The sequence below is a fragment of the Panthera pardus genome, unplaced genomic scaffold, assembly GCF_024362965.1.
Source record: "Panthera pardus isolate Hobbes unplaced genomic scaffold, ASM2436296v1 HiC_scaffold_3, whole genome shotgun sequence".
NCBI classification, from domain to species: Eukaryota; Metazoa; Chordata; class Mammalia; order Carnivora; family Felidae; genus Panthera; species Panthera pardus.
The window spans coordinates 554,803-625,796 of record NW_026526876.1 but is presented as its reverse complement, the minus strand read 5'-3'; the positions used below and the strand labels follow the sequence as shown (position 1 = coordinate 625,796).

At 48.6% G+C, this 70,994-nt stretch overlaps 1 protein-coding gene and 1 long non-coding RNA gene across 2 annotated transcripts; one reads left to right on the top strand and one right to left on the bottom strand.

The window, feature by feature from the left end:
- Nucleotides 1–4,473: 4,473 nt before the first annotated feature.
- LOC109245754 (uncharacterized) lies at nucleotides 4,474–25,774 on the bottom strand. Its single transcript, XR_002071058.2, has 2 exons — nucleotides 25,666–25,774; nucleotides 4,474–4,766 (listed from the first exon to the last, which is right to left on the bottom strand). It is a non-coding gene; the product is annotated as an uncharacterized LOC109245754 (long non-coding RNA).
- A 7,028-nt stretch (nucleotides 25,775–32,802) lies between these two features.
- TNFRSF13B (TNF receptor superfamily member 13B) lies at nucleotides 32,803–69,535 on the top strand. Its single transcript, XM_019413233.2, has 6 exons — nucleotides 32,803–32,906; nucleotides 52,573–52,710; nucleotides 56,537–56,782; nucleotides 67,643–67,819; nucleotides 68,217–68,479; nucleotides 68,694–69,535. The coding sequence occupies exons 1-5, from the start codon at nucleotides 32,849–32,851 to the stop codon at nucleotides 68,465–68,467; spliced, it is 870 nt and encodes a 289-aa protein (XP_019268778.1). The 5' UTR covers nucleotides 32,803–32,848; the 3' UTR covers nucleotides 68,468–68,479; nucleotides 68,694–69,535.
- The last annotated feature ends 1,459 nt before the right edge of the window (nucleotides 69,536–70,994 follow it).

The window sequence follows — 70,994 nt, the reverse complement described above, 5'->3', positions numbered from 1 at the left end:
GGATAGGGGGTTGGGCTCCTGGAGCAGGCCTCAGGAACGGGGTTGGTTCCAGGCGGCCCAAGGCTGAGCCTCCGAGCAGCTCCAGCCAGGCCATCCTGATAGGTCAGGACACCCCAGCGCCCCTGTGGACATTTTCTGTAAGGTCACACGTTCCAATGCACACGAAGGATTTCTAAGCAGGGACACCAATGGGGGAGCATGGGGTGGCCCATCGCCCTCCAGCACCTGGGTTAAGGGGACAACCACCCTTTTCCCTGGCCAGGATCGTGCATCTCTGGGAACTGTCGTCCTCTGCCACCTCCATTCCACCCTTATATGGAACAACGTGAACTCTCCGACACCCACACCCTTAGAAGGGAGAAAGAACTCATTCCATCTCTGTGTGTCCCCGGGGACCAGTGCCCTGCCAAGGGAGGGCAGCTCAGCCCCTGCCTGAGGCCTCATCGGGAAGGCAAAGCAGTGGGGCTCTTTGGCGCTCACCCCCCAACGTCTGCCATCCTGGAGGCAGCAAGCCCAGGGCACCCTGTGCTCCTCTTAACCTGACCCAGGACTCCAGGACCTGGGTGGGGGTGAGGGTTGGGGGGGTGGGGAGCTGGAGCGTAAAGCAGGGGTGCCACCTGCTGGTGACAAGTGGGAAAGCCTGTAGCCCTTTGGGGAGGGGCCCACCCATAAGGAAGGAACAGAGGTGCTTTTTTGACAAGGTTTTCCTCAAGACCGCAGTGGCTTGCTGGGACTGCTGTCACAAAGTACCCCAAATGGGGGCAACAGAATTTTATTGTCTCAGTTCTGGAGGCCAGAGTCAGAAATCAAGGTGTTGGCCTGGCCACATGCCCTCCTAAAGCTCTAAGGGAGGGTCCTTCTTTGCCTCCTCCCCAGCTTCCGGTGGGGGCCGGCATTTCTTGCCATTCTTCCACTGCAAATGCAGCCCCTTCCAACCTCCACCTGTCTTCAGGTGGCCTCCCTCCCTGTGTATCCTCATCCAAATTTCTCTTTTCCTGTAAGGACATGGGTCATTAGATCAGGACCCACCCTAATCCAGTATGACCTTATCTTAAATTGATTACATCTGCAAAGACCCTCTTTCCAAATATGGTCACATTCATAGGTACCAGGCAGGCATGAATCTCGGGGACGCATTATTTAGCTCACCACAGAGGCCCAACTCAAACGCTGCCTCCTCCGGGCAGCCCTTCCCCACCCACCGGGACCACCTCCTGTCCCGAGCCCCAGCGAGGCCTGTGGGGCCTTGGGAGAGGTTCTGCACCACGTTGCACTGGACACATCAGTTGTGTAGCATATTCTGTCCCCTACATCCAGCTGGGGCATCACCTGCTCTGAAAGCCCAGTCGGAGCCCCCAGCCCCTCCCTTGTCCTGGTCTTAGGTGGTATGAGTGAGACAGTGCCCAGGTCAGTGCTCAAACTACAGGGGATTCTTCTTTTCCTCTCATCGAGTCACCATCATTGATGGCTAGACTCGGAGTGCGCAAAATGGAACTCAGCTTTTACAAGACGAGTCCATGGAAAGAACCCTCCGGTTTCCATGGTGCAGCGGCGGCTTCATAAAATCAGTCTCAAGAAGGCCTGCGTTTATCCAGGTGGTTAGTGGAAAGGCTATAGCTGGTGTGGTTTAAAGCAGCAGCCCAGTGACTCCTGTCTGTCCATGCCGCTTCATTCTCGAAGAGATGTGCGTCCCTGCCAGCCAGCCGTGCCAGAAATGATCTTCAAGATAGTTTTGATTCAAGTGTTTATGAAGAATAGGGATGCTTTGGGTAGGGGGAATGGATTTCTGCCCAAGGTAGTTCCTACATACGACAGACAGAGCAAACCGATGTGGCCCACAGAAGCAGCAAAAGAGAAACTGGTATGTGGAAATGTGCCTTTGAGATTTAAGCATTTTAAGATATGAATCAAAGGGCCCCTGGGTGGCTCAGCTGGTTAAGCATTCGACTCTTGATTTTGGCTCAGGTCATGATCTCTCAGTTCGTGAGATGGAGCCCTCTGCGCTGACAGCACAGAGCCTGCTTGGGATTCTCTCTCTCCCTCACTCTCTGCCCCTCCCCCACTCTCTCTCTCTCTCAAAATAAATAAACATTTAAAACTAACTCACTAAAATAAATCAATAAATTGTGAATCCAATGTGGAGAGTGCCAAAAAGGAAAAAGAAAGTTACGTTAGCAGATTATGCCACGTTTGAATCTAGAGTGGGGGGGGGGGGGTGGCGGGACAAATGATGTGTTGTGGAGCCCACCTAACCCAATCAGCAGTAAGGCCTTGGGGACCCTGTCCACTTCTTGTCATGAGAAAAAAGAAAGCATATTTTCATAGCAGACAACAATTACGATCATATCAGATGATAATCACTAATATTGTATCATCCGTATCTGTTGATGCTTCTTTACAGTCTTCATGAAAACCATTGTAAGTGGCTGCAAAACATTCTTCCCACTGGGCGAACATGACCCTTAACCAAGCTCTACTGCTGGATATTTGGGAACTTTCCAGTTTGGGGCTCTAAAAATGATACGTGTATTATTTATTCTGCATGGATCCCTGGAAGTGAAATTCCTAAGTCAAAGGGAAGAATGATTTTTAGGTTTCTTTATGAGCGATTTCAAACTGTTGGCCAGAGAGCCAATTTGGCTCTTAGCTGAGTTGGATTTGGCCCATGCAAATTAAAAAAAAAAAAAAATTTTTAGAAAATGTTTAAAAGTAAGACTATGTCCCATTAGATTTCATATTTCCACTAATCTTGGAAAATCAGAGCTGCCCAATCAATGTAATATATCCCATTAATAGAATGAAGGAAAAAAGCCACATGATCATCTCAATTGATACAGAAAAGGCATCTGACAAAAAGCCAACAGCACTTTTGATAAAACACCAAACTGGGAATAGAGGAAACTTCTTCAGTGTGATAAACGATGTTATGAAAAGCCCACAGCTGACATCATACTGAGTGGTGAAAAATGAAAGCTTTCCCCCTGAGACAGAAACAAGACAAGGATGCCTGCTTTCACCACTGCTACTCAACAGAGTGCTGGAATTCTGGCCAGAGCAATTAGGCAAGAAAAAGCAACAAAAGTCATCCAAATTGGAAAGGAAGAAATAAAACTATCTATGTTCACAGATGACATGAAAATTCAAAGAATCCACTGAATAGCCATTATTGCTAATAAATGCATCCAACAAAGTTGCCAGGTAGAGGATCAACACACAAAAATTAGTTGTATTTCTATAATAGCAATGAGCAATCCCAAAAGGAAACTAAGAAAATAATTCCACTTATAGTGGCATCCAAAAAGAATAAAATACTTAGGAATAAATTTAAACAAATAGGTTAAAGATGTGTATACTGAGAGTTACAAGATATTGCCAAAAGAAATTAAAGAATGTCTAAGTACACTGAAAGACATCCCATGTTCATGGATTGAAAGACTTAACATTGTTAAGACACAATACTACCCAAAGCAATCTACAGATTCAATGCAAACCCCACCAAAATCCTAATGGCCTTTTTTTTTTTTCTTTAGAATGGAGAAGCTGATCCTAAAATTTGTATGGAACTGCCAGGGACCCTGAATAGCCAAAACAATCTTAAGAGAGAAAAACAAAGTTGGAGGAATCACACATCCTGGTTTTGAAACTTAACTTCAGAGCTATTATAATACGAACAGTATGGTACTGGCATACAGAATAACATATAAATGAGTGGAATAGATTGAGAGTCCACAAGTAAATCCATACATATATGGTCAGTTGATATTTGACAGGGGTGGCATAACCATTCAATGTGGAAAAAATAGTCTCTTCAGCAGGCGGTGCTGGGACAACTGAATTTCCACACAAAAGAATGAAGTTGGACCCTTACCTCACACCATCTATGAAAACCAATTTAAAGTGGATCAAAGACCTAAATGTAAGAATAAAAATTATAAAGCTCTTTGAAGAAGACCAAGGGGGAAAGGATCTTACATTGGATTTGGTAAAGATTTCTTGAATATGACACCAAAAACACAGGCAACAAGAGAATAAATAGATAAATTGGACTTCATTAAAATGTAAAATGTGAGGCAGAAAACACTGTCAAAAGACATACCCACAGAATGGGAGAAAATATTTAAATGCATATAGCTAATAAAGGTCTAGTAACCAGAATAAATAAAGAACCCTTACAATTCAACAACGAAAAGGCAAAAAATCCAATTTTTAAATGGGCAAAGGACTTGAATAGACAGTTCTCAAGCACAGGAAAAGATGTGTAATGTCATTAGGAAAATGTAAATGAAAACCACAATGAAATACCACTTCAGACCCACTATGAGGGAAATAATGAAAAAAAAAAACATTGGTGTGGATGTGGAGAAATCTGGACCCTCTTACGTCGCCGGTGGGAATGTCAAGGGCGAAGCTGATGTAAAAAACAGTTTGACAGTTCCCCAAAAGGCGAACATAAAATCACCACATGACCACACGTTCCCATTCTTAGGTATATACCCCAAGTAATTGAAAACAAATACTTGTACAATATTATCCAGCATTATTCACAATGGCCAAAAGGGGGAGACAACCTAAATTCCATCAATTGATGAAGGGATAACAAAACGTGGTCTATCCGTACACTGGAATATTATTCAGCCATCAAAAGGGAATGAACTGGGGGCGTCTGGGTGGCTCCATCAGTGATTGGCTCTTGATCTCGGCTCAGGTCTTGATCTCAGAATCATGAGTTCAAGTGCCAGGATGTGCTCTTGTGCTGGGTGCAGAGCCTAGTTTAAAAAAAAAAAAAAAAGAGGGAATGAACTGCTGATACATGCTACAACATGGATAAATCTGATAAAACATTCTGTTGAGGAAAACAGCCAGACACAAAAGAGCATATATGGTATGATTCCATTTTAATAAAATATCCAGAATAAGTGACAGAGACAGAAAGCAGATTAGTGGCTGCAAGGCCTGAGGGGAGGACGGGATGGGGAGTGACTGCTAATGGGGTAGGGTTTCCTTTTCAGGTGATGAAAATGTTCTGGAACTGAACAGTGGTGATGGCGGACCCCTCAGAAGCCCTCAGCTGGGACGAACGGCCCAGCCAGGGGAGAGACAAGGACTGCTCGGGCCTCTGAGTCAGTGGACTGATGTCAGTTACCTTCGCCATGGGACCATCTTCCTCCAACACTGTGGAGTATGGCCCACCATGCGGCTTGCGCTTAGAAAAATTGCAGTGCATTTTTCTAAACCTATGTAAGTGCAAACAGCTTGTCTATTATCTTTGTAAATAAATATCTTTGTATCTTCACAGCACCTAGGAAACGCCTTAAACCATAGGTGCCCAGTATAAGTTTGTTCTTTTCCAGGATTTAGATCTTATCATCCCCCACCCTCACGGAGGGATAAAAACCAGCAACCAGCATATGGGGTGAAGCAAAAAACTGCCGTTCGTACATCTGTGCACCCAACGTTCGTCAAACACGCAGTACATACTAGGCTCCGTGGGCGGGTAGAGCTGGAACGATGTCTCCGTGCATTTATCAGGGTCCAATTAGGAGACAGAAGCCACACCATCATTGGAATACAGAACGTTTAATACAAAGGATTACTGACAAAGGATGGGTGTAACAAGGGATTCACTAAAGAGACGTAAAGAGAATTCTAAGCAACATAGGGTAGCAGAATGAGGAGCAGCCTCTGGCCCCAGGGCAGAGATGGAGCACCCAAGGGAGAGCCCACCACCCTGTCCACCGGAGCCAGGGCGGAGATCCAGACCTCGCTGGATGGGGCATGGCCGCGGTATGCCTCCTGGCAGAGGAATGGGGTGCCAGCAGGGCTTGCTGGAAAATCCACCCTCTGGAGTGTTGGGAACGCCGCCCACAGGGGGGCGCCATGCCTCAGAACTTGCAGAAAGGTATCTAGAAGGTGCCTGGGGAAAGTTGTCACCTGTGTGTGTGTGTGTGTGTGTGTGTGCGCGTGTGCGTGCTGTATGTGCATGTGCGTGTGTGTGAGAGTTATATGGGATAAGATGGCGTCAGAGAGTATCTTTCTGATAAAATGACATTTGAGCAGAGACCTCAAAGAAGCAAGGTAATGACAATGTAGGTATTGGGTGGGCGGGAAATAGCAACTGAAGAGGCCCCAAAGCCGACCTGGCTGATGCATTCAAGGAACTGCGAGTAGCCAGGGGTGGGGTGGGGGTGGGGGTGGGGGGGGCCTGGAGCTGGGGAGAGAGCAAGGAGAGAAGGTAGGAGATGTGCTCAGAGATGACATAGGACCTCGAGACCAACACGGCAACGTTAACTTTCGTTCTGGGTAAAACATGTGCATTTCAAAATAATAAACTCACAAGTGTGTGTAAGGGATTATGGGAGTCTGGAAGCAGGAAAGATCGGCTCTGACTTGGGTGGGGGCTGAGAGGAGCAGGAGATTCGAGAAAGAGTGTCCATAAGCCAGGAGGGAAGACAGCTGGTTGGAGAGGCCTCCCCCAGCCCCTGGAGCAGGAGCTGCCTGCCTTGTCCACGGCAGGCATGCATCAGGGAGATGAGATGCAGATCAGTGCCTCCTGATAGAACTTTCTGTGATGTTTGGAGCTGATCTCTGTCTGCATTGTCCAGTATGATAGCCACTAGCCACTAGGGCTTTTGAGCGCTAGAAAGGTGCCTAGTGGGACTGAGACACTGAATTTTTAAAATTTGGTTTACATTTACACTTCAATTGCCGCAAGAGACTAGCAGCTACCACGCTGAAGATTGCACGTCCGTGTTGCTTACATGCTCCGCATAAACCGATTCAGCCTCAAGTGAATAGAACTCACCTGGGCGCTAAATAAAGCAAGTAGGACCTTGCCTTGCTGACCGCCTCCCCATGCCCCGCCCTGCTGTTTGGTCTGGGCCACACCGAAACTCTCAAGGTCAGCTCATCACCACATCTCATTCTGAGTTAGCAGTCGAGAGATATTTCCATTCTACTAAAAAAAAAAAAAAAATGTTCTCTTTTTACACATAAACCTTGTTCTTTGCCTGCTAGGTTAGTCTCCCAAACATCTGCTCCTCTTATAATAGGAGTGGGAAGGAGCTGGTCAGAACGAAACCCCACGGCCACAGCAGATGGTCTCATCTGACATTAACACCTACCTTTCCTACCGAGAGCCAAGAATATTCAGGTTGCTAATTTGAACCCAAACAGTGAAGTTCTCTCCCTCTCTCCTTTTTGGGTTCTTATTCTGTAATTTCAGTTTTCAAAAACAAAACCCTTCTGTATGCAAAGTTCTTAGGATGGTTGTGGTCTCCAGTGTGTTCCTTGTCAAACAAATGCATTCTGCTTGTGGTTTTAGAGTTTCATAATCATGCCATGTAGGAGTTGTGCTGTGCAGGTTTGAAGGAAGGCTGGCGCAAGGCTGTACGTGAAGGGGATCGGATATGGAGCATTTTTTTTTAATTTTTTTTTGAATGTTTATTTTTGAGAGAGAGAGAGAGAGAGAGAGTAAATGGGGGAGGGGCATAGAGAGAGGGAGACACAGAAACAGAAGCAGGCTCCAGGCTCCAAGCTGTCAGCACAGAGCCCGAAGCGGGGCTTGAACTCATGAGCTGTGAGATCATGACCTGAACCGAAGCCGGATGCTCAAACGACTGAGCCACCCAGGCGCCCCTGGAGCATTTTCGATGAGCGACCAGTGTGAACCAGAGCTCCTCAGTATCAGCACTACTGACATTTTGGGCCAGGTCGTTCTTTGTTGTGGGGCTGTTGTGTGCATTGTAGGATGTTTGGCAGTGTCCCTGGCCTCTACCCACTAGATGCCGGTGGACGCCTGTTCCCTGCCCACCACACCACCATTGAGACAGCAGTGTCCCCAGACATTGTCCCAGGTTCCCTGGGAAGAGGCAGAAAAGCCTGGGTTGAGAACCACTGGTATAGATAAAACCTGGATGGGGAGAGGGACGTCGAAGACCTCCAAAGTCACCACCCCCCACCTTGGGGATGAAACCGTTAACGCAATGAACCCCCAGCAAGTGAGCTTTTCTGTGTCTCTCAACATAGACGGTGTTGCTTTTGGGTTTCTAAGCTTTAAACAGGAAGAGTACGTTCTGTAAGGTACACGTGCCAGATTCTTTTTTTTTTTTTTTTTTGCCAGATTCTTCATCCATTGTGTCTTAAGTGTCAGGCACTGGGGATGTGGCAATGAATAAACAGATTCATTAATTCACTCAACAAATATTTATTGCCTACTATGTGTCAGGCATCGTTCTAGGCACTTGATGTATTAGAGTACTCCAGAGAAACAGAATTATGTATATAAGAAAAAATATATATATTTACATATGCCGTATGTAATATCATAGCATGTTTGCAAATTCCGTATATCGTACTATATTTACAATTCATTCTGCTTTTCGTTTTGGATTTCACTCTCCACTTGAGTCCTGCAGTTGGTCTCAGGCAGTTAGCCTCTGCTGGCTCTGGCCGAAACAATTACAAGCATACACACACACACACACACACACACACACACACAGTCAATATATATGGCTATATATGTACATATATAGTTCTGTTTCTCTGGAGAACTCTGAAGAGATATATGATATGCATAGAGATGCAATGAACCTAGAATATCCAAAACAACTTTGAAAAAAGAATTAAGTTGGGGAGCCAACACCAGCTGTTTTAAGCTAGTGTTAAAGCTATATAGTAAAGTAATGGCATGCATAGTATAGTATAGGATAGTAAAGTTATTTCTAGAACATAGTAGTACCATATATAGCTATGTGGTGTTGGTGTACAGGTTGACAATGGAACAGAGATCAATAGAATAGTTAACAGTAATATACCACACATAAAGAGTAACCCAAAATCATAAGCTTAAGTGTAAAACCAAAAGTATACAACTTCTAAAAGAAAATGTATGAGAAAACCCTGGTTAGGCAAAGATTTCTTAGATATGATACCAAAAGTATAATCCATAAAAGAAAAAAATGGATCAAGTGACTTCATTCAGATTAAACTCTTCTGCTCTTCCATAGATGCTGCTAAGAGAGTGAAAATACAAGCCACAGACTGGGAGAAAATATTTGCACTACTTATGTGATAAAGGACTAGTATCAGAAGGTATGAAGAATGCTCCAAAACCCAACAAGAAAAAGAACAACTCAATTTTTTAAAAATGGGCGAGGGACACCTGGGTTATTTAGTCAATTAAGGGTCTGACTCTTGATTTCAGCTCTGGTCATGATCCCAAGGTCATGGGATTGAGCCCTGTGTTGGGATCTGTGCTGGGCAGGGAGCCTGGTTGAGATTCTCTTGAGATCTCTTGCGGTCTCTCCGCTCTGTCCCTCCCCTACTCATGCACAGGCACACTTTTTCTCAAAAAGAAAAAAGAAACACCAAAAAAAAAAAAAATGGGCAAAACATGTGAACAGACACTTCCAAGGTATATGTGTATATACAGATGGCCAATAAGCTCATGAGAAGATGCTCAACACCATTAGCGATCAGAGAAATAAAAATTACAGAAAACCATAACGAAATAAGCATGTCGCACCTATTAGAATGGCTAACATTAAAAAGACTGACCAACACCAAGTGTTGATGAGGATGCTACTGAAACTTTCAGAGCTACTGAAACTCATTCCCTGCTGGTCAGAATGTAGACTGTAAGGCCATTTTTGTTATTAATTTGGTAGGTTTTTGAAATTTTAAACACATACCTATGACACAGATTCAGAAATTACTAGACGCTTACCTAAGGGAAATGAAATACATCCATACAAATGTGTACCTGAATGCTTACGGCATATACCAGCTCTGTTGGGGAATTGGAAAAAACTGGAAACAACCGAGATGTCCATCACCAGGTGAATGGACGTGTCCATACAAAGGAGTATTACTCAGCAATGAAAAGGAGCGAGCGTGTCCTGGAAGGGGTGTGTTCTCCAGAACCCTGGGGCCAGGGTTTTAGAGACGGAAGAGCTAGGCCCCTCAACCCTTCCCATGGCTCCCATCTCACTCCGGAAAAAACAACTTCTGCACAATGACCAGACCCTCCACACTGTTCCCTCAGCTGCCTCCCCTCCTCCTGCTCTCCCCTCACTCCCTGCGCTCCAGCCACACTGGCTTTGCTGCTTTTCCTCAGACTCGCTGGGCCTGTTCCCTTTGCCTGGAATACTCTTCCATGGAGAACCACACGGCTCCCTTTTCCTCCTCCTTCAGGTATTTATTTATTTATTTTAAATGTTCTTAAAAAAATTTTTTTAATGTTTATTTATTTTTGAGAGAGTGAGAGAGAGCACAAGCAGGGGAGGGGCAGAGAGAGAGGGGGAACCGAGGATCCCAAACGGGCTCCGTGCTGACAGCAGACAGCCCGATGCAGGGCTGGAACCCATGAACAGCAAGATCAGGACCTGAGCTGAAGTCGGACGCTCAACCACCTGAGTCACCCAGGTGCCCCCAGGTCTTTACTTAAATGTTACTTTGCACCTATGGGACACTAAAGACCTCCAGGTCCTAATTCCCGGGCCCCGCGAATATTCCCTCATCTGACAAAGGGACTTTGCAGATGTGGCTGAGTTAAGGATCTTGAGATGGGGAGAGGATCCTGGACTATGGGTGGGGGGGGGAGCTCAGTGTAACTTCAAGAGTCCTATGAGAGGGAGGTGGAGGGAGGGCTGCCATAGAAGAGGCAGGTATGGCTTTGAAGAGGAGGGAAGGGGGGCACCTGAGTGGCTCAGTTGGTTAAGTGACTTCAGCTCAGGTCATGATCTCGTGGTTCCTGGGTTCAAGCCCACTTTAGGCTCTGTGCTGACAGCTCAGAGTCTGGAGCCTGCTTCGGATTCTGTGTCTCCCTCTCTCTCTCTGCCCCTCCCCTGCTCCCACTCTGTCTGTCTCTCTCTTAAAAATAAATGAACATTAAAAAATTTAAAAAGTGGGGCGCCTGGGTGGCTCAGTCGGTTAAGCATCCGACTTCGGCTCAGGTCATGATCTTGCGGTCCGTGAGTTCAAGCCCCACGTCGGGCTCTGTGCTGACAGCTCAGAGCCTGGAGCCTGTTTCGGATTCTGTGTCTCCCTCTCTCTCTGCCCCTCCCCTGTTCATGCTCTGTCTCTCTCTCTGTCTCAAAAATAAAAAAAAAATTTAAAAAAAAAAAAAATTTAAAAAGAAAGAAGGTGGAGGGAGGGGCCACGAGCCAAGGGACGCCAGGAGCGCAATTCTGGAAGCTGAGAGTGGCCATGCATGGATTCTCCCCTGGAGGTTCCGGAAGGAGCCAGCCTCCCCTCACCTTGACGTTAGCCCAGCAAGACTGATTTGGGACTTCTGACCTTCAAAATTGTAAATGGGGGAATGAACAAATGAGGGAATAAATGTGCGTTGTTTCAAGTCACCGGTTCGTGGCACTTTCTTTACCCTGGCAGCCGTAGGAAACTAGTCCACTATCTTCCTTAACATTTCGGTCCCCATGCCTGGAACTCCTGTCTTCCTTCCCTGCTCCATATGCTCCCTCGTGGCCCTGATCAGGCTATAAATTTTACTTATCTTACGTCTTGTGTGTGTCTCCCATAGACTCCAAGGACGCAGGGGTACTTTGTTCTATCCGTGCTGTATTCCCACAACTTGGGATGTAGGAGGGCTCAGCAAACTACGTGTAGAAAAGCAGCAGTGGAACAAGTATGTACAAGATCTTCATATTCAGAACAGCACAGGAAATAATTTAACAGCAGCCACATGGGCCTTGTTTACGACTGGTCGAGTTTGCTCCATGTTTCCCTTTTCTAAGCCACAAGGCACCGCACATACGGTCTCAGTCCCCTTTGACCGGATCCACCAGTGCCGTCCCCTCCCCAGAAGGAGTTTGTGAGCTTGGTTTGTGTGTTTCCAGGTCATTTCTGATATCTTAACACCCGTCTGCAAGTGCACGTGAGTTATGCCTAGGTCTGGTTAAAATCCACACCGATGGTGGGGCGCCTGGGTGGCTCAGCGGTTGAGCGTCTGACTTGGGCTCAGGTCATGATCTCACGGTTCATGAGTTCAGGTTGGGCTTTGTGCTGACAGCTCGGAGTCTGGAGTCTGCTTCAGATCCTGTCTCTCTCTCTCTCTCTCTCTCTCTCTCTCTCTCTCTCTCTCTGCCACTCCCCCAGTCCTGCTCTCTCTCTCTTTCTCTCTCAAAAATAGATCAACATTTAAAAAAATCGACACCATGGGACGCCTGAGTGGCTCAGTTGGTTAAGCCTCCGAGTTCGGCTCAGGTCATGTTCTTGCAGTTCATGGGTTCAAGCCCCACATCGGGCTCTGTGCTGACAGCTGGGAGCCTGGAGCCTGTTCGAATTCTGTGTCTCCCTCTCTCTCTCTCTGCCCCTCCCCAGCTCCTGCTCTGTCTCTCTCTCTCTTCAAAATTAAATAAATATTTTAAAAATTAAAAAAAAAAATCCACACCCATGGAGTCACAGCGTAACCGCCTTTCTCCCCTCATCACTGTGTTCTTGAGAGACCCAGGGTGGAGATACGTGCAGGCCTGGCTTTCTTCTTTTTCCCGCTGCACATGCTCCACGACAAGCATACATCACATTTGATTCATCCCTTTCCCTGCTGATGTCTCGGGCAGGGTCTGGGCGGGAACCAGACCAACCACTCAAAGCGAGAAGGAACTGAATGAAGGGACTCTTTGGAAAGGTGTGGGCAGGGCTGAGGAAAACAACACACTGAGCGGCTTTACCTCTGTCCCCCATTTTGAATAGTGCTGCAGCCAACGTGTTCGTCCTCCCGCCCACGTGCGTCCTCCGAGGTCCCCTGTGAGGGGACTGGCCGGGCCAGGTTATTCTCAGACACTGTGATCCCCTTGAATCTGGTTTTATGTAAGGAAGTAGGGGGTGACTATCTCGATCTATGAGCGTATGCACCTCAAAAGGAATTTACCCCGAGTCACCTCTTCTTGGAGTCGTCCAAGAGGACGGTGGATGGCCTTTCTTTACACGGCGATGTCCCCTACAGATTTGTCTGCATGTCCCTACCGAACAAATTGCAATTCATAGAATGATGTAGGGCAAGGGATCCTGGGCCCAGCCTCAGCCCCATTCCCGTGACTTTGTACACGTGTCTTCGTCCATCAGGGTCAGCGACAGCGCAGCCGGAGCCCCACCTTGCCAAGAACCGGTGCGGGGCGGGGGGCCAGGTCTGCTCGGGGCCCTGGGGAGCGCCTGGCAGGTCCTGCAGAAGCAGTTCTTTTCTGCAGAAAGAACAAAAGTGCCCGCCTTTCTCTCACTTCCTTTTTGGGGCCTGGGAGGGTTGGCCTGTGAGTGGCCAGCTGCTATTTCTGGGCCTCGGCTGCTCTGTGTGAAACCCCAGTCCCTCCCGAGAGGAAAGAGTGGAGGAAGGAGGGGGGTGCCAGGTGACCTTGCCCTTGGTCTGCGGTGCAATGGGCCCAGGTGTGGCGGTTACAGTCTCGAGTAAAACCGACCCTAGAAGGTCGGGACGGTTCTGGCGTGGCAGGTTTCCTAGCAGAAAAGCACTGTGCACGTGCTATTTATAGATGCTCAGAATAGAGTGGGCTGCCTGTTAAAAGATGGCATCCACTCTCCCTGATTTTGACAGAAGGGGAAACTGAGGCTCAGGATGTTGAGTGCCAGGTCTGAGGTCACGCACTGAGCTTGGGACAGAAACAGGACTAGAACCCGGTGTCTGGACTCCCTCCTCAGGGAATGATAGGGTTGCCTATGTGGAGCAGAGGCGAGATGAGTTTTGAGGGCCACAGAACGTCTTCCCCCTCCCCTAACCGCCGCCAGGCTGGTATGGTCCAGAGCCCAGGGTGTCTGTCAGGTGGGGGAGGGAAGGCACGGTTGGGAGGGAGAGAGGCTGCTTTACCCATCCAGGGTCTCCAGGCCTGCATCCCTCCCTCTCCTACCCACTTTCATGATTCATGTTGGCCTTTTCTTTTTTCAAATTTTTAAATGTTTATTTATTTTTGAGACAGAGAGGGAGACAGAGCGTGAGTGGGGGAGGGGCAGAGACAGAAGGAGACACAGAATCCAGGCTCCGTGCTGACAGCTCAGAGCCCGACGCGGGGCCCGAACTCACGAACTGTGAGATCATGACCCGAGCCGATGTCGGACGCTTAACCGACTGAGCCGCCAGGCGCCCCCATATCGGCCTTTGGTAATCTTTCCTTTTGCACCATCTGGGTCGCTCTTTGGTGTTCACTGGAACCTGATTTCACTGGAACAAAAATGGCTGTGTGGTATCCCTTCCTTCATTCCTTCTCCCTCCCTGTCTTCTCTGCCTCCCTCCTTCCCTCTCTGCCTCTCTTCTTCCCTATACTTGTTGAGCATGTACTACCTACTGGATACCATTCCAGAGATGGTCAGGGCTGTCCTCATTGACAAGCCAATGAGCCAAGATTTGTAGGAAAGGATGTCTGACCCAAGCAGCTATCCGGGCAAAGAGCATTCTAGGCAGAGGGAACAGCAGGTGCAAAGGCCCTGAGGCAGGACCATGATTGACATGCTGGACGTGCAGGTGAGTGACTAACGTGGCTCAAAGTGGGTAGGGATCAGGGAGGAGGTGAGAAGTGGACATCTTCTCCCACAGATGTGGGAGGTGGTGGTGACACAGGCGTGGGAGGTGGTGACACAGGTGGGGGAGGTGGTAGTGACACAGGTGTGGGTGGTGGTGACACAGGTGTGGGTGGTGGTGACACAGGTGTGGGTGGTGGTGAGACGGGTGTGGGAGGTGGTGACACGGGTATGGGAGGTGGTGGTGACACAGGTGTGGGTGGTGGTGACACGCATGTGGGAGGTGGTGACACAGGTGTGGGTGGTGGTGACACAGGTGTGGGAGGTGGTGACATGGTTGTGGGAGGTGGTGGTGACACAGGTGTGGGAGGTGGTGACACAGATGTGGGAGGTGGTGACACAGGTGGGGGAGGTAGTAGTGACACAGGTGTGGGAGGTGGTGGTGACACAGGTGTGGGAGGTGGTGACATGGTTGTGGGAGGTGGTGGTGACACAGGTGTGGGAGGTGGTGACACGGTTGTGGGAGGTGGTGGTGACACAGGTGTGGGAGGTGGTGACACAGGTGTGGGTGGTGGTGACACAGGTGTCAGTGATGGTGGTGACACAGGTGTGGGTGGTGGTGACACAGGTGGGGAGGTGGTGACACAGGTGTGGGAGGTCCTGACACAGGTGTGGGAAGTGGTGACATGGTTGTGGGAGGTGGTGGTGACACAGGTGTGGGAGGTGGTGACACGGTTGTGGGAGGTGGTGGTGACACAGGTGTGGGAGGTGGTGACACGGTTGTGGGAGGTGGTGGTGACAAAGGTGTGGGAGGTGGTGACACAGGTGTGGGAGGTGGTGATGACACAGGTGTGGGAGGTGGTGGTGACACAGGTGGGGAGGTGGTGACACGGGTGTGGGTGGTGGTGACACGGGTGTGGGAGGTGGTGGTGACACAGTGTGGGAGGTGGTGACACAGGTGTGGGTGGTGGTGACACAGGTGTGGGAGGTGGTGACACAGGTGTCGGTGGTGGTGGTGACACAGGTGTGGGTGGTGGTGACACGGGTGTGGGAGGTGGTGACACGGGGGTGTGAGGTGGTGGTGACACAGGTGTGGGAGGTGGTGACACGGGGGTGCAAGGTGGTGGTGACACAGGTGTGGGAGGTGGTGGTGACACAGGTTTGGGAGGTGGTGACATAGGTGTGGGTGGTGGTGACACGGGTGTGGGAGGTGGTGACACGAGTGTGGGAGGTGGTGGTGACACGGCTGTGGGAGGTGGTGACACGGGTGTGGGTGGTGGTGACACGGGTGTGGGAGGTGGTCGCGACACAGAGGTGAGTGGCAGCTGCCACACAAAAGTGGGCAATGTGTGCTCCTTTAGCCCAAAGTGGTTGAAAACGGTGTCCCATGGCCCTGTTAACGGGGCTGAGGTTGGGGCAGGCAGTCGGTGTGCAGGGACAGCCAAATGCCGGCCTCGCCCCCACGAGGGGCGTCAGGCCTTCCCTGAGGAGCGGGGTGCCGGCGGGTTAGGTGCGGCTGGGAAGACGGTGGCCGGGTGTGAGGCTCGCGCACACAGCCCCTGCCCCGCTTTGGGGAGGCCCTCCCGGTGGGGGAGGAGCTCGAGCTCTGGGGAGTTGGCAGCCATCCTGATCCCAGAGGTGGGTTGCTTCTGGAAACAGAGATCCAGGGCTTCTCCTCCAGGGACAGATAACGACTGGCACCTCGGGTCCCCCTGAAGCCTTCCCATTGGGCCATGAAGCCGTCTTCTCCCTTATTTCTGAGGAAGGGAGAATTGTGTCACTCGTGGGAGTCCACGCTGGGTGAAGAGCTTAACATGCTTCGTCTCACCCCGTCCTCGCGACGGTCCTGTGAGGTAAGGACCACCGTCATTCCATTTCACAGGTGAGAAAACTGAGGCTCAGAGAAGGTATGGAGTCTGCCCAAGGTGTCCCAGCGACCAGGTGGCGGAGTGCGACTTGACCCAGGTCTGTCCGGCCCGGCCTGAGCGGCTGCTAGAATCCTCCCGCACAGCTGGAGGGAGGTCAGAGGTCCAAGCGCTTTGGAAAGTAGTCATGTGACTTGGCAGAATTCGCTAAGGCCGTGCCTACGCCTCCCACGAGCCAGCAATCTCACTCCTGGGTACGTGCCCAGCAAAGTCTCTCCGGGAGCTCTGTGGACTCGGGCCTGCAGGCTCGCCCCACCTCCGCTGCCCGCTCCTGGCCCCCGAGCAAGTCCACGGTGCGCCCTGGGGACCCGGTGGGACCCCAAGGCCTTACCGGGAGACGTGCCGGGTCCCACCTTGCCAGTCACAGACCCGCGTGAGGTGGGTGTTCTTCCACACTTGCACCGCAGCCGGCTGCGGGGGCGGGGGCCGGGGTCTGGTCGCCTTGTCGTAAGCCAGACTTTAAAGAGATTCGGGGAAAATGTTCAAGGGCTGCTCGTCTCGCTAATTCCCCTTCAATACATACTGACTTCCTCCTAACAATATGTTACTTATCTTGACACGTCGTGGGTGAAGCTAGACAGTATGACGCTAAGTGAGAGGAGTCGGTCAGGGAAAGGCAAGTACCCTACGATTTCACTCCTGTGTAGAGTTTAAGAAACAAAACCCACAGCAAAGGGGAAGAAAAAAACCGAGAGAGAGACAAACCTAGGAACAGACTGTTAATTATAGGGGACAACCTGATGGTTGGGGTCGGTAGCAGGGTTGGGATGGGGATGGGATTAAGGAGGGCACTTGTGATGAGCACAGGGTCGTGTATGGGACTGTTGAATCACCATATCGTGCCCCTGAGACTAGTATAACACTGCATGTTACCTCCCTGGAGTGACCGACTTAAATTTAAAAAAAAGAATGAAAAAAAATAAATCAGTAGGTAGGTCTTTAACTTCTCCGTTTCAATTTCTGACGCGGTCACTACTGATAGGTGTGCCCACGAACAACAGCTCTCTGGGCTCCTCCACTGGGATGGGGACCAGGCAGGGGTCCCCGGGGACAGATGGCAGGAAACACAGGCCCAGGTTCCCCGCAGGCTCCGAAAGCCTTCCTGTCGGGGCCGTCCGTGGTGCTCCTCAAAGCTGTACGGGTCGTGAAAGACAAGGAAAGACCGAGAACCTGTCGCAGGCTGGAGGAGACTGAGGAGACGGTGTGCGTTGTGAGGGGGGCTGGATGGGACTCTGGAACAGATACGGGAGAGTCGGGACAAACGGGTGACATGGAACAAAGGCGACAGTTTGTATTGTCATTATCGTTCTGGGAACGACCACTACGAGGACAGGGGATGGCAAGGTGGGCGAGGCCACAGAGGTAGGTCCGCGATAAGTCGGAGATGCCCCTTCGGAAGGCAGGAGGAGGCACGGAGGAGGCCAGCAGGGACCCAAGTCGAGTCCAGAGGAGAAACCTGGCTGCACATGTGGATTTATGTGCTGTCACTGTTATCACACGCTGAGCACGGGCCAAGTGTGTTAGTCAGAGTCCCCCGGAAGAAGAGAACCAGCAGGAGGCATATACATAAAGAGAGAGACTTATTTTAAGGAATCAGCTCATGCAGTTGGGGGCTGGCAAGTCTAAGATCTGCAGCACAGGCTGGCGGGCTGGAGACCTAGGGAAAAAGCTAGATGTTGCCGTTACAAGCCCGAAGGCCATCTGGAGGCAGAATTCCTTCTTCCTCAGGGAAACTCAGTCTTTTGCTCTTAAGGCCTTCAACTGATTGGATGAGGCCCACCCACTTTGTGTGTGTGTTTGTGTGGGGGGGTCATCTGCTTTACTCAAAGTCCACATGTTTCACGGATAATCTCATCCAGAAATGCCTTCACAGCGATATCTAGATTAGCATTTAACCAAATATCCAGGCGCTGTGGCTCGGCTGAGTGGACACATTAAATTAACCATCCCAGCAGGGAGATGGTGGGACAGAGATGTCAGGGATCCAGGTGTGGTTCTTAGAAACAGCCCCGCCTTCCTTTCGGTTTCCTCCCGGGCTTATCAGGATCTCAATACAGGTTTCAGGTGCCCTGCAACCCAACAAGGGCCTCTCGTACAACAAGGCCCCGAACACCGTGCAAAGCAGAGCCCTTGGAAACGCAGCTCTGTGTGAGACCATACAGAAAGATCAAAAGGAACGGCCCCCTCCCGCCTCAGACACCCTAGCGTGAGCTCTCCTACCTGGGAGTTGAGTTTAGCACTTTGCTCTCGCGTTGTTGTGCTTAGACCTTTATACAACTCTATGCAGAGTGATGTCCTCTCAGCCAGGCAGTGGACACCCGGAGGACAGAGACCCGGATTGCCTGTCGAGTAGCAGTGATGGGGAGCTCACTCCTCGGCTGAGGCGGCCTTCGGATGGTGCTGACTGAAGGAGTTCTCCTCAAAGTTGCGCTGGCACTCTCTCCCCAGGCCCTTCACACCCCATGGAGCCTACAGAGTCTGACCCCCAGGATGGCACCCGGGGCGTGTGAGGACTGTCACCGAGCCTTCTCTTCAGAGGAGGCACAGTCTTGTTCCTCACGACGGACGGGCTCCAGGCTGCTGGGGGCCCTCCTCTGATCACATTCCTGTTCTGGAAGGCCCCTTCCCACTCTCCACGGGGCCTGGCCAACAGCAGACTCTCGATAATTGTCTTGAATAGCAAAGCGAGCCCATTCGAAGCGCTAAGTCGTAGTCCTGCACGGCGTTCTAAAAGTTCACTTATTCAATAAGTATTTATTGACTTCCTACCATGTGCCAGGCTCCGTGTTAGGGTCTGGGAATAAAATGGTCCCCCAAACAGACGTGACCCTTTCAGGGCCCTGGCGGATCCCCCTCAGGCCTCTCTGCTTCCCTGCACCCCAACTTCCAACCGCCAGGGCCCATAGTTCTGACTCCCGGGAGGCTGTCATGCTCGCTGCTGAGCAAGAAGGAAGTGCCAGGGGACTGATACGCCCCGGGAACAGCCCTCAACCAGTAAGACTGGTAGGGACTGGTGGGTAAATATCCTGCCCCCCCCCCCCGCTTCCCCAGGCACAAGTTTTACACCATTTCCCAGACTTGCCCTCTGGGATTGAGCGCCAGGTGCCCACCATGGCAGCTGGCATAATAACATACTTTCTTGGTTGCTTTTCCTGCCTTGTGTCATTTCCCTACCCCTTACCTGCAATTCCCGAACAAACAACTTGTGCTTCATCTTCCTCTCGGGGTGTGCTTGTGGGGAGGGCAGACTAAGACAGCCCCGGCCCTCGCAGGGCTTCCAGCTAGTGAGAAGATGGATACTAAATGGGCCACAACAAATCAATATATAATTTGAAATTACGATAAGGGGTGTGAAGGGAAGAACGGGGTATATATGAGAGGCCAGGTGGAGAGAAGCTCGAAGGTGCCAGAGCGCAAGGTCAGGAAAGGCTCCTCAAAGGAAGTGATATTTAAACAGAGACCTGGAGGATGAGGAAAAGGAAACAGCATTCTAGATGGAGAAGAGCATGTGCGAAGGTCCTGGGGCACAAAGACGCTTGGCATAGTTAAGTTACAGGAAAAGAGCCTCACATCTCCCTATAGTGTAGTAAGCATGGGAGAGAGTGGTATGACAGGAAACTAGAGGGCCAGGCAGTATCGAAATCAGGTATTGTCTGGTGAGCAGAACAAGAAGTTTTTACTTTTCTCTCAAGATAATGAGGGAGCTTCCAGCAATGGTAAACTAGATTATTTCAGACCATTCCTCCCGCTGAGAATCCTAGAAGAGCTGGACAAAATTAAAAAGGAAAACCTGTCTATTGGAAGGTACCAGATAACTATCAAGGCAGTGAGAAATTGTGGGGATTATGGGGCCAAGATCTGGGAGACCATGGATGCCCAGAGAGGAGGTGAGGCTGGCTGTCGATACCACTTTTCCCCTCAAGGGGATTACCGACTCGAAAGCAAGGTTTGAGAGGCTGAGAGGTTGAGCAGAGCTTTTTTTAGACTCACGAAGCTTACTTAGAATTTAGAACCTGCCAAGGAGAGAGTGTTTATTAAACATCCAAAGGTTTGAGTCGGGATCCGTAAGGGCTGTGTGTTAAGAATAAAGATGAAAAGGGCACAGACAAGCCCTCACAGGAAATGAATTCCAGCTTCAAGGCATATCAGTTCCTGACTCAACTAAGGGGATCTGGGACTGCCCAGCTAAGGTGATCCCAGCTTAGCTCCCTGCCCAAAGCAAAAGTAAAAAGGAAGACGCCATCAAGTTATCTGTAACTTTTCATACTCAACACCCGGCCCTACAAGAATACAAGATTCGCCAGCAAATCGGGAAAACACACACACACACACACACACACACACACACACGAGAGACGCAAGAGGATCTAGATATTGGAGTTATAATATGGATTTTGAAAATAACTGCAATTAAATGTTCAGTGAAGCCGCACATGGGTGGGCTCAAGCGTCCAACTTCGGCTCAGGTCATGATCTCACAGTTCATGGGTTCGAGCCCCGCGTCGGGCTCTGTGCTGACAGCTCGGAACCTGGAGCCTGCTTCGGATTCTGTGTCTCCCTCTCTCTCTGCCCCTAACCCACTTGCATTCTGTCTCTGTCTCTTTCAAAAATAAATAAACATTAAAAAAATTAAAAAAAATTTTTTAAATGCTCAGTGAGTTAAAAGACAAGGTGAGAATTTGGGCAATGAATGGGACTCTGTAAAAGGGAATCATAAAATGAAACATACTCTTACCGTGAGATCCAGAAATTGCAATCCTTGGTATTTACCCAAGTGAATTGGAAATTTATAAGAACATTAAAAACCTACACATGGACGTTTATGGCAACTTTACTCATAATTGCCAAATCTTGGAAGCAGCCTTCAGAGGTGAATGGGTAAATAAACTGTAGTACATCCAGACAATGGAATACTATTCAGTACTAAAAAGAAATGGTTATTAAGCCACGAAAAGATATAGAAGAACCTTAAATGCGTATTAATAACTGGAGGAAGCCAATCTGAAAAGGCTATGGACTGTATGATACAGCTTTATGACATTCTGGGAAAGGCAAAACTATGCAGACAGCACAAGGATCCGTGGTTGCCAGGAGTTACAGTGGCGGGAGGCATGAGCAGGCAGAGCACAGAAGACTTTGGGGGCAGTAAAACAATTCCGTATGATAGTAGAGTCTACACATGCCATTACACAGTTTTCAAATCCCGTGGAATATACATCACCAAGGGTGATCCCTAATGTAAACTGGGCTTGAGTGATGATGATGTTTCAACGTAAATTCACAATTGTAACAAATGTCCCACTTTGATGTGTGGTGTTGATGGTGAGGAGGCTACGTATATATGGGAAGTGGAGTAGGGGCATATGTGAACTTTCTGTACTGTCTGCTCAATTTTGATGTGAAGCTAAACTTGCTTTAAAAAATAAAATCTAGGGGCGCCTGGGTGGCTCAGTCGGTTAAGTGTCCGACTTCAGCTCAGGTCACGATCTCATGGTCTGTGGGTTAGAGCCCCGCGTCGGGCTCTGGGCTGATGGCTCAGAGCCTGGAGCCTGCTTCCGATTCTGTGTCTCCCTCTCTCTCTGCCCCTCCCCCGTTCATGTTCTGTCTCTCTCTGTCTCAAAAATAAACGTTAAAAAAAATTTAAAAAATAAAATCTATTATTTTTTTTAAATAATAGAAGAAAATCAAATGAAGGAAAGGAAAGGAAAGGAAAGGAAAGGCGGAAGGGAAGGAAGGGAGGAACAAGAGGAAAGGAAGGAGGGAGGGATGGAGGGAGGGAGGAATGGAAGGAAGAAAGGAAAGGAAGGGACGGAGGAAGAAATGGAGGAAAGAAAGGAAAGGAAGGGAATCAAGTGGAAATTGTGGACCTGAAAAACTGGGTAAGTGAAATTAAAAACTCAAAAAATAAGTTTAATAGTTGACTAGATGCGGCTGCAGGGAAATGGAAGAAAATGGAAGGTAGCTCACAGGAAAATACCGAGACTGAAGAGAAAAAAGAGAAAAGGAGAAAAATGAAATACGGGACATGGTATAAAAGACCTAACACAGGCGTAATTGGAGTCCCAGAAAAAGAGGAGAGAGTAAGTACTGGACAGTGGTGGTGGTGTAAGAAATAACGACGAAGCATATTTCAAATGAATGAAAACACATCCAGCCATGGATTTGAGAGGGACTATGAACTCTTAGCAGGATAAATACAAAGAAAACCACACCTAAGTACAGCCCAATAATATCACTGGGAATCTAAGACAAGAAGAAAAATCTTAGAAGTAGAGAAGACAAAAAATAGATTTTGGGGCGCCTGGGTGGCTCAGTCAGTTAAGCGTCTGACCTCGTCTCAGGTCATGATCTCGCGGTCCGTGAGTTCGAGCCCCGCGTCGGGCTCTGTGCTGACAGCTCAGAGCCTGGAGCCTGCTTCGGATTCTGTGTCTCCCTCTCTCTCTGCCCCTCCCCCACTCATGCTCTGTCTCTGTCTCGGAAATAAATAGACATTAAAAAAAAAATTTTTTTTTTTAAATAGAGAGATTTCAAGGAGGGCCTGATATAATATCTGATTTACCTTTTGAAAAGTTCATTTGCAACTGCTGGAGGAGAATGGGCGGTAGCAGATGAGTTAGGGGCCCAGCAGAAGGCGAGGTGGGTACGAGAGTGATGGCAGTGAGGATGGGAGGGAAACAGCCACGGGGAGGAGGTTCTGTATTTCGGAGACAGAATAGACCACTTGGTGATGGAAAAGACCCGGGAGTGAGGAAAGGAAAGAATCAAGGGTCGTCCCCAGACTTCTGGTTTGAGTCATTCAGTAAACGGTGGTCATTTACTGAAATGGGCAAGAATGGGAGAGGGAGTGGCTTGGGGTATGTTACGCTGAGTAGGTGATTTGCTGTCTCTGAGCCTCATTATCGTCTTTCCAAAGTGGGGTCATACTTGTACTCACCTCAAAGCTTCATGACTACTGCTATCATAGACATCCAAGTTGAAGTGCCTGGTCGACAGTTCAAGGCAGGCAGCTGGAAGCAGGATCTCACCATTTGTACCCTGGGGTCCCTGTGTCCTTAGCCGCTTTAGACCCAGAGCTGAAAAAACTAGGCCAGCCCAGCCATGTGGTTGAGGGGGCCCAAGACCTAGTTTAACCACCTGTACTGGGGCCAATTTCCCACTTAATCAGGAAAAAGGAGAAAAATACATTAGCCTTGAATAGTAGCAGGAGATTAAATTCAAATCCTGCAACACAAACGGTCTTAAGTATTTTTTTCTCCTTCACCCAAAACTTTTAAATTCTGCTTCTGCAATCTGATGCTTGCTAATCTGCCTTATTCCATCTGCATTTATTGTTTTGCGTTTCTAACCGCTGGGAGATTAACACTCACCCTCTTTCTTCTTGGAGGGAATTTTCCCGTGAGACTGCGAGCCTGCACCAGAAACTGTGTTTGGTTTTTTTGTTTTTCCCAAGCGTTGATCTGATTCGATTCAATTCAGTTCAACTCAGATATATCTGGAGGACTTTCTCTGTGCCAGGTACTGAGGGAGTCCAACGTATTATTTCAATCATTTTTCTGTTCAGTAAACATTTGTCTGCTACTTCTCAAATCCACCCCCGCAGGCCTTTTTCAAGTTCACCGTGCACGCACTGTGGGCTTCCCTGCAGGAACTTTGACCTTCACACTGCCATGTCTCCAGCACCCCTGCACACAGTAGGCGCTCAATTAATGCTTGTGGACTGAGTGAGTGAACAACTCTGCCTTTGGTCCGACATGTCCTCTCTGAGAGGGTCCGGGGTCCCTGGCAGAAGAACGTCAGGGTCAGGCAGGAGGTCAGGCTCATATTTGGAGCTTGATGAACATTTGTAACCCCAGCTGATCCGGCACCCACTGGGAAGATCATGGGCTCCGGGGTCAGATACTATGGGAGGAAACCTCAGCTCTGCCACATTCTTGGCGATGGGGAAAATGCTCAGTCTCTTTAAGCCTCGACTCCCTTATCTGTAAAATGGGGGTCTTGGTGGCATCTGCCTTATTTTGAGGATGAAGCAATTTAAAATAAAGCTTGTGCCTGGCACATCGTAGTAGTTCAACTAACTGATTATTCTCCTAATGCCTCCCCCCAGCACACACACACCATTGCCTTCACTGTGGGGCCCAAGCCCCTTTTCCAGCTGATCTCCTACTGTGTACAGATAAGGGATGCCAGAGGCCTCAGCACAGAAATCGGCAGCTAGTCTCCTCCTCACTCTCATTCATGCAGCAACTGTCTGTTGGGTGCCTTTCACGTGCCAGGCACAGCTCCAGGTACCAGGGACACGGTGATGTCAACATGAAGCCCCTGCCTGCCGTAAGGCCTGCTGAAGCTTACGGTCCACCGGGGAAGCGGATGATCTGCCAGTAAGCACGTGAACAAGCTCACTCTAAGCAGATGTGAGCACTCAGAAGGAAATAAGCCAGATAAACGTGGCAGCAAGCGATCGGGTTGAGAATGCTGGTCATGGCTGAGCATCTCAGCAGGGAGAACGGCAGGGGCAAAGGCCCTGAGGTGGGGAATGTGTCTGGCTGGTCTCCTGGAGTGAGCAGGGGAGAGAGGTGGGAAAGGAGAGCAGGGATGCAGTGGGACTAGACAGTGTGGGGCTTTGTGCAGGTTCCGTGCCTGGCTTTGTACTTCTAGCCTCCCCCCGGTCCGGGACGTCTGTGAATCAGTGGACTGTGGATGCGAGTGCTCGCTGAGTCACCTCTGCCTCACCGTGGGGCCCAGTCTCATCTTCTCACGAAAGACCCGGTTCACTGATTTTCCTTCCCTGAATTGGTCACCGCCCAGCAGAAGCTGAAGGAACCAAAATCTCGAGAGCTTTGTTCGTTTTTAATTTCCAACCTTCTCATCCATTCGTTTATTCACTCAACAAATCTTTGTGAGACGTATATGACATGCTGAATATTTTGCTGGCCTCTGAGGACAACTCACATACCAGCCCAGAGCCTAGAGATTTCAATGCCTCAGCTTTCCCATCTATAAAATGGGCAGGCTGGAACTGACGTCTACGAACTACTTCTCTTCTGGAGTCCGGACGACAGTGGAGAAGTCTGTAAATATCTCTGCCCAACATCACATGTACAAGAGAGGGCTTGGAGGGAGAGGCGGAGAGACTCCTCTTGTTCCCAAACTTAGGAGACAAAAGGTCCCCCCCCTGTTGAGTCTCGTAGCTCCATTGCCCACCCACTCCGGCTCCGACCGATCCAAAACCTGTAAAAGATTTAAGAGATCACTGACTCACCTCTCCTTCCTGAGCTGCGGTGAGGAAAGAAGTCCTTTAAGCTGCCTTCTCTGTTTGTCTCCTGATCCAGAGACCCGAGTCACTGGGCTGGGAGCTATTTGCAAGGCTGCACTTTTTGGTTAACAAAAAATTTCTCTGCTCATAGCCAAGGGGAGGGGCGGGACAACCAGAACCCCACTTCTTCTTTTGGTAAGAAGTCATCTTTTCTTCTCTCCGGGAACCGTCTGGGCATGTGGGAGGAGTATGGAGAGGCGATGCTGTCCAGAGGGAAAGGTTTGGGCGCTGCGGGTAGCCCGCTTACCAGCTCTATGACCTTAGGCAAGTCACCGTACCTCCCTGACCCTCAGTCTCCTCTTCAGTAAAATAGGAATAATAATAAATTGGTTTCTGAGACAACTAAATAAAATCTATAAATTGCCTTGTGCATGGTAAGCCAATAATCGGTGACAAGTATTATTAACACAAATACAGGGACATTATGAATCGAGAATAATTGCATTCCCTCCGTGATATCCACCTGTTAGCTGATATGGCACCTCACTGGCTTAGGGTGGGCTTCAGAGGCACCAGATGTCTCCACGAGAGTGAATAGTAGTGCATCCCCCCCTCCCCGCCCCCCCACCCCCCGCCCCCTGCCTCTGGTCACGTTCCTTCCTTCCCAGTGAGTAACTGCAAGCCTTCAGGTGGCCCAGAGGCCAATAAACATCGGTGCACAGACTTGCTGGCCATCAGGAAATGCAAATTAAAGCAACAAGATGCCAATGCGCACCCATTAGATTGCCAGAACATCTGATACCACATGAAACAGTCTGAGGCCGCCCTATGTAGATCAGAGCTGCGGGGATGGGATAGGGATACCCTGCCAGTGGGAATGAATCTCAGTGTGGCCAGTTTGGCAACAGCTGCTAAAGTCGGGAAGGTGCACGCCCCACAATTCAGAGGTCCTGTTTGAGAACGTCCCCACTGGAGAGACTTTCACGTTTGCACAAAGAAGCATGCACAGGCCTGCCCAGGATGGCACAATTCATACAGCAAGGAATCGGAAACAACGTAAATGTTTCTCAACAAGGCAGGGACAGAAGACTAAATGAGAATACTAGGCAGCAGTGAAAAGGAACGAACTAGCTCTGTGTGAATTAATACGAGTCGATCTCCACAATGTCGGGAGAAAGTAGGAAAATGCATAATGGCCTACGCAGAATACCATAAATAGTGACATACACTGTATCATTCACAGATAAACGCATACTCATAAAGGCATAAAAAGAAGCCCGGAAGATGAAGCCCTCCTTACGATGGTTCCAGCGGGGGAAGGGAGGGGTGGGGGGAGGGGGAGGGGGCCGGGGAGATTTCAGAGTCGTAATGTTTTCTTTCTTAAAAGAAACATTTGGAAGTGAACATGCCAACCGGCTCACACATAACTCTGGGTGGCGAAAATATGGGTTTTGTTATCTTACTCACGGTTATGTCCTGTGTATTCTTTTCAACAAGAGAAATGAAAAGGAAGCCCGTCACAGAAAACACCGGCTAAGAAATGTGGAAGGAATGATAGCTTTAGAGAGCCACCGTATTTTAAGTGCTAGGCTTGTTTCAGATGACGACCCTCAGCGAATGGTGGTTGGGGACCAGGATGTGGAAGGTGCCAAAGTGCCACCTGCAGGGGACACTAATTGTGGAGGGGGCAGGGGGCGTTTCGTGTCGCCACCTTAACAGGTGATCCAATCCGGCCTCGCCACGTGGGGGACAGTTGGCCCCACGTACCATTCGATGAGATTCAATAGGAAGAACACGCCACCCCCTGGGAGGGCTTCTCCCCCAAATCCTAGAGAGTGCCCAGCCCTAGCATTCTGCTTTCAGGAAGTCACACAGGATAGAGGAAACTGTTAAACCACAGCCGAGGAAGCAGTCAGAGAGGCACATGTGGGACGTTCTATAAGAGAGAGGGTGAGTCCATGCCAGACAAACAAATGAAAGGAAAAGAAGATTAAAAAAAGAAAGAAAGAAGAAAGAGCAAAAGGGAGGGGACTGTTCTACACCCCAAAACTGGCTATAAAGAGACACAACCGCCAAATCCCATAGTTGACCCTTGACGGGATTTTGATTCAAAAGAGGCTGCCAAGGGGCGCCTGGGTGGCTCAGACAGTTAAGTGTCTTCAGCTCGGGTCACGATCTCACAGTTTGTGGGTTTGAGCCCCGCATCGGGCTCTGTGCTGACAGCTCGGAGCCTGGAGCCTGCTTCGGATTCTGGGTCTGCCTCTCTATCTCCGCCTCCCCCGATTGCACTCTGTCTCTCTGTCTCCATCTCTCAAAAATAAATAAAACATTAAAAACATAATAAAAAAAAATAGGGGTGCCTGGGTGGTTCAGTTGGTTAAGCATCCAACTTCAGTTCAGGTCATGATCTCGCAGTCCATGAGTTCGAGCCCCACGTCGGGCTCTGTGCTGACAGCTCAGAGCCCGGAGCCTTCTTCTGATTCTATGTCTCCCTCTCTCTCTGCCCATCTCCCACTTGTGCTCTCTCTGAAATAACAAATGAATAAACTTTAAAAAATAAATAAATAAAAATAAAATAAATAAATAAATGGCACTGTAGAGGTTTCTTTAAAAAAAAAAAACAAAACAACAAAACAAAAAACAAAAATGGAGGCAGCCAAAAAAAGGCTTTGTAGGACAGCAGGTGAAATTTGAATATGGACTAGATATTGGGTGGTGTCTTGAATTACTGCTGATTTTCTTAGGTGTGGAAATGGTAAGTCTATGGGAGAGAACGTCCCCGTCTTGGGAGATGTCCGCTGAAGCATTGAGGAGTGAATGTCACAGTCTGCAAAGCTTTCAGATGTCCCCACGGGAAAGTAGATAGTAGGACACCCATGTGAACACTGGTTAAGCCTTGCAAGACGGTCTGTGGGTATCCCTTCTACGTTACTTTTCCCTCTTCTCTGAGTTTTGAATTTTTCACCATAAAAATTTTGAGGGAAAATTTTTTTAAATGGAAAGAGAAACTAAGTCTTCCCACCAAAGCTGGGGCTCTTCCTGTAGAAACTGCTCTTTGCTCCTTTGAAGCAGGTTTTGCTAAAGGTATTTAGCATTTCTGAGAAATTAGCACAAATCGAGGGAATAGGTACATTAGCAATACAGGAAATTCACATCTGAGTCGTATATGTAAATTGCAATCATGAAAATCAGGGCTTTCACTGCATTTCTAAGAAATGTCCTTTTTGGGACACTCTTGCTTTTGTCTTACCTCTAGGACTCTCTCAGAGAAGGTTCAAGAGTACGGCCTCAGAGGGACCGGGGGAGGGGGGTTGGCAGACAGCAGGCTGTGGATAAGACAAACCCTCGCTGCGTCAGAGAGACCAGAACACCTAGCTTGGGCAAAACGTTCTCAGGTCCAAAATACCACCAACGCCCTCGTGTAGAGGGGAACAGTCTCATTGGAAAATATCAGTCAACGTGACAACCTTTCCTCTGACCAAGTAATCCACTTAGGGAATTCAATCCAGTCTATGAGACACAAAGACAAAATATATGTTAAATGAACATATATATAAAGGGTTTAGAATAGTGCCTGCAACATGGTAAGTGCCACATAAATGCTCACTGTTGTTATTTCCAATGAGCATTTTAAGAGATTGTTTAAAAAGGTAAGAATTGATTGATAGGATATATCAAGTGAAAAAAGGTCATGTTTACAGTGTGTTTAATCTGTATAGACCAGCAATTGTGTAAAAAAAAATGTATGTTGGGTGGGAGGGCTGAGGCGAAATCTATCATCCATCGACACATACATGTGTGTAAATGCCAGGGCTTTGCGGAAGCCTGTGTGAACCAGATCTGGTCACAGTTGCTGCCTCCAAGCAGGGAAAGGGCCGACTAGAGTATCTAGATATGAGAGAAGTTTCTTTTTTGTCACTATATTCCCTTTCACACCGTGTGAATTTTTCTTTACCGTGTGCTCATTTTAACTGTTTAGGTCCACATATTTGAATGAATCAGCTCCCAAACCTGGACGTATACAAGGGATCTTTACCCTGGGTTCCAGAACTCTTCTGTCCCCTTAAGTGTGGAGCTTAAAATTAGAATCTTGCGTCCCCCGCCCGCCCCGGGAGACAGCTCGGAGAGGGCTGGTTTCAGAATGAGGCTCAGAAGTCTCCAGCACCTGTTCTGAGGGAGCCCAGGGAGGAGGGGACTCTATTTTCATGGGTCGTGAAATCTGAGCTCAGAGGCAGCAATAATAATAATTGTTAACAATTGTGTGGCACTGGTGGGGAGGGGTCACATGAGCTTTGGTCTGTGCTGTTCAGCTTCACATTCATCCATTAGATCAGGAGAAAATGAGGCCCTTGGAGGTTGGACAACTCCTTCCAAAAATGTCCCATAGCTTTGCTCTGTCTGGCTTAACAAAATCTGACACCAACCAAAAGAAGTCAGAAGAAAGTTGTGGATAATCCCCTCTGTATGTTCCTGTTTACTTTTTTTAAACATAATTTATTGTCAGATTGGTTTCCATACAACACCCAGTGCTCATCCCAACAAGTGTCCTCCTCAGTGCCCGTCACCCATTTTCCCCTCTCCCCCATCCCCCATCAACCCTCAGTTTGTTCTCAGTATTTAAGAGTCTCTTATGGTTTGCCTCCCTCCCTCTCCCCTGTATGTAACTTTTTCCCCCCTCCCCCTCCCCTGTATGTTCCTGTTTATACGAAGTTCAGGAACAAGCAAAATGAATCTATGGGGACAGAAGTCAGGATGATGGCTATTCTGCGGTGGTGGGGTGACTTCCCGAAGGGGCAGTGAGGGGGCCTTCTGGGGGGCTCCAAATGTCCAAAGTCCTGATCTGGGTAGCGTTGTCTGGGCACGCATATAGTAAGCATTCATTGACCTGTACACTCAAAATTCATGCATTTCACTTCATGTAAATTACACTTCTGATGAAAGAAAATAGAACGCAAATAAAATCCATTATCTGTAAAAGGTGTTTGAGCGACAGCGCTAACCAGCTTCGATCAGCAATGAGACTTTGGGAAACTCTACCGTTCTGTTCCTGGCCACCCTACAAATCAGATTGGATTGTATTTGATTTTCATTTTCTGCCTAACCCATGCCTGCTTTCTAACTCCAAAGTGCTATCTCATTGAGCAAGGCAATGTGTTGTGGCTGCAGAAAATAGCAATCAGTCTAGCGAGTCTGTTTCTGGAAGGCAGTCTGCTCGATAGACAGAGACCGCTTTTTAACGGTCAGAACTAACCCCCCGGGAGCCAGCTGCTTTGTGAGGCGGTGAGAGCCCCAGCTCTGGGTAAGAAGGTAAGGAGGAGACCCACTGAGGGCAGCCAACATTGACTCTGGGCTTTCATCAGGCAGAAAGTTCCTGGCAACAGTGTCTGTGACTGTCTCTGGCTCCCAACCCCACCCCGCAGCTTTGTTACTTTTCACTGACACAAGTAATACGTAAGTATCTTCTCTGTGTAAAAATTAAAGCGTTACAAATAGGACTAAAGTCACCTTTGACCATCACCCCCAAACCTCGTCCCCTCTTGTTCTACCCTGTTCTACCCTGAGGCAACCATCGTCATCATGCCCCCATGTGTAGGGGGCCATGGAGAATGCGATTCATGACTCTGCTTCACAAAAAGGTATCTTACCGTAGGTATCAGGCTACAAACTCCTTTTTTTTTTTTTTTTTTTGTTTTTCACTCAGTGATTTGTCTTGACCATCACTCCACATCACTGCCTACAGATCTGTCTCCTCTAGATCTATGAATATCTCCATTATAATATCCCTGGTTACGACCTGTGAACCTCACTTTATCCGGCCATGCTCTGTGGGTTGGACATTTATGTTGTTTCCAGATGCTCCCTAGTATTAGCTAGGCTTCCGCGAACAGCGCTGTGCACCTGCGGCACATGGCGGAGAATTTCTGGGTTGTGGGTTGGGTGTAGGCTGTGCGTTTTCATTGGTCCTGGCAGATTGCCCTCCAAAATGGTAGTACCAACCCCCTCCCTCCAGCAGGGCGTGAGGTCACATTTCCCTAGATCACCTCTAGTTCTCGGCATTATCAAAGTTTCAGATTTTGCCAACCTGACGGATGAAAATTCCTTCTTCATTGTTGAGGTTGTGTTTCTCTGATTTTTGAGCCCGAGCACTTTTTAGGCTTACCAATCATTTGTATGTCCTCTGCTGTTGTCTCAGGTCAGGTTCATCCAAATCAGCCTTTCGCTTTCCTCCCTTCTGCCCTCGCTCCTGTCCTAACTGCTTCCTGGATGCCCTCCTGCTTCCCCTCCACCTGCCTGATTCCTTCCCATCCCTCAAACTTCCTTCCTAGATGCCATGGGCTCCTAAATTTGTCTCACTCCAGTCTTAATCCCATGGAGGGAGTTGGGAAGCCATGGAAATCAAGTCACAAGAGTGTGATGAGGGCTACGGTGCTAATCCTCCATATTGTTTCTTGAGAACTTGCTACATGCTGAGAACTTGCCCTAAGAATTTAACTGTGCCCCTTCCATTCTCCCAACAACCCGTGAGCCAGGAACTGTTGTTATACCCACTTATGAGGAGAGAAAATGGAGGCACAGAGAAGTTAAGTGAATTGTCTCCAAGGCTTCCTGCTGGTAAGTGGCCGGGCTGAGATTCAAACCCAGGCTGTCCTGCTCTAGTGTCAGCCTGTTGAGTGCTTTGATACGGGTAAGGATAGGGCTTAGGAAGCACAGAGAAATCAGGGATGGCTTCCCGGAGGAGTTGGCCCCTCAGTGGAGCCTGAGGACCAAACAAGAGATGACCCCGCAATGAAATAGGAAATGGTCGTCAAGGAAGGGGGAAGGGCCTGAGGCTGGAGAGCTGGTTCGTCCTGGGTGCAGCCTGGGGTGTGTGCCAGGGGGCAGGAAACCAGGTCCAAGTGCGGGGTCAGGGCCAGATGGGGGTCATACCAGAGTCTATACCTCATCTCAAGGCCAGACCAGCCCCCCCTGCTCTGCGGGCCCTGCCGGGCAGCATGCAGGGGAGGCTCCACAGACAGCACCGTTGGGGACTCCTGAAGCACGCCCAGGCCACCCGCCTCGGCTCCTACCACGCAGGTGCAGGGGCGGGAGGGGGTGCCGCTGATTTACATCCTACAGGTTGGGGGGAAAACCCAGGAAGTGCAGCTCAGGCACTAATCAAATCTAAGGCTAATAATAAACGTCCTGAGTAATGAGTGGCTTGGGCCGGAGCAGGCGAGGTGGCCGGACCCGGGCGGGCCCGGAGTGGTGTGAGTAGCCGGGGAGGTGGCCGGGTGGGGGGGGCAGTGGGGGCAAGGAGGGCTTGGCCAGGGGCGCCCCGCATGGGTTCGGTGGGGTTCGGCGCGAGTAGCACCCACGGCAGATGGACAAGCTCGGGCTTGTCTGGGGGCCACCCCAAGTCTGGGGGCTCTGGGGGTTTGCAGCTTGCACGCCGGGAGAGGAGCTGGGAGGCTGGGGGTAGGTATGCACCTTCTGCATCCATCCCCTGACTTTAACAATTATCAACGTATGGCCAGCCTTAGATCGTCTACGCCCGCCATTTTCCCCCTCCAGCCCCACTGGATCATCTTAAAGCTAATAACAAACATTGTATTCTTTGATGTGTGGATGCCTCAGCAGCCATCTCTTAAAAACTTTTTCAGAAAACAACACCCAGAAAACTAACCATCACGGCCTGACCAATTCTGAAAATTCTGAAAATTCTGACCCCCTAGTACTAGGACCAAATAGCCGATCAGGGTTGAGGTTTCCCAATTGTCTGATCAATGTCTTTTCCAGTCGGTTTGTTCAAATCAGGATCTGAGCCCAGACCACATTCTACCTTTGATTGTATGTGTTAATCTAGAGCAATTCCCATCTGGTCTCATTTATTCCCCCTGCTGTTTATTTATTGAAGAACCTGGATCGTATGCCCTGTAGAATTTTTATCAGGGTTTTAAAGGTTCGTTCAAAGTGACAGAGCAGGAAGCATAGGTTGCTGGAGACGATGGGACCCACGCTGCTGCTCTGTCCCCCACACGTCAGGCAAGGAGTCTATCTTTTCTCTGATTCCTTTTTGCATCCAGTGACCATGTCCCCAGACATGTCCCCAGCGAAGGGCTCAAATGTATAAAATTTCTGAGATAGCCGGAACAGGTGAGGACGCCCACCTTGACACAGGGTGAAAGTGCCGGGGCCTCCAGGACCACGGGCTGAGAATCGGTCAGAACCGTGACCCAGTGCTGAGCGAGGCTGCCTGGCACAGCAGAATCGGTACCGGCCTGCAGTCAGGGGTTCTGGCTCCCCATGTTCACGGACTCACCATGTGACCTTGGACGGGCCCTTCACCTCTCCAGACTCTGTTTCCCCAGCTGCACAATGAAGAAGAGTCTCTGCCCCGCCAGATGTCCCTCAAAACCTCACAAGGGCTCCGAACCCTCCAGAAGCCCTCTTGAGGAGTCACAAGCAAAGGTTCCGAGAAGGGCTGTGCAATTTCTTTCGCAGGCTTCTATTCTGCCCAGCCTGTGTCGGTCCTGGGGTTTTCCTGCCCTCCTTTGGGGCTGGATGATGGTTCTGGGATTTTATGTAGGTCAAGGTGGAGGTTGGGGAGTGGGGAGCAGCCACGGCACCCTCTGGTCTGCTGGTTGTCAACCATCTGCCAACTATGTCCCCATCAGTCTCCACAGCTTGCTGGCTTCCAGACCATGAATGAGTCTTAGAAGCTCTCTAGGGCTGCCCTGTCCAATCTAACCCAACGCCCACCCAGCCATCCCTCCACAGTGGGTTAGCACCCTCCCTCTCCTGTCCCCAAATGAGGGAAGGGTCAGAGGTCTCTTTTTAATTTTGTGTGATTCTTTGGCGTTTTAAATTTGCTTGTTGAGGGGCGCCTGGGTGGCTCAGTTGGTTAAGCAGCCGACTCTTGATTTCGGCTCAGGTCATGATCTCACGGTTTGTGAGTTCAAGCCGTGCGTGGGGCTCTGTGCTCTCAGCTCTGCACAGAGCCTGCTTGGGATTCTCTCTCTCTGCCTTTCCCCCCTCCTCTCTCTCTCTCTCTCTCTCTCAAAATAAATAAGTAAACTTTTTAAAAAATTGGCTTTTTGAGTAGGTAGTGGTCACGCTTTGCAAGCCCAGACAGTATAAAAAGGTATATAATATGAAGTCTTCTTCCCTCCCTGTCCCCCATCTGCCCAGTTCCTGCCTCCCCTGGAATAAACAGCCTTACCGACATATAATTTACATGCCTGAAAGTTTACCCATTTAAAGTGTACAAGTCAATGTTATTTATTATAGTTACAGACTTGTGCAATCATCACTATAATCTAATTTTAGAACATTTTCACCACTCCCCACCCCTCAGTCCCTCCACGCCCCCAGCCTTAGGCTTACCACTGATTTACTTTCTGTCTCTATCCATTTGCCTAATTTGGACCACTTTATAAAAATTGAACGTGGTTTTGCAACTTTCTGTCTCTACCAATTTGCCTACCGTGGGCCATTTTATAAAAATTGAATGTGGTGCTTTGCAACTGGCTGCTTCTTCTTAGCATGATGTTTTTAAGGTTCATTCATGTTGTGGCACATGTCAGCACTTTGTTCCTCTTTATTTATGGCCAAATTATATTCCGTTTAACGGATATGCCACGTTTTGTTTATCCATTCGTCGTGTGGTGGACATTTGGGCCGTTTCTGCTGTTTGGCTATTATGAATAATGCTGCCGTGAACTTTCGTGTTCAAGTATTTGGGGTGACATATATTTTCATTTTTCTTGGAAGTGCGATCGCAGCATCTTGTGGCAATTCTGTGTTGAACATTTTGAGAAACTACCAGATTGTTTCCCACAGTAGATGACCATCTGATCATCTTGCTTCAAATTCTCCACATCCTCACCAACACTTGTCATTTTCCATCTTTTCATTATAACTATCTTAGTAGGTATCTCAGTGTCACGTTGATTTGCATTTCCCTAATTGACAAATGATGTTGGGCGCCTTTTCCTGTGCTGATTCAGATGTATTTTTGGAAAAATGTCTAACTCCTTAACCCATTTTTAAATTGAGATGTTTCTTCATTGTTCAGTTGTAAGCATTCTTTATATATTCTGGATCCCTTAACAAATATATGATTTGCAAATGTTTCCTCCACGTCTGTGGACTGTCCTTTTCTTTTCTTTCTTTTCTTTTTTTTTCTAATTATTTCATTTATTTTGAGAGAGAGAGAGAGAGAGAGGCAGAGAGAGAGGGAGAGAGAGAATCCCAAGTGAGGCTCGATTTCACAAACTGTGAGATCACTACCTGAGCCCAAATCAAGAATCAGACACTTAACCAACTGAGCCACCCAAGCACCCCCCCTTTTATTTTCTTGATGGTATTTTGTGAAACCCAAATGTGTTTGATTTTCATGAAGTTTAATCTCTTCATCTTCTCTATAGTCATTTATGCATTTTGTGTCATTGCCTAACCCCAAATAATGAAGATTCACTCCTGTTTTCTTCTAAGCTTGTCGTTTTAGCTCTTACATTTAGATCTATGATCCACTGTGAGTTAATTTTTGTGTGTGGTGTGAGGTAGGCGTCGAAATTTGTTCTCTTACACATGGCTATCCTGTTGTCTCAGCACTATTTGTTGAGAAGATTATCCTTTCTCCCATTGAATTGCCTTGGTACCCTTATCAACTGAACATAAATGCTAAGCTTTATTTGTGGACTCTCAATTCTATTCCATTGGTCTATGCTTATCTTTATGCCAGTATCACACTGTCTTATTTACTATTGCTTTGTAGTAAGTTTTTGAAATTGAAAAGTGTGAGTCTCCCAGCTATGTTTTTCTTTTTCAGGATTGTTTTGGCTCTTCTGGGTCCTTTGCATTTCCATAAGATTTTAGGATCAGCTGTCAAATTCTGCGGAAAAGCCAGTTGGTATTTTTATTAGGATTTCATTGAATCTGTAGAATAATTTGGGGAATATTGCCATCTTAACAATATTAAGTCTTTCAATCCATGAACATAGGCTGTCTCTCCATTTATTTAGGTCTTGAAATTCTTCTTTCAACAATGTTTTGTAGTTTTCAGTGTACAAGTTTTACACTTTTTTGTTAAATTTATTTCTAAAAATTGTATTTAAAACACCATTTTTTTGTTTCTTACGTTTCTTTGCGGTGTTTCGTTACATATATACCAACTCTTATAGATTTGAACTTCCCCCCTTTTTGCAAAAATAAAGAAAGAAGGAAGGAAGGAAGGAGGGAAGGAAGGAAGGAAGGACAGAAGAAAGAAAGAAGGAAGGAAGGAAGAAAGAAAGAAAGAAAGAAAGAAAGAAACCCTGTTTATTTTTATTTTTGTTTTTCCACATAATATATCTTGGAGTTCTTTCATAGTAATATATAAAGAGCTTCCTCATTCTTTTTTATAGGTGCATAGTCCAGTATATAAGAATATTATAATTTACTCATTCACTCCCTTATTGATGGGCAGTTGGTTTTTCCCCAATATTCTGCTATTACGAACATCGCTGTATTATCTCACACTTTGAGATAAATCAGAGTTTGATCACTATATCAGTGGTAAATACATCAGTAATTTTGACAAATGTTGTCAAATTGCCCTCCACGAGGGTTATCCCTGTTTCCTCTCTTTCCATGGTGAATGAGAGTGCCAGTTTCCTTATGGCCCTGCCAATAGAAGGTGCAATTAAGCTCCTGGATTTTTAAGTCTATTAAGGAAAGATAGAATCAGCATAGTTTGAATTTATCTGTCTATTAGGAATGAGACCAAACATCTTTATGATGTTTTCCCCTGTCTGTGAACTGCCTGTTCATTGTGTTTGCCCAATTTTCTATTGGGTAGCTGGCCTTTTCCTTTCTGTTTATAGATAAGAGATGCAAGTGTTTTGTTTCCATTTTTCATTTGCCTTTGGACTTTCCTTGAGGTGTTTTTGGCCATGTTTGGTGATTTTTTGTTTGCTTGTTCTGTGTAGTCTATTTTATCAGTCCTTTTACAGATTTTGGATATGGTGTCATAGTTAAAAAAGTCTTTCATATTCTAAGGTTATAAAGAAATATCAGGTCATTTTTTTCTTTAGAATTTTAATAATCTTATTGTTTTCCACATTTAAATCTTTGGGCTATTTTTTTTTTTTTTTTTTTGGGACAGAGAGAGACAGAGCATGAACGGGGGAGGGGCAGAGAGAGAGGGAGACACAGAATCGGAAACAGGCTCCAGGCTCCGAGCCATCAGCCCAGAGCCTGACGCGGGGCTCGAACCCACAGACCGCGAGATCGTGACCTGGCTGAAGTTGGACGCTTAACCGGCTGCGCCACCCAGGCGCCCCTGGGTTATTTTTTTAATAGAGGGGAAATTATTTCCTGTGCTAGTTTCTGGCCCAGTTATTTAAAAAAAAAAAATTGTTTTGATGTCTGTTTATTTATTTATTTATTTAGGTTTATTCATTTTTGAGAGACAGAGACAGAGTGTGAGCAGGGGAGGGGCAGAGAGAGAGAGGGAGACACAGAATCCAAAGCAGGCTACAGGCTCTGAGCTGTCAGAACAGAGCTGGACATGGGGCTTGAACTCAAACCGTGAGATCATGACCTGAGCCAAAGTTGGGCACTTAACTGACTGGGCCACCCAGGCGCCCCATAATGTTTACTTATTTTTTGACAGAGAGAGAGACAGAGTGCTAGCGGGGGAGGGGCAGAGAGAGAGGGAGGGGCAGCACAGAATCCGAACCAGGTTCCAGGCTCTGAGCTGCCAGCACAGAGCCTGACACAGGGCTCGAACCCACCAACCGTGGGATCATGACCTGAGCTGAAGTCGGACGCTTAACCGACTGAGCCACCCAGGCGCCCCTCTGGCTCAGTTACTTTGTTTCTGTCAAGAATATCCTCCCCTAAGTTTTGAAAGCAAAAGCCAGCATTTTTTTCTCCTCTCCCTCTGCCAAGACACCTTTACCCTGAGTCCTACTTGAATGACAGAAATGCAGGCGGGGGAGGGGGCAGAATAAAACTTAAATATTGCCCCAATCCAGCTGTCTATAACACAGTGCAAAAATGGAGACGGCTTTTCATTCCACAAGTCTTTACTGGGGACAATGATGGACAAGGTCATTTATCAAGGACTACTGTGTCCTGCTATTATGGAAGGCACCGGATACAGAGATGAATGAGAGTGTCGGGAGACAGAATGGTGACTCCCAAAGGTCAAATTACAAAACAAGAACCATCACCAGGAAGGCATGCTCAGGCCACACGGTCATCCAGGGGGGCACATGTAAGAGCTCAGAGGAGAGGCAAGGGGGCGAGGCAGCTATGGGGGCAAGTGTTTTTAGAAAATTATGGCGCTTAAGCCACAGGTTGAGGTTGTGGGAGCAGTTCCCAGGCCTGGAGTGCTAATTTGATGATACTATTATTATTAATAATAATAATGTCATAATAATTCTCTATCATTATGATTATATGGTTTTATATTACCGTAAGATGATTTTAATTGTGACTACAATTAATCCATTATATTTTTTGCCACTTATATCAGACTAATAACTGCCACTTGGCAGCTTCATCTCTGGCCAGTTATACGCATGTCACGTACACGTCCTTGAGGGAAACTTCTCTGCAGAGGGAAGCCTGGAACGTCCATTTTGCAGATAACGAAAACCGAGGTTTTGTGCCCTTTCCCAAGGTGATCGGTAATGACACGAGGCATAACTGTGCTTTCCCCACCACAGACCCCTTTGCTCTCTCACGCATGTTCTGCCACTGAACTGTGGCAAATCGATTTTCAAAATGAGCTAACAGGAGACAAAAACTACAATGGGTAGAAATGGTCGCCCCCTTTCTACAAACACGAGAGGGGCCCCTGGGTGGCTCAGTCGGTTAGGCGTCCGACTCTTGCTCTCACCTCAGGTCTTGATCTTGATCTCAGGGTCATGAGTTCAGGCTCCATGTTGGGCCTTGTGCTGGGCGCGAAAACTGCTTTAAAAAAACAAATTCCCTATAAGCACAAAACTGAGAAAGTGACTTGACTAGTACTCCCGGGACTCAGTTTAGTTCTGACTTAGATCCAGCGTGGGGATGGTGGGCTCACCACCCTGACAATCTCTGAAAGGTAGTTTTGGGTGCAGGTGGGAGCTCCCAGGGGTTAGTCTCAGAGCTATTTTCAATACCTCAGAAGAGCCTGGTAAGAAATCACGTACAACAAACCGAAATGAAAAGCCACCTTCTCATTTCCTTCTTTGCCTCCTCCCCTCCCCCTCCTCTCTCCCTCCTCTCCCTTCTTCACGGGAATAAAAGCAGGCTTCTAAGTGGTCATTGCCAGTTCTCCCACATGTGCCCCAGGTGTCAGGCTGTGACCTCCTCCGGGGCACACACCCCATCTCTTCATGTTGGAATCTCCTTCTGACCCCTCCCCGCGCCCCCCCCCCCCCCGCCCCACTGACAGCCTAGTTCAAAGCCCCCAGCTCATGTGTTTACTCAAAGATTGGTGAGAAATTCCTCCTGTCTTGAAGCTTTTTTTGGTCCCTTCTTTTCAAGTCACATTGACAGATTTTCTTGGCAAAATTCCAAAGAACGAGAAGGAGTTGCTGAGGCTTTTATCCATCTTGCTTCTTTCTCATGGGGACAGGACCCTCTCCCCACCATGGAGAAAGACACAGGGTTGTCTTGGGTCCTTGTGGCAGGAACTGGCCCTTTTAATTTTCCCTTGACCCAGGTCCAGGCCTTGGCCAGTACAATACTCCATAGTGCAAGGAGTGGCAATGTTAATAAGGGCAATAGCTCAGGGGGTTAACCTTTTACTAATTGCACAGTACCATACCAGGCAAAGCACCTGCCATGCATGTAATAACCACAATGGCCTTATGAAGTCAGCAATAACATCCCCATTTTACAGATGAGGACACTGCGTTTCAAGGAGGCAAAGTTCTGCCCAAGGTCACACAGCTAGGAAGTGCTGGACCCGGGATATATAGTCCAGTGGTTTCCAGCCATTGCTACCTGAATGTCCAGAATATGATATGCACACACTGCTAGTTATTGACTTTTCGATTTTAGACATTGTGCATTAATTTCCTGCTTTCTAAGACGAGAACTCAACTCTTACATCACCCTCTGTGTACCCACCACCTCCCCTCCACCCAGTCTCCCAGAGCACGGTGTTTAGTTAGATCCATGGAGACGGAGAGCAGTTCTGGCGCCAGCAATGGGGCTGACCCCGTGGCAGATGTGGCAGGACCAGCCGACCATACTCCTGACAGCCTGCGCATCTGTCCACTCTGACGCCCTCAGGATTTCCAGACTCCATCAACAATGGAAATTCTTTTGGATCCCCCCGGTCAACCCCAGTGCTCAAGGGTAGACTGCCAGCTAATCAGCTTGCCCCCAAATGTAAAACCCTCCACGGTATCGTTCTCCCTTTTCTTCTTCCTCTCTCTCCTAAGTCCTGGTATTGCCTTTGTTCCTTGACAGTGGTCCAATGACTGTCCCCGCTCACACAGATGAGGAAACTCTTGTATGGGAAGCATAAGTCAGAGTCCTTGAGTTATTCACTGACAGTTGCTCACACGTTTATGATGCTGTGAATTTTGTTCCCAGCTGAACTATCCGTGTGCTATGATTTCCCTCGCGTTGACAGCGCCTGAGTTCTCTCTGCACGTGTCAGCGATTTATCCTCAGCTCTGTGACAAACCCAGCCTGTCAGTTGGTCAAACATACTCACTTGTCTATTATTTCAATGTTCATCAGAGACATTCCTTCCCTCTTTTATTTTAGCTGGGACAGTGTTCCCTCCAGGCCTACAGGCAGCTGTCCCCCGAGATTTCCTTCGGCATCATTCTGAGAATTTCTACCTGCACCTCTTTGCTGAGATGGATCCTGTGTTTCTCCCCGACTTGTCACCATTTGGCTTACTCCCTACATTGGATGGAGTGTATCCCCCAGCAGCTTACCAAGTCACCACTATCTAGATCCAAAATCTCTCATCATCCCAGCTTTCCCCTCCCCTCAGCCCCTGGTAACCCCTGGTCTACTTTCCGCCGCCATGAATTCGCCTATTCTAGGTGCCTCGTGTAAGCAGAATCAGACAGTAGCTGTCTTTTCGTGGCTGGTTTATTTCACTTACCATAAGGTCTTCAAGGTTCATCCGTGTTGCTGCATGTGTCCGTACTTTACTCATTTTAATAACTGAGTAATATTCCAATATATATATAGCACTTTTTATTTATCCCTTCATTTATCGATGAACACGGGCTTTCCACTTTCGGTCTATTGTGCATAATGCTGCTGTGAACATTAGTGTACAAGTATCTATGTGAATCGCTGCTTTCAGGTCCTTTGGATGTATATCTAGGAGTGGAATTGCTGGGTCACATGGTAGCTCTATACGTAACTTTGTGAGGAAACGTCAAAGTGTTTTCTATAATAGTTGCAGCATTTTTCATTCCCGCAATCAATGCATGAGGGTCCCAATTTCTCCACATTCTTGTCAAGACTCATTTTTCACTTTTTGGATAATAGCCATTCTAATGAGCATGAAGTGGTGTCTCACTGTAGTTTCGATTCAAATTTCTCCAATGACTGGCGATGTTGAGTATTTTTATATGCTTATGGGCCATTTGGATGCCATCTTTGGGGAAACGTCAACTCAAGTCTTTCGCCCAGTTTTGACTTGAGTTGTTTCTGTTTTGGCTGTTGAGTCTCAGGAGTTTTTTATGTCTTCTGCCTATTAATCCCTTATCAGAGATGTTATTTGCAAATATTTGCTCCCATTCTGTGAGCTTTTTGTTTTTACTGTCTTGATGGACAGAAGTTTTTAATTTTGATGAAACCCAACATATCTAAGTGTTGTATCAAAAGTGGAATTACCAGATGGAATGCGTGAAGGTGTTACCCGGTTTTCCTCTAAAAGTTTTATAGTTTTAGTCTGAAGTTTAGGTCTTTGATACATTTGAAGGTAATCCTCCAACTCTTCTTATTCTTCAAAATTACTTTGGCCTATTCGGGGCCCCTTGCAATTCCATATGAAGTTTTAGGATGAATTCTTGTATCTGTGTAAAAAAGTCACCGGGATTTTGTTAAGGACTGTAATGAATCTGTAGATCACTTTGGGGAGTATTGCCATTTGAACAACATTAAGTCTTCCAGTCCATGAACATAGGATGTCTTTTATTTAGGCTTCTTTAATTTCAGCAGTGTTTTGTAGTTTTTCAGGATATACTTTTTTTTTTGTCACCGTGGTTAAATTTATTCCTAAATATTTTATTCTTTTTTTACGCATTTGTAAATGGAATTGTTTTCTTAATTTCCTTTCAGGATTGTTTGTTGCAAATATGTGTGTGTGTGTGTGTGTGTGTGTGTGTGTGTGTATTTGTGTATGTATATATATACTTGCATATAGATATATTCGTGTATATATATATTTGTGTGTGTGTGTATGTATATATATATATATTTGTGTGTGCGTGTGTGTGTGCATTGGTTTTGTATCCTACAACTTAATATTAGTTCTAACAGGTGTGTGTGTGTGTGTGTGTGTGTGTAACTTTTAGGGACTTGACATGTAAGATCATGTCATCTGTGAACAGAGATAATTTTATTTTCTCCTTTCCAATTTGGATACCTTATTTCTTTTTCTTGCCTAATTTCTCTGGCTAGAACTTTCAGTACTATGTTCAATTGATGGAGGAAAAGTAGGCTTTCTTGTCTTGTTGCTGATCTTAGGAGAGAAGCTCTTAGTCTTTCATCATTGGGTAGGATGTCAACTGTGAGTTTTTTCATATATGGTTTTTATCATATTGAGGAAATTCTCCTCTATTTCTACTTTACTGGGTGTTTTTTTTTAATCATGGAAAGATGTTGAATTTTGACAAATGCTTTGTCTGCATCCATTGAGATGAACATACAGTTTTCTTTCCATTCTTTTACTGTGGTGTGTTGCATTGATTGCTTTTCATGTATTGATCCATTATTGCATTCCAGGAATAAATCCCACTTGGCTGTGGTGTAGAATGCTTTTAATATGCTGTTGGAATTTATTTGCTAATATTTTGCTGAGAATTTTTACATCCATATTCATAAGGCATATTGGTCTATAATTTTCTTTTCTTATGTTGTCTTTATTAGGCTTTGGTATCAGTGTAATGTTGACCTCATAGAATGAGTTAGGAAGTATTCCCTCCTCTTCAATTTTGTAGAAGAGTCTGAGAAATACTAATGTTAATTCTTCCTTAAATGTTTGGTAAAATTCACCGGTGACACCATCTGGGCTTTTCATCATGGGCTTTTCATTGAGAGGTTTCTGATTACCGGTTCAGTCTCCTTACTTGTTATATATAGGTCTGTTCAGATAGTCCTTCCTTGTGTGTCAGTTCTTATAGACTGTATGTTTCTAGGAGTTTGTCTATCTAGGTTACCCAATTTGTTGGATGTATAATTGTTCATAGCATTCTCATAATCTATAAAATCTGTAGTAATATCCCCACTTTCATTTCTTTTTTTTTAATCTTTCTCTCTTTTTCCATTTTATTTTATTTTCATCATGATAGGTGTACTCTTTAACCCTCAGCCCCTATTTTTCCCCCTCCCCCCCACCCTTTTCTTCTCTGGTAACCATCAATTTGTTCTCTACAGTTAAGAGTTGGTTTCTTTTTTTGTTTTTTTGTTTATTTACTTTTGAGAAAGACAGAGAGTGTGAGCAGGGGAGGAGTAAAGAGAGGGAGAAAGAGGATCCAAAGCGGGCTCCATGTGAGTCTAATGTGGGTCTCGAACTCATGAACTGTGACATTACAACCTGAGTCAAAGTTGGACGTCCAACTGACTGAGCCACCCAGGTGCCCCAAGAGTTTGTTTCTTGGTTTACCCTTCTCTTTCTCCCCCCCCCCCCACCTTTGTTTGTTTGTTTTGTTTCTTAAATTCCACGTACGAATGAAATCATATGGTGTTTGTCTTTCTCTGACAGACTTATTTCGCTTAGAATTATACTCTCTAGCTCTATCCATGTTGTTGCAAACGGCAAGAGTTCATTCTTTTTTATGGCTGAACAATATTCCATTGTAGATCTATATCACCTCTTCTTTATCCATTCATCAGTTGATGGACATTTTGGCTGTTTCTACAGTTTGGCTATTATAAACAATGCTGCAGTTAATATAGGGGTGCATGCTGTTGGTGGGAATGCAAACTGGTGCAGCCACTCTGGAAAACAGTATGGAGGTTCCTCAAATAATTAAAAATAGAACTACCCTACGACCCAGAAATTGCACTACTAGGTATTTATCGAAGGGATACAGGTGTGTTGTTTCAAAGGGGCACATGTACCCCCTTTCATAGCAACACTATCGACAATAGCCAAAGTATGGAAAGAGCCCGAATGTCCATCGACTGATGAATGGATAAAGAAGATGTGGTTTATATATACAATGTAATACTACTCGGTGATGAAAAAGAATAAAATCTTGCCATTTGCAACAACATGGATGGAACTAGAGGGTATTATGCTAAGTGAAATAAGTCAATCAGAGAAAGACATATGATTTCACTCTTATGTGAAATTTGAGAAACTCAACAGATGAACATAGGAGAAGGGAAGGAAAAATAAGATAAAAAGAGAGAGGGAGGCAAATCATGAAAGACACTTAAATACAGAGAACAAACTGAGGGCTGCTAGAGGGAAGGTGGGTGGGGGGATAGATGAAATGGGTGATGGGCATTAAGGAAGACACTGGTTGGGATGAGCGCTGGCGTCATATGTAAGAGATGAATCACTAGGTTCTACTCCTGAAGCCAAGACTACACATATGTAAACTAACTTGAATTTAAATGAAAAAAAAAAAAAAGAAAGAAAGAAAGAAACATAGGGGTACATGTATCCCTTTGATTAGTTTTTTTGTATTTTTTTGGTAAATACCCTGGTAGTGCAATTCCTGGATTGCAAGGTAGTTCTATTTTTAATTTTTTGAGGAACCTCCATACTGTTTTCCAGAGTGGCTGCACCAGTTTGCATTCCCACCAGCAGAGCAAGAGAGTTCCTTTTTCTCCACATCCTCACCAACATTTACTGTTCCTTGTGTTGTTGATTTTAGTCATTCTGACAGGTGTGAGGTGATATCTCACTGTGGTTTTGATTTGCATTTTCCTGATTGTGAGTGATGCTGAGCATCTTTTCATGTCCCACTTTCATTTCTGACTTTAGTAATTCGAATCTCTTCTGTTTTTCTTAGTCAATCTAGCTAAAGATTTGTCAATTTTGTTAATCTATTCCAAGAACCGACTTTTGGTTTTGTTGATTTTCTCTAGTACAGTTTCTTTGTTCTCTATTTTATTTATCTCCACTCTAATCTTTATTATTTCCTTACCTCTGCCATCTTTTGGTTTAATTCACGCTTCATTTTCTAGTTCCTCATAGTGTACAGTTAGGTTATGATTTGAGAATTTCTTCTTTTTTAGTGCATATGCATTTACAGTTATAAATTTCCCTCTTAGCGTTACCTTTTCTGTATCCCGTAACTTTTGGTAACTTGTGTTTTCATTTTCACTTATCTCAAGATATTTTGTAATTTTCCTTGTGATTTCCACTTTGAGACATCAGTTGTTTAAGAATATGTTGTTGAATTTCCACATGTCTGTGAATCTTCCAGTTTTCCTTCTGTCATTGATTTTTAGTTTCATTCCATTTTGATCAGAAAAGATACTTTGAATGATTTCAATTTTTTAAAACCTGTTAACGTTTGGTTTGTGATCCAATATATGGTCCACCGTAGAGAATGTTCCATGTACACCTGAGAAGAATGTGTATACTGCTGTTGCTGAGTGTAGTATTTGTATATGTCTATTATATATCATTGATTCATAGTGTTGTTCAAGTTCTCTATTTCCTTATTGATCTTTTGCTCGGTTCTTCTATCCATTACGAAAAGCAGGGTATTAACATATGCAAATATTATTGTAGAACTATCTATTTCTCCCTTCGATTCTGTCAATTTTTGTTTCATATATTTTGGGGCTCTCTTGTTAGATGCGTGTATGTTTATAATTGTTATTACCTTCTTGCTGTATCAAACTTTTTATCAATATATTTTGTCCTTCTTTGTTTCTTGTAACCTCTTTTGATTTAAGGTCTATTTTGTCTGACAATAATATAACCGCCTCAGCTCCCTTTTGGCTATTATTTGCATGGAATATATTGTTCATTGTTTTTACTTACAATCTCTTAGCGTCCTTTTATCTAAAGGAAGTCTCTTGTACACAGCATATAGATGGATACTGCTTTCTTTTTTAATCCAATTTGCCAATTTCTGCCTTTTAATAGGGGAATTTAGTCCATTTACTTTGATGTGATGACTGATAAAAAAGGATTTACTTCTGTCGTTTATCTGTTTTCTGTATCTTATGTTTTTTGTTCCTCAATTTCTCCGTTACTCCCCTTTTTTGTATGTAGTTGGTTACTTGTAGCATTAACATTTTGATTCACTTTTTCTTTCCTTTTTTTAAATGTTTATTGATTTATTCAGAGATAGCGAAGTGGGGGTTGGGGGGAGAATCCCAAGCAGGCTCCATGCTGTCAGCAAAGAGCATGACACAGGGCTCGATCTCACAAGCCGTGATATCACGACCTGAGCCGAAATCAAGAGTTAGATACTTAACCGCCTGAGTCACCCAGACGCTCCTCCTTTTTTGTACTTTTAAAGGTTATTTCCTTAGTGGTTACGTTGGGGAATATAATTAACATTTTAAACTTATAACAACTTAATTTTAATACTAACTTAGTTTTGATAATATACAAACATTTTCTTGCTATATCTCTGTCCCTTCCCATTTACATTGTTATTGTCATAGATTACCTCATTATGAATTTTATGCCCATTAACATAGGTTTATAATCGTTTTATGCATTGTTACACTAAATCGTATAGGAAAAAAAAAAGAGGAGTTACAAACCACACAAAAAGTACAATAATACTTGCTTTTATATTTACCTATGTAGTTACCTTTACCAGTGTCCCTTATCTGTTCTCATGGCTGTGTCTACATCTAAGGTACTTTCATTTCAACACAAAGGACTCCCTTTAGCATTCCTTGTAGGGCAGGTCTAATGAACTGGGAATGAACTCCCTCAGCTTTGAAGGATAGTATTCCTGGATATGTAATTCTTGGTTGGCAATTTTTTTTTCTTTCAGGACTTTAAATATATCATCCCACTGCCTCTTGACCTCTATGGTTTCCAAGGAGAAATTAGCTGTTAATTTTATTGAAGGTTACCTGTATGTGAAAAGTTGTTTCTATGTTGCAACTTTTACAATTCTCACATTTTGATTACAATGTGTCTCAGCATTGGGCTCTTTGAATTTACCTTATTTAGAGTTCATTGAGGCTCTTGAACATATATTTATGTCTTTCCTAAGATTTGAGAAGTTTTCAGCCTTATTTTTTTTCAAATATTATGTCCTTTTCTCTCTCTCTCTCTCTCTTCCTCTCTCTTTCTGGAACTCCTAAAAATTTATGGTGGCATGTTTGATGGGGCCCCACAAGTCCCTCATGTTCTGTTCACTTTTCCTCATTTTTAAAAATTTCTGCTTCTCAGACTAAGCAATTCAATTGTCCTTTCTTCTGCCTGCTCAAATCTGTTGTTGAGCCCCTTTAGTGACCTTTATTCATTTCATTTATTAGATTTTTCAATTCCAGAATTTTTTTGTTTCCACTTTTTTATTTAAAAAAAATTATAAGAATGTATTTTGAGAGACAGAGACAGAGAGAGAGAGAAAGAGAGAGAGCAAACACAAGCAGGGGATGGTCACAGAGAGAGGGAAAGAGAGAATCCCAAGCAGGTTCTGTGCTGTTAAAGCAGAGCCCGACGTGGGACTTGATCTCATGAACCATGAGATCATGACCTGAGCCAAAATCAAGAGTCAGATGCTTAACCGACTGAGCGACCCAGGTGCCCCTGTTTCCATTTTTAATAGGCTATTTTTAGAGCAGTTTTGGGTTCATGGGAAAATTAAGTGGGAAGTACAGAGAGTTAGTTCTCCTATACCTCATTCCCCCAAACATGCACAGCGTCCTATACGATGAACATCCTGCACTAAAGTGGTACATTTGTTACAACGGATGAACCTATGTTAATACATCATCATCACCCAAAGTCCATAAGTTTACACTAACGCTTATTTTTGGCGTTGTACAGTCTACGGGATTTCACCAACGTAGAAGGACATGTATCCACCATGATAGTATCAAACAGAATAATTTCAGTTCTCCCTTCCCCAACCCCTAACAACCACTAATCTTTCTACTGTTTCCATAGTCTTGCCTTTTCTAGAATGTCAGATAGCTATAATCATGCAGTAGTAGCCTTTTCAGCTTGGCTTCTTTTAGTTAGTAATATGCAGTTAAGATTCCTCCCTGTGTTCTCATGGCTTGATAACTCGATTCCTTTTAAAAAAAAAAAATTTAATGTTTATTTTTGAGAGAGAGAGAGAGAGAAAAAAAGAGCATAGGGGCAGAGAGACAGAAAGCGAGACATAGAATCTGAAGCAGGCTCCGGGCTCTGCGTTGTCAGCCCAGCGTCCAATGCAGGGCTTGAACCCACGAGCCATGAGATCATGACCTGAGCTGAAGTTGGATGCTTAACCCACTGAGGCACCCACGTGCCCCAATAACTCATTTCTTTTTAGTGCTGAGTAAATTCCATTGTTTGGATGTACCACAGTTTATCCATTTCCTTACTGAAGGAAACCTTGCTTGCTTCCAAGTTTTGGTTCCTGTTTTACAACTTCTATCTCTTTATTCATATTCTCATACTTCATTCATACATAATTTTTTTATTTCCTTTAGTTCTTTGTCCATGATTTTCTTTAGGCATTGAATATACTTAAGACGGTTGATTTAACATCTTTGACTAATATTTCCAACGTCTGGGCTTCCTCAGGGATAATTTCTGTCAAATTCTTTTTTCTGTAAATGTGCCATATTTTCTCATTTCTTTGTATGTTTCGTAAGTTTTCTGAGAACTGGATATTTTGAGTATTCTGTTGTAGTAATTCTAATTCTCCCGTTTCTCAGGGATTACTGTATCTTGCTTGTTGATGGCTGGAATCCATTTGTGGCTTTTCCAAACTATTTTTGCAAAGTATGTATTTATTGTGTGTGGTCACTGAAGTTTCTGTTCCTTTATCTCTGCAGTCAGCCAGTGACCGGACAAAGATTTCCTTAAATGTCTGGCTCCGTTGGGGGTTGAAACAATGGTCACCAACCTCTGTGCCAGCCCCTCACTGATCAAAAGCAGCAAACAGCAATCCGAACCTACAACCCCAATGTTTGGAGGACAAGGTCCTCCTCACCCATCGGGGTTCCAGCAAGTTTCACCGGCAACATGAGCAGCTGCCTGCACAGCGGCATACGTGGGGTTGGAGACCAAGGAATGCTAGCCACCACCATGAAATACATTGAGATGCACCAAAATTCCAAAAATGTACCAGCTTCTTCCTCCAGTTCTCCCTGGGATAACTTCCAAAATAGTCACTTCAGATGGTTGCTGCCAGCTCAACATCTGTTAGGCGGGAGGGCAGATTACTGGCGCTCCTACTCTGCCGTCTGCCCTGACACTGTTCTCACATCCCAGTTTTGATTTGGGATCTCTGCTGACTTCCTAACGGAACTCTGTGGGTAGCCTGCTTGTTCTCGAGAAGGTTTTAGAACCTGCTCTTAATCTCTGGTCCTCCTACGTTTTATGATGATGGGTCATGGCTTGTGAGAATTTATTGTGCCAGACACCCGACTGGTTCTTTGAATCTGGAAGCTGTATCCTTGAAGTCTGGAAGCTCCCATTTAATCAACCTCTGGGCTTCCTGAAGTGATTGTACAATTGTCGTATCTTTTCTCTCCCTATTTTCTAGGAAATTTCTTCAATTACATCTTGCAACCCCTTCTACTGATGTTTATATTCTGGCTATTATATTTTTAATGTCTAATAATTCTCAGTTGTTCTATGCATATTCTTTTTTAAAGACAGTACTCATTCTTTTTCATGAATATAAAAATTCATCTATCTTTCTATCAATATCAATATCAATATCAATATCAACTGTTGGTATTGTTGCCTTTTAATTTTCTTCAGTTCCTTGCATTGTCTCTCTTGGCTCCCAGCATGTCCCTTCTGCTTGCTTTGTTTGAGTTCTCTTTTATGTAGGGGTGGCACTCCAATATCAGGTGACCTGTGGCTTTTGGCTCAAACTCAGATTGAGGCAGAAACAGCTGTTGGAAGTTCTGGGTAAATGAATGGGGTTGTTAATGTAGAAGCTTTGCTCTCAGAGGGTCAAGCAGCAAACTTGGTCATTTTCTTGAGAGAATCTCCCAGTTAGTGCTTTTAGGTCTTTTCCTCTGGGTCGGTTTTCCCAGAGAAGGGTCTGTTGATTCCCTGCCAGTTGCTGGATGGGGAAGGAGACGTTTTTTAAAAACATGGTCACACTACTCCTTAGGTAGTATTTTGGGGAGTGTGGACCTTAGGGCTGCCCTCAGCTGTGCCTGAGAAGACACCAAATCTTCTGCTCGGGTTGGTGAGAGGCTGTTACCTGCCTGGAGATGGAATCCGGCTGGGGTCAAGCTGTCTTTCTGTACATTTTCAACCAGTCTTTCTTTCATTGTTTTGCCTTCCCATCTCCTGTTGTCAGAGATACTTGGTACCTCCAGTTCCAGAGGCTTCCTGGGGTTCTGTGGCCCAAGTCAGCTTCCTTCTCCCTGCGGGCATCAAAGAAAAGAGACCTTTAACTGAAGTCAGTCACCCCAGCCCACATGCCTTCCATATTCCAAAATGTTGCTCACATCTGTCTCCTGCTGCAGTAACTTCTTCCGCTCTCTTTCCCTTTGAGGATAAATATCGTTTTGGAGAAGCTAATACCAGGAAATCAGGCAGAAAATTCTAGAAAACGTGGTGCATTCATAAAATGGGAGACTCGTCAATACAAAGCAAATGATTGAGAGAGCCTCAACAGAGAATGTGTCCCGGATATCTTGCGGAGCCAACACCCAGACACAAAAGTTCAAGGATGGGCAATATTAATGACCTACAGGGATAAAAGTCAGAATAGAAGTTACCGGCGGAAGTGAAGTATTGGACGGGAGGGGACCCAAGAGAGTCTTCAGGGAGCAAGAAATTTCTAGGCCTTGATGTGGGTTGTGACACAGGTGTATACATATGGAAAAATTCACCAAGTCGCACACCTAAGATCTGTGCATTTTACACACATCATTTTGTGTGTCTCATACCGCAGTAAAAGAAGAGAAGGGGAAGGACATTGACATTTATTGAATGCTTGCTGTATGCTAGGCACTGGCTGGATCTGCTTTTCTTTTTATTCGCTTAATGAGCACCTAATATGTCCTAGGCATTATCTAGGTTCTGAGGGCCGAGCAGTGCACAAAAAAATTAGAGTTCTCGCCTGCATGATGCTCGCAGCTAATGGGGGAGACACTATCAAATAGTCCCAGTCACAAAAGTGAAGTGAAAACAGTGACAAGTAGTGCAGAAGAAGAGGAGTGTCCTAATCTGGGAAGAGAGTCGGGCTTTTCTGAGGAAATGAAATTGAAACGGTGACCTAAAGGATCAGGAAAAAATAACCAGCAGAGAGGGAAGAAGGGCATTTTATGCAAAGGGACAAGCAGGTGAAAAGGCACTGTGGTCGAAAGAGGCACATTAGGCAGGACAAAGAACGAGGATGAGAAGGGCACAGCTGGTGGAAGAGCGGCGGCCCCAGAACTGCCATCTCACACATGGGGAAACCGAGGTTTGGGGACTTGACATGGTTGCCCCAGGTCACCCAGCAAGTGCAGCTGGGGTTGGAAGCTAGCTTTGTCTGGTTCCCCCTCTGCGTGCCGGGACAGAGTAGGAATGTGAGTGGGAGAGGCTGGGTTCTGACCTACGGCAGGGTGCCAGCTACCCTCATGCTCCCTGCCTCTCAGCTCCACAGGGCCTGCGGATGGGGGTGGCCATGGGTCAGTGCCCCGAAGAACAGTACTGGGATCCCCTACTGAACATCTGCCTCTCCTGCAAACTCATCTGCAGCCATCAGATTCCACGCACCTGTGCAGCATTCTGCAGTGAGTTCTGGGGCCTGAGCCCCATGGGCTGGATCACCCCTTCCTTCCCTGCAGAGATCCCCCTGGCCCATTGCACTTGGGTGCCTGAGAAGGAGGTGGGGGAAGGAGATGTACACTGTGGCACCCCTTTACCCCCGGATCTTTCTGCTCTGGCCACACTGGCCTCCTTGCAGTTTCTTGAACATGCTGTGTTTCTTCCTGCCTCAGGGCCTTGGCACACGTTGTATCTTCTGCTTAGCATGCCTCTCCCTGTTATTCTGCCCTCAGCTCCCTCCTATTCAACCAACCTTCAGGTCTCAGGCCAAATGTCAGAGGTCTTATCTGATGGCCTAATATATTAAATCCCCCTTTGTCATTTTCTGTTCTGACTTGCTTTTGAAGCTTTTTATGACAGGAACTATCACAGAGGATAGCATAATAAATCCCTATCTACCCATCATGAGCTTTATAGATTCTGCCTTTTTATCCCCCAACCATTTTTCTTTTTTGCTCGTGCATTTTAAAGCAAACCCAAGAGCTCATGTAACTTTACCTGTAAATACGAGATCATGAATCCCCAACACATAAAGGCCTTCAAAATATAACCTTAATATCTCGTCACCCACAGCAATAATTCCTTAGCATCATCTGTACTCAGGCTATATCCAAGTTTTTCTGATGGTCTTGAAAAAGATATTCCCCTTGCTATTCTTTTATTTTCAATGCTTGTTTATATTTGAAAGAGAGAGACACAGAGTGCAAGCAGGGGAGGGGCAGAGAGAGAGGGAGACACAGAATCTGAAGCAGGCTCCAGGCTCTGAGCTGTCGGCACAGAGCCCGACGCGGGGCTCGAACCCACGAGCTGTGAGATCGTGACCTGAGCGGAAGTCGGACGCTTAATTGACTGAGCCACCCAGGTGCCCGTGTTTGTTATTCTTTTTCATAACTTGTTTTTCTCCTTGATGGAACTTCTCATGATTTGTGTTATGTTCTTTTGTGTGTATTTGTTTCATGTATACCTCAACCATCAGTCCGCGAACTCCTTTTGAGCCTAGCACCGTGACTGAAACATAGTAAGCGATTCATAAATACTGATTGAGTAGAGCTCGGAGAGGCTGAGTTGCTTGCCCAAGGTCACACAGCATAATAATGGAAAAGTTAGGATTTGAACCAGGACTCTCTGACTCCAAAGCCATGACTCTACACTATTCACGGTTGACTCTTCTATCATTAGGAGGTAGAATATTCATTGTGTCATTCCACGAATATTCATGGAACTCTCTAGCCCCTTGAAAATAGGAAACTGATGTGATCCTTTGAAGGGACTATCATCTGACGGGAGAAATAACTACAATTCAGGGGAGAAGAGTAAAGTACCATAAAACGCTACAGTTGGGAGAGACGCCCCCCCCCCCCAGCTGATGGGTTGGGGGGCAGGGAAGCATTTTTGGAGTAACCGCACCGGAGATAGATTATTAAGGGTCTGTAGACGCGGCAGTCAGATGCGGGGGGCAGGGCACTCCAGGAAGGACCAGTATGGGCAAAGGCAGGGAGGTAGAAAACACAATAGGAAATATCAAGGTCATAGGGGAAGTTTCTGGGGTTGGGCAGTGAGGGCTGGTGCTCTGGGGAGCTCAGACAGCACCTGCAACAGCCACGCCGGGGGCCCTGAGGAGGGGAGGGGGTCCACACATAAGACCCCGGGAACACCACTGCCCTCATGTCAACTCTGTCTCATGAGTGGCGGAGCCAGTGGTCCTATGTGACTTAGTGGGACCCCGGGGCAGAGACGGGGCAGGGGGAGGTCACCGGTCCCATCTGAATCTTCCCTGAGATCCCGGGTCGACCGTCTTCCTGGTCTTTTCCTTTCTTCAGTCAAGGACATAAGAGCTGCTGTGTTTGTGCTGCAAAGAGGCACCAATGAATATTCTAGTTAAACCTCCCATTCACCCAAAATTCTTATCACGCATCGGGCACTGTGCCGGGAACTTCAAATCCTCATAGCGACTCTAAGATGTCAATATTATTATTACCTCTGTCCTGGAAGTGAGGAAACTGAGGCATGGAGAGGCTAAGACCCCACAACCTTCAAAGGTAGGGCCAGGGATGCTCTTAACCCTGTCTGACCTTGAAGTCTGTGTTCTTACCCTCTATCTGGCACTGCCTCTGGAATGTGCCCTTAAAGATCTGTGTGAGTCCCATTTGCACATAAATAGAATCTTATTTTAAGACAAGGGAAACTTGCCCTGTGAAAGTATAGATTGCTGTTATGCACTCAAAATTGCTCTCTGAGGGGCGCTGGGTGGCTCAGTCGGTTAAGCATCCGACTTCAGCTCAGGTCATGATCTCATGGTTTGTGAGTTCGAGTCCCGCATCGGGATCTCTGCTGACAGCTCAGAGCCTGCCTCAGATCCTCTGTCCCCCCACCCATCTCTTCTCTCTCTCTCTCTCTCTCTCTCTCTCTCTCTCTCAAAAATAAACATCTTTTAAAAATTCCTCTCTTACAGAAAGTGTGATTAAGCTGTAGTTTGCGTGGCCTCTGCTCCTTGGCACTGACCCCTGTTTAAGCTCTTCGAATTCTCACTCATTACAACAAAAGAAACACTATTAATTTGAGCTTTTCCTTCTCCCTTCCAGCCCCCTCCCTCAACTTGCCAAGGTGGTTTCTGGCCTCTTCCTCCAATCCTTATGTTAAAATGAAAGGTTCCACCTTTATGAAGTTGGGAAAATGCAAGTACACGACTTATGTGATGATGTAACAACCCAGACTTCAATTTTAAAAGACACCTAGAAAATTCTTATGTTTAGAAGCTAAGAAATGCACTTTTTAAGTTGTTGCGGGGTTTTTTTTTTAAGTTTTATTTATTTACTTTGAGGACAAGAAAGAGCCGGTGTATGTGTGCACAAGTAGGGGAGAGGCAGAGAGGGAGAGAGAGAGAGAGAGAGAGAGAGAGAGAGAATCCCAAGCAGGCTCAGCACTGTCAGCATGGAGGCCATGGTGGGGCTTGAACTCATGAACTGTGAGATCACGACTGGAGCCAAAATCAAGAGTCGGATGCTTAACTGACTGAGCCACCCAGGTGCCCCAGGAAAGGCACTTTTAAATAACCTATAGGTCAAAGAAGAAGTAATAATGAAAAGTAAAAATAGGGTAAAGTAAATATAGGAAAAATACTATGGATCAAAAGTATATATTGTAGCTAAGACAGTATTTATTGGACAATGTATAGCCTTCCACTCACGTATTGGGAAAGGCCTTGCATCACTCTGGAATTTCTTCCGGGGAATTGCATTGTGATTTTTATGTTTAATGTTTATTTATATTTTTAATTTTGTTAATGTTTATTTATTTTTCAGAGACAGAGAGACAGAGTGTGAGTGGGGGAGGGGCAGAGAGAGAGGGAGACCCAGAATCCAAAGCAGGCTCCAGGCTCCAAGCTGTCAGCGCAGAGCCTGATGTGGGGCTCGAACTCACAAACCGCAAGATCGTGACCCGAGCTGAAGTTGGACGTTTAACCAACTGAGCTGCCCAGGCATCCCAATGTTTATTTATTTTTGAGACAGAGAGAGAGAGAGACAGAGTGTGAGAGGGGCAGAGAGAGAGGGAGACACAGAATCGGAAGCAGGCTCCAGGCTCCGAGCTGTCAGCTGTCAGCACAGAGCCCGACGCGGGGCTCGAACCCACAAACCGTGAGATCATGACCTGAGCCGAGGTAGGACGCTCAACCGACTGAGCCACCCAGGCGCCCTGTGATTTTTTTTTTCAACTGTGAAGCCCTTGGAGGCCAGATTCACGGGTCCCGCAGGTCCCTGTCTCCCAGTAGCACCGCTCATTTCTGTCCCCCAGAGTCACTCAGCTGCCACAAGGAGCAAGGCAGGTACTACGACCAGCTCCTGAGGGACTGCATCAGCTGCGCCTCCATCTGCGGACGTCACCCCAAGCAATGCACGTACTTCTGTGAGAACAAGTTCAGGAGCCACGCGAACCTCCCGCCAGAGCTCAGGAGACAGCGGGCTGGGGAAGCTGGAACCAGGCCAGACGACTTGGGAAGGTACCAGGGAACAGAGCACAGAGGCTCCGAGCCAGTTCCAGGTAAGCCCCCTGAGGCCGGCCTGCACGGTGCCTGAGGGTCAGAGCAGGAAGCAGGGCCCGTGCCAAGCCTCCACAAGGAGGGTCTGCAAAGCAGGAAGCGCAGAGTCAGGGCAAATGGCCAGAAGGCAGGGGAGGGTCATCACAGGACAGAAAAACTTTTAGGCAAAAGATCTAGAAGTCTGTGGGCCAGAAGGAAGGGCGGTGGGGGAGGGGGAGGGGAGGGGGAAAGACCTGGTCATTGAGAGTCTTATAACGGAGGCTAAATCAGTTCTTAAAACGTGGGCAGCAGCTAACCAGCAGAGCTGACCTTGTGAGCAAGGTCTCTGATTCCAGTTAGACACAGCGGGCACTTCCTAAGAATGAGAGGGACCGAAATATCACAACACAACTTATGCTGGGGGTTGGCCACTTGGGATATGGTGAGAAGGGTCCCTTGAACCGGACATCTACCGCGTGCCAAGCATTGAAAGTGTTTAATGACCCTCCCAGAAAACACCTCTTGGCTTACCCACCCTGCTCGTGGTGTCGGAAAGAATGGGAGGGGGGTGCCACGTGGATCCATAAACACTTGAGATAGTTACGCTGCTCTTGGCCTGTCAGGGGAGAGACAATAGTCCTGAAGGCCCCTGGGGCCCCGACTGGTTTCTTTTCTGTGCTGTGACTTTCCTCACAATGGCATCATTTCTGTGATGCCAGAGCTTAGTGCCAAGACACCAAAGGACAGGTGTCGTGCACCCTGATAATGGAGGTTGCCCAGCTCCATGTTCTACTCGGTTAGACTGTTGTCTTTTACTCTTTTCTGTTCTCCTGTCAGTGAGCTGTTGCTGTGTAACAAGCAGTCCCAAAACTCAGTGCCTTATTATTCTTCTGTATCTGGATTTTGGCTGGGGTCAGCTGTGTTCAGCTGGCTCAGCTAGACGTGGGTCTGCTCCATGGATCTCTCTTCCTATTCCTGGGGCCAGCAGGCTGGCAAGGCGTGTCCTTCTTGTGATGACGGCAGGAGTGCAAGAGGTAGAAATACACCAGGCTTCCAGCTGCCTAGGCTGGGGACATGCATTGTATCATCACTGCTACCTTCTATCACTCAAGTCGCAAAGCCAGTCAGACTCAAGGATGGGGAAAGAGATGCCACCTTTTGGTGGGAGGAGAGACCAAGAATCTGCAGCCCCGGTGAGGTTGTGGCTGATTTTAATCTAGCACAGCATCCTTCTCATGAGAACTGCAGATCCGCATGCATAGGATGTGGATACAGAGGGAGCGATGTATGGGACCATGAAATGGGGCTGGGGGGGCACCCCCGTTCCTCCGGTGTCGGTGACCTGTGTGTCTAGCCTGCCGTTGGCGGTGTATTTGGATTCTTCCAGCCAGACCCAGAACTTTCCCACCTCTGATGCACTAGAGTCCCCTTCAGATCAATCTCACCCATTTCACGCATCAAGAAATGGAGTCTCAGAGTTTAGGGTTACTTGCTGCGACTTGTGCGATGAGTTCATGAGCAAAGCTGAGCTGAGATCGAGGCCAAGTCCGGGGGTCCCAAAGTATATCCCCTCTGCTGGAGCCAAACTCCCAGAGCGGCATGCACGGGGTTATCACTTCCTGAGGGTAACCCGTTGTCCGTGGGACACGATTAGCTATTCCTGTCTGTGATGACCCATCGCAAGCCCCATCCCTACAGGGCACCGGGTAGAATCTGGGAGCCTCATCTGGGCTCCAGGAATAGATCCCCCAGGATGTGTGGATGGGGATGTGTAAGGACATGGTGGGGGGCAAGTCATACCTGACCCTGCAGCATTAGCGGCCCCATGCATACCACAGCCAGGGGACACCACACGTCCTCCCAGGGACTCAGGGAGTTAAAGACTGTCTTGTTGTGCCCTGCCCCAGGCCCGAGTCTCTCCAGAGGCCTGGGGTTTAGGTCCCTTCTGCTCTGTCCTCTGACACCTGGGTGTGCTGGTGGGGCAGGAGCTGGGCTTGGCATGGATTGTAAACCCGGGAGGACCAGGTGTGGACCTGTTCGAGGGCGTGGACTACAGGATGTCACGTGACCAAGCCTGCCTCTGGCTGCAGCCAGTGGTGGAGCTGATGTGATCCCGTCCCCTGTGGGCTCCACAAATCTGGCCACCCACCCCACTCACTCCCACCCCCGCCAAGCCCCACCTCAACCCTACTCGGGGTCTCTCACGGGTCCCTCCCAGGTTGTCATTCCTTCATGTGACATGAGGTGTCTCGAGGACAATAAATCCTGTCCCCCGCCCCACAGAAGTCACAATCTAACGGGAGAGTCAGACATAGACAAGACTCACGCACACGGTAAATTAATCGCGGTGCATGGTGGCAACGTAACCCAGCCAGGGGTGCGATGGGGGGCAGGGCAGCCTTCTCTGGGGGGAGGGGGCTTGGGGCAGACTGGAGTGATGGGGGGTGGGGCTGCGGAGCCAGACCCTGGTTCCATCCTTCGCTGTGTGACCGTGAGCAAGTTCCTTCACCTCTCTGAGCCTTGGTTCTGTGAGAATGGGGTCACACACCTTCGTGGGGCTGTTGTGCAGAGTACCGGAGAACGCTCACTGGGGTCAGTGATGCCCGCCGTGCGTACATAACCGCTCGTTTAAAAAGAAAAGGTGGGCTTAAGAGACAAGGTGGAGGAAGTCTGCTCCAGGCAGGGGGAACAGCACGTGCAAGTGTTGTCAGGAGTAAAGTGGCTGTGACATGAGGGGCTGAGGGGAGCTTTGGGCCAGAGGGGGAGCCCGAGGAGGGGCGGAGGGCTGAAGCCGGGACAGCAGAGCACGCTAGGGGGCGGACAGGGCCCGGAGAGGGATCAGGGCCCATGACAGAGGGCCCTATCTGCCAGGCTGGGGAGACAGACGTGCTCCTGGGGGCAGGGAAGTCGTGGGAGAGGTGGGGACTGGATGGCGGGGGGTCTTGAAGGGTAGACGCCGGCAAAGGCAGCAGGGGCCGTGAGAGCCTCTTTCTAGCAACAACGAAGGCCACAGATGACAAGGACTTGGATGGTCCTTGAGAGGCGGTGCATTGGCACGGGATCGGTGGGACGGAAGGGCCCTCACGTCTGAGTGGCCGTGGAGGCCTAGAGCACAGCAGGGCCACTCAGCCTCTGGGATGACCGGGCACCAGGGGACCCCTTCTGGGAATAACTTAAAAGTGCATCAAACAGGGGCATCTGGGTACCTCAGTCGGTTAAGCATCTGACTCTTGATTTCAGCTCACTCAGGTCATGATCTCCCAGTTCACGAGATCGAGCCCCACATCAGACTCTGCACTGACAGCATGGAGCCTACTTGAGATTCTCTATCTCTGCCCCTCCCCTACTCATGTGCAAGCTCTCTCATTCTCTCTCCCTCTCTGCCCCTCCCCTACTCATGTGCACGCTCGCTCTCTCTCTCTCTCTCTCTCTCTCAAAATAAAAAAAATAAACATTTTTTAAAAAGTGTGGGGGCACCTGGGAGGCTTAGTCAGTTAAGCCCCCAATTTCAGCTCAAGTCATGATCTCACAGTTTGTGGGTTTGAGCCCCGTGTCGGGCTCTGTGCTGACAGCTCAGAGCCTGGAGCCTGTTTCAGATTCTGTGTCTCCCTCTCTCTCTGCCCCTCTCCCACTTGCTCTCTCTCTCTCTCAAAAATAAAAATAAAAAAAAAAAAAAGTGCATCAAACAAAGCACATAGGGCTACAAAGAAACCAATGACGTTGAGATACTATCAATATAGTATCTCAAAATATCAAATCAAATTAAACATTAAATCAGAGTATTACCAGAGTATGGCACAAATTGCAACCTCAGAACGAATCTGCGTGCTTCTCTATCAATGCATTAAATGGCGAGACGGGGCGGTGGGCTGGATGACGACAGGTGATTTCAAACTGCTAGGAAGCAGACAACATCGCAGGCCGCCCGGACCCACTGAGGCAGGATACGGAGACACCTGGGGCTCTGCTATTGACCAAGCCACAGTCCGCTGCTTGTACAACTCGGGGCCAGCCTCTACAGAGGGTGGAAGCGAAAGCCAAATCTCAGTTGGCCATCAGTGAAATAAAAGATGCATCTTTCTTATCCGAGCCTGGGGAGCCCCCAGACCCCATCCCTGGGTCCCCTGGTCCCCACGTTAGGAGCTCTGGGTGGTGTTGGGAGCAGGGCTCCCAGCGAGCCTGCCGGCACCTGGATTCCAGCCCATGCTCTGGGTGAGCCAGGGAAGCTTCTGGACAGCTTGCGCCTGACTGTCCCCACCTGTAGTGATCATGACAGCACACGGGGCTCTCGTGAGGCCTAACTGCCTCTGAGACTTGGGGGCACGGGGCCGCGCCTGGCACTTCAGGGACGTCGCTGGGTGGGACGAGCAGAATGTGGGTCCTTTCCCGGGCTGGCGGTGTCAGCGTCCTGCGGCTGCCGTAGCACCACGCCACAAACGGCGGGGCTTAACGCGGATGTCCTTCTGGCCGTTCTGGAGGCTGGAGGGCTGAGATCGAGGTCTCTGCAGCTGTGCTCCCTCCTACGGCTCTGGGGGAGGATCTTTCCTCGCCCCGTCCAGCTGCTGGTGGCTCCGGGCCTTGGCGTGTGGTGGCCCCCATCTTCCTGTGGCTCCACTCTGTGTCTTCTCTCTTTCTAAGGACACTTGTCATTGAATTTAGGGCCCAGCCTGATCCACACTCTCTCTTCTTGAGATCCTTAACTTAATCACACTCACAAAGGCTCTTTTTTTTCCGAATAAGGTCACAGTTGCAGGTTACGAGGGGGCATCTCTTTGAGGGGATGGAACCAGGGTCGGCGGGGAGGAAACCAGAGGGACCCCAGAGCTCTGAGTTGGGTTCCCCCCATGGGCAGGTGATGCCAGCCTTGGAGGCAGCCAGGACCCCTCACATGGGTCCAGAGCTCTGGGGAGCATCTCACTGGAGCACTTGGATTTCATGGGCCTGTGGGGTGGCAGTTTTGGTACCAAGAGTGGAAAAGATTCCCTGGGGACCCAGGAGGTGCGAGGAGAAAAGGGCTGAGAAGGAAGCCGTCATGGGAGAGGGGTCTGCCTCTGAGGGGTCAGTAGAATCTCCCCCAGACACCCTGCAAAGGAGCAGTTGGGGAGGTCAGAGCAGAGCCCAGAGGACCGTATGTCCACAAAGGCAAACAAGGAGGAAGGTTCTGGAAGGAGTAGGTCACACCGCAGAGAAGTTTGCAAATGTCCACCAGTTCTGGCCACAGTGAGGTCAGAGGACCCTCTGAAGGGCCATTTTCAGGCGTCCCTGGGTGGAGGCGGTCCCGACCTGAGGAAATGGTGGGGGGCGAGGCAGGGAGCCCCTCTCTTACCGTCCATGAGGCCTCTTCCTCTCCCTTTCCATTCTCAGTCCGATCCCTTATCAGGCCTTCAACATCCCCCCTCAGTCCGTTTCAACCTCATTCCACCAGATGGGAATGCGCAGGGGCAGGGTGGGGGACACAGGGGCACAGACTGCCCGCCAGGGCCCCGCGTGTTCACTGAGCAGCTTAGGAAGCCGGGCCTGGAGCTCACAGCCCCACCGTGAGGATCACAGGCGGGGGCGCTGAGGCTGGAGGAGGTGAGGGCGCGTGGGAGCCGGGCGTCCGCAGTGTCCAGGGTGGGGGGCAGCGCCGAGCTGTGGGGCACACGCACCCCAGGGAGAAAAGGCCCAAGGCGGTCAGAGCTGGAGCGCCGGCTCGGCAAACGGGAAGCACGACAGGCCTTTAAGGAAAAGAGACACAGGGACTCATGCATTTGCAGGTCATGTGTGCAGGGTGGGGAACAGCCGTTTTGTCACTGGGGGTCACAGCCATAGAAGGATTTGGGGGTCGGGGAGAACGCCACTTTTGTCCCAGGAATCGCTCAGGGTTTCCTTTGGTTTGGGAACTACAGCTCCACAGGGTGGCCCTGGGGGTTGGTCTTACGCTTGGCTTTTCGTTTGTTCCCTCAGGGGACGCAGTGCAGCCCCACCCCACCGTGACAGGCCCCACATGCCCCTCTCCCCAGGGCCGAAGCTGAGGTCCTCACAAAAACCCTCTTGATAAAACACGGGGGCAGAAGCCAGAGAAGAGAGCGTGGACCAGTGACCTAGACGTGAAGGCACGGAGAGGACCGTGGGGAAATCGGGCAGGAGCGGGAGTGAGAGCCCGGGGGGCAGGAGGCTTCCTTCGTCAGTTGGAGCAGGTTGAGCAAGTGGAAAGGCCGATGGGCCTGATGCAGGGCTGGGGAGAGGGGCTGCGCAGGAGCAGTGGCCGAGTCTGTGTAGGAGCCCTTCCCCCAGCAGGATGGAGGGTCACTCTCAGAGGGGGTGGCCCCAGAAAGAATGGGGACTCGGGGATCCCAGGCCCTGATGAGGGGGTGTGAGGAATGGGGGGGATGTGGTATTCTGGAAACAGAGCCCCCCATCCTTTCTCAAATTGTCTCCCAAAATGGCAGCCAAGTGTCTCTTTCTCTCTCACACACACACACACACACACACACACACTCACACACACACACACAATAGGGGGGCCTTCTGTGGGCATTTGCAGGCCCCCAATAGCCTAATAGTGAGGCTCACACTCACTGCAGGAAACCCCTTCTCAAGGCAAACTTTGGACCAAGTGTCACCGGCATGTGCAGAGGGAAGGAGGGACAAACGGAGTGTCCGGGATGCTGAGCTGGCCATCCGCGCGGCCGCAGCCCACAAGGTGTGCCCAGAGTCTTCCCAGAGGGAGGAGGGGCAGAAATCCCCACGTGTCTGGCGTCCTGCAATTGCCGCCCCAAACCCACTCCTCCCCTATGGGCAAACTGCCCTGCCAGCTGAGTGAGCTGTGGCAGCATGGGGACACCTGGTGACTTTTGCTGGGCCGGTCCTCCCAGGCCCAGCTGCCTCGTATGTATTTACTTGTATTACGTCATGGATGCCAAACAATGCTGATCGGTGTATCATTCCCCATTTTACAGATGAGGAAACTGAGGCCTGAGGAAGCAGAGTAAAATGTCCAAAGCCACATTCGCCTCAAGCAGTTGTGGCTGCAGGGCCCAGGCTTAAAATCATGCCTTCCTGCCCTCAGCTACATCCGGCTGAGGCAGTGGAGTCTGGATTCTTGCACAGCCCTTGCCAGGGCCACAAAGGCCCCTTTGCTCTACCTCTAAGTGACAAGTTATCATGTTAAGGTCCCTTAACTCTGTCCCTAACAGACAAGTTATAATGTTGACCGGCTGGCCAGCCTCAACCTGAGCTGGGGACAGCAGCAGTCTGGGGGAAATTCTATTTTTAGATAAGACAGGGCTTTGAAGACAGTAAAACGAAACAAAACAAAAACAAAACGCAGCTTGCAAATAAACTGTCCTTGGGCTAGGGCCAGCCTAGCTCCCAAGCAGCCAGAAGCTTTGAGTGGTGCCTCCTGGTGGCGGTTTCTGGGAACTGCACCTCCAGGGGCTGTATCCCCAGGGCTCGATTTTCAGACAAGGACAGAGAATGCATCCCTTTTTCTCACAAAAACTTTTGATTGTGTCCCTTTGCTGCTGGGGGGGGGGGGGGGGGGGCAGACAGAGAAGCACGGGGCAAGGCCTCTCTGTCTTGCAGGGTCCCGGTCACTGAGGGCTGACAGAAGGCCACTTCTGAGGTCGTGGACCCAAGTGATCTTGGAGACTGAACGAAGAGCAGAGAAGTGCACACTCCCCACCTCCAGCCCCCAGGAGAGTCTGGGCGCTCACCGCTGCCAGACCTAGTGCAGGGCCCACTCGGGTGGCACACAAAGCAGCGGGGACAGCTTTCCCGTTAGCAGCCCCGCCAGCTGCTGGAACTCTATGACTTCCCTGTCCTCCTGGTGCGCCTTGTACACGGTTCTTTGGACACGCGGACCACTAGAGCAGCTTCGAGCTGTTTTGTGTTTTGAATAGACGGCACACACAAATCACCTGAGAGAAAAGGAAGAAGGTGTGGGGGAAGTCTTCAAGGTGTGGGAAGAGACACAGAGAGAGAGAGACAGAACACGAGCAGGCAAGGGGCAGAGGGAGAGGGAGACACAGAATACGAAGCAGGCTCCAGGCTCCCAGCTCTCAGCACAGAGCCAGATGCGGGCCTTGAACTTACCAACCGCGAGACCATGACCTGAGCTGAAGTGGGACACTTAACAGACTGAGCCACCCAGGCGCCCCGGGGACATCTGTACTTTTAACCTGCCCTCCTCGTCCTGGTCCAGGAACTCTGCAGAGCATGTACTAGGGGCAATCACCAGGCAGGAACTAGGTCCACTGGCCGCAGGAAGCAGCAGATCGCTGGTCTGGGCAGAGGGACGAGGAGCAGCTGGGACCAGCCCTTCAGGAGCACTGTCACCGTTTGGTTGTTTACTGCAGCACCCAAAAGCCACTGAAAACATAGTGGCCTCCAAAGAACCGCTTTATCATCTTGTGTGGTTCCGTGGGTTACTGGGCTCAGCTGGGCAGGTCTGGTGTCTGCTTGGGGTCTCCTTGTAGCCACAGGCAGGTGGCGCTGGGCTCTGAATCTGGGACGTCCGGGCCTCGCTCCTCCCCGCGGTCCCCTCTTCCCGTGACTTCTCCAAGGGGCGCCTCCACGTGGCCCCTCCAGCTGACCTTCTCGAGGGGTGGCTCAGCGCTCCCAAGAGAGCAGAAGCAGGGGCTGCGGGCCTTCGGAGGGCGCAGAGCGGGGCTGGCGCCGATGGCCTCTGCCGTCTGAGGTTTCAGGGAGGCCCAGCCCGGCCCTGATTTGAAGGGCAGGCTGTGGGGAGGTGGTTCTCTGGGGACCATCTGTGTGCACTTGCTGCCAGGTCTGGGTGTTAGAATTTGTGCTGAGAACATCTGAAATACGCAGATGTTTGGACTCCCTCCTTGAACCTACATGGTGGTGCATCTGTGCTTAGCAATCTGGTAGCCGGGCACCCGTCCCTGATGCGGAGGCTGCCGGCCTCTCCCCTGCTAAGCCAGCTGTACGAGGTCATCTTACTCCAGAGGCGAGCAGGAGCAGATAGGCAGACGGAAAGACCTGGGGGTTGGGACGTGTGGATGGCCGGCCTGTTCTGCCCGAGGCCCTGTGACCTCCCTTGGTTCCTCTTTCCTCTTCGGGCCTCAGTCTCCAGATCTGTAGCACTGGCACACGGTGAGCCACACTGGGGGTTCTCTGCATCCCCCTCCTCCGTGGCTTCTCTGAGCTCTGGGCAGGGGACAGAAGGCCAGCACCGCCCACCCAGAGCTCCCATTCTCCCTCTGTAAATGTCAGGTGGCACCTGCCAGCTGTTACTGTATAAAAATCGTGACTCTGAGGAGTGTGTGCAAGGAAGAGGGCAGTGCCCTTCCCGCTGCCTGTGTGTGGCCAGCCCGGAGCACTGGCCTGGAGCCCGTCAGACCCGCCCCCAGTAGCAGCTGCGACTGTGGACAGTGTGACTTTGAATCTCAGTTTTGTCACCTGCAAAGTGGGGTGTAAAACGGTGCAGTCATGGTGGAAAACGTCCGGTTTTTCCTCAAAAAGTTAAACGTAGAGTTACCCTCTGACCCAGAAATTCCATGCCTAGGTGTATACACCCCAGAAAACTGAAAACGTGCGTCCAGACGCACACTTGGGCACAAATGTTCACAGCAGCATTATTCGCAACAGCAAAAGGTTATGATAACGACCCAAAGGCCCATCGGCAGCTGGACGGATAAACAAACTGTGGGGTGACGGTACAATGGAACATTGTTCAGCCACAGAAAGGAGGGAAGTCCCAACACACGACAATGACGATCGGCCTTGAAAACACGCTCAGCGAGAGAAGCCAGACGCAACGGGCCACACATTGTGTGACTCCATTCGTATGAAGTGTCCAGAATAGACACATCCGCAGAGTCGGAGTGCAGCTTAGTGGTGCCAGGGGCTGGGGCAAGGGAGGTGGGGGGTGACTGCTAGGGAGTACGCGGGTGACAGAAATGTCTTCAGATCAGACAGTGGTGATGGTGGCACGACCTTGTGAATATACTAAAACCCACAGTTGCCCGCTTTAGAATGGTGAATTTGATGGCATATGAGTTATATCTCAATATCCAAAGGTGGGGTGATCAGTCCTCGTTCAGATTACAGAGACACTGCCCGAAGCACCTGCATATGGTAAGGGCTCGGTGGGGGGCCCACACCATGCGTATATTACACACACACATACTGACTCTGGCTCATCTGTCCTTTTCTACCTGGGGCCTACGGAGCACCCCAATTCCAGGAGCCAGGAGAAATTTCAAGGGGAGAGCTTCGGCTCAGGGCTGCCTTCCTCTGGCACCCAAACCAGAGGCTCAAGGCCCTGGGAAGAAAAGTGACCACCCCAGCTCCCCAGGACTCTCCTGGTTTGCTAGCCCAGATTCATCAGCAACTGCGCCCGGCTCACTCTCAAAGTATGCTTCCCCAGGACGGCCCCCTCTTACAGGAGGGCCCAGGTCAAGACAGAGACATCTTCCCGGGACTATAGTCTGTCCATTTTTCCATCCACCGCTGGTAGTGTCCCGATCCACATCCTGTAGCAAGAGCAGGCGTAAAAAGGGCAAGCTCCAGAGGTGTCCAGCTCTGAGGTCTTGGAAGAAGTTGCCACCAGCCTGGGGTGGAGGGGGGCTGATTTCTTCCGGAGTCCAGAAAAGGGTCCACACGAGCCAAGCTTCAGGGCGAGTAAGGGAACCAGCTTCTCCAGGAGCCAGACAGGTCCACAACACGCCAAGGACCAGGGGCCGGGGGCTCGGCCCTCCAAGGGGGCACGGGGATGGCCACGTGGCTTGCTTGGGTCTAATGAGGGAAAAGAAAGATGGTAGGACAAGGGGGATGCTAGCCCGAGGAGGGGACACTTCAGGGAAGGGCCCTGGGCGGTGAAGGGCCCCTCCTGATCTCGGGGCCTCATGGCTGTCTTGCAACCCCCCCGGCCCCAGGGCTGAAGCTGAGCGCCGACCAGCTGGCCCTGGTCTACAGCACACTGGGGCTCTGCCTCTGTGCCATCATCTGCTGCTTCCTCCTGGCCGTGGCCTGCTTCCTCAAGAGGAGAGGGGACCAGTTCTCCTGCCAGCCCTCACCGGCACCGTGTCAGACCCAGGCCAAGTCCTCCAAGGGTGAGTGTGAAACGGGCACTTGCACCGCATGTGGGGCCAGCTGCGGGAGGTCCCTCTGTCCCCGCACTGGCCCTGCTTCCTAACGGGAAGCATCTTTTCGGTCTTGGTGAAATCAGGTTCCACATGGAGACAACAGATGGGGCGCCCGAGGAAGGGTGGGGGTGCGGCGATGGCCATCGGGTTGGCAGGGGCGCAGGGCTGCCGGGGCGCTCCCCGAGGGGTTCCTACACAGGCTTCCCCAAGCAGAAGGGGAGCTGGTGCCGGGAGAGGGGGGCTGCCTCTGCGGCGGGGGCGGGGGAACTCGACCGCCCGGCCGCGTGTCCCCTCCGTCCGTGCAGGGCGGTAGAGAAAGGGTCAGGGCCAAGGCCAACGCCATCGCCCTCTCACCTTCCGTCAGATCACTGGATGGAAGCTGGAAGCGCGGAGGGCGCGTTGCCAGAGCCGGTGGAGACGTGCAGCTTCTGCTTCCCGGAGCGCAGGCAGCCCACCCAGGAGAGCGCGGGCGGGCCCGGGACCCCCGGCGCCGCGCGCTCTGGGAGGTGGGGGCGCCTCAGCCGGACCGCGATCGGACAGCCGTGCGCGCGCGCCCCGCAAGGCGGCCTTGAGGTCCTGTGCGCTCCTGCGGAGGAGGGAGGCCCGACCTCGTGAAATGGGGGCAGGGTGAGACCGGGAGAGAGATGGGGGTAGGGGAGAGAGGCGGAGGAGGGGGGGAGACAGGTGGAGGAAGGGGCAGAGAGGTGAAGGCACGGGAAAGGAGGCCGAGGAGGGGGGAGAGGTGGGGAGGAGAGAAGACAAAGGGGGAGAAAAGAGCTGAAGGGAGGGAGGTGCGAGGGAGGGAGGCCTGTCACCAACTTTATCCACGTCTCCACTGTAGGTCGCCATCACCTAAACACCTGCAGTGAAGTCATACCTACCTGCTGGCCACAACCCCCAAGAGCCCTTCTTTAGAAATAAAACCCTCCCCGGCTGCCCGCTCCTCCCTTTCTCTGGTTTTCGTCGTGTCTCCCCCGTGATGACTCTGGACGTCCCACCCTTCCCGCTGCCACCACAAGGGGTCCGCCTGGTTTCTGAGACCCTGCAAGCTGATGGTCTCACCAGGCTCACGACCGAGCTCGTTGACCTGTGCTGGGTGGGAAGCGGGTGGGGGGGGGGGGTACACGCTGGGACTGTGTTGTGCCTTTTCGTTCAAGAGGGGAAGCCAGAGAGAGGGGAAGGCTAAATGGCCTGAAGGAGGCGTGCCTCCCACCAGAGGCCTGGGCTCTTTACATTTGTTTTATTAAACAAATTCCCCACCACCGTGCCTCCTTAGGCACAGCAAAGCACAGTGCAGTGTGTGTGTGTGTGTGTGTGTGTGTGTGTGTGTGTGTGTGTGTGGTGGGGAAGGCACAGGCTGAGCCCAGTGCCGAGCTGCTCTGAAAGCCCCAGGCTAATCGCCCGGACGTCAGCAGGAGCGTTCTCGTTGGCACCCACCTTTGGCCACCAAGCTGCACTGTTCGTGGCTTAATATTCTTCTTTACATCAACTCACCTTTTCTTCTAGACCGGCTCTGACCTCACGCTGCATTTCCTGCATTCTGACTGATAATAAGCAATAATACCTGAACATCCACAAGTGTTAGATGTTACCTAGAAGTAAAACCTTGGATCTCGAGGAAATTCTGCCAGGGTCCCGCAAGACGCGCAAACATGTCTAATAAATTTTAACCTGATACACGAGCGCCGTCTTGCCTTACGGGTAGCACGTGATGCTGAACGTCACATGATCACACCTGAGCCAACGGTTCTTGGAATTCGCCCTGATATGCAAATGCTTTGGGTACACGCGTGTTTCCGGAATGAGTTATGCTCGCAAACCAAGGTTTTACTGTATTTTATATGTTGAGTAGCATCGAAACCCGCATTTTAGTCGCATTTAAAAGGCATAACTGTTCTTAGAAGCATTTGCCCAGTAAGACAAATACATGGTTCTGTAAATCAAAGTAATTCACCCTGTGCCACCCCAAATTACCTGGCACAACTGTGAGGTTCACATAACACGCTTTGGGAGGTGTAGACGGGAAGCCTGATGCTTCCCCCAATGCGCTACAGGCCGTATCCGCTTCCCAGGGCTCTTCGAACAAAGTAGGACGCGCTGGGTGGTGTCCCCCACTTCTTGAGGTGTGACATCTGCCGTCAAGGTGTCTGCTTCCTTCTGAGAGTCCTCCGGAGGCCCGTGAGGGAAGGGCCCTCTGTTCGGCCCGCGCTCCCCCATGTGTGTCTGTGTCCACATTCTTTCCTTTTTATGAGGACACCAGTCCTACGGGATCGGGACCCGCCCTCACGTCTCATTCAACTTGATCACCTCTGTTAAGACCCTAGCTCCAAACAAGGTCACATTCTGGGGACCTGGGGTTTAGGGCTTCAACACATGAATTTGGGGGACACAATTCAGCCCATCACCCAGGCCCTCCCCAAATCCACCTCCGCTTCATATCCCTTGACAGGCAAGTTGACTTCTAATTTTTTTAAGACATTCTTAGAAAATTAAAAATTTTAATTTTTAACAATTTAACGTTTTAAATTTTAACTTAAAATTTAATTTAATGTTTAATGTTTAATTGTTTTAATGTTTATTTATTTTTGAGAGAGAGAGAGAGAGAGCATGAGCAGGGGTGGGACAGAGAGAGAGGGAGACCCAGAATCCGAACAGGCTCCAGGCTCTGAGCTGTCAGCACAGAACCCAACCTGGGGCTCAAACCCACAAACCGTGGGATCGTGACCTGAGCTGAAGTCGGACAGTTCACCGTCTGAGCCACCCAGGCGCCCGTGTTCGATCAACCCTTCAAACACCACTATTTTTGCTTTAGAAAGCTTTCAGAGTGATTAAAAAGAAGAAAAACGAGGGACATCTGGGTGGCTCAGTCTTCCGACTTGGCTCAGCTCATGATTTCATGGTTTGTGAGTCTGAGCCCTGAATTGGGTTCTCTGCTGTCAGGGCAGGGCCCACGTTGGGTCCTCTGTCCCCCTGTCTCTCTGTGCCCTTCTCCTGCTCGCATGCTCTCTGTCTCTCTCTCTCTCTCTCTCTCTGTCTCTCTGTCTGTCTCTCTCTAAAAAGTAAACGTTTTCTACAAATAAGAAAAACAATGCCCTTTATATTTACCTTACTCTCTGGAAATCCTCACTGTTTGGTGTAGATC

Excerpts from the sequence above, each read along its gene's own strand:
- TNFRSF13B (XM_019413233.2), top strand. The coding sequence starts at position 32,849 with ATGAGTGGCTTGGGCCGGAGCAGGCGAGGTGGCCGGACCCGGGCGGGC. Across the intron at positions 32,907-52,572 it reads CCGGGCGGGCCCGGAGTGGT|CTCCACAGGGCCTGCGGATG; the intron begins GTGAGTAGCCGG and ends CCTGCCTCTCAG. Across the intron at positions 52,711-56,536 it reads CACCTGTGCAGCATTCTGCA|AGTCACTCAGCTGCCACAAG; the intron begins GTGAGTTCTGGG and ends TCTGTCCCCCAG.